This window comes from Hyposmocoma kahamanoa, unplaced genomic scaffold, assembly GCF_003589595.1.
Source record: "Hyposmocoma kahamanoa isolate Upper Pololo Valley unplaced genomic scaffold, ASM358959v1 100021, whole genome shotgun sequence".
Classification (NCBI taxonomy): Eukaryota; Metazoa; Arthropoda; class Insecta; order Lepidoptera; family Cosmopterigidae; genus Hyposmocoma; species Hyposmocoma kahamanoa.
In genome coordinates, this window is record NW_020653200.1 from 15,046,185 (window position 1) to 15,118,273 (window position 72,089).

A 72,089-nucleotide genomic window follows, 5' to 3' on the forward strand; every position below is an offset into this window, starting at 1 on the left:
CAAAAAATTCATCGGTCATAAAAAAATGAATCAAACCTGATTTTCAGTAATAGGCAAAAAGTCTCTATACGTTTTATTAGGACAATATTAAAATTATAGGTATTCAACATTTAAATTGTAATGTACATGTTTTATATTATAAATAAATGCACATAATCTAATGAAATGACATGTATAAAGATAAGGTTTTTTTAGCACTTTATAAATGAAATATCAATTACTTTGGTATTGATACTATAAGATTTTGCACACAACTTTTGTTGTATATTTTTGTAGGGTTCAAAAAACTTTAATGGAAGTTGACCCCCTACTTAGATATCAATTATTTTATCAGTAAAACTGACGTATACATATGTTCATTGCTTAGAATTTGGGGTTGTGAATGAAAAAAGAGAGTATTAGGGTGAGTAGAATATTTATTTTCCTAAATATAAAGTCTACTCACCTGAGTTCTTGTTACGTTTTTGAGGAAATAAAGCCACGTGACCTATAAAGTTCGATCCCGTAACATGTGATAACTAACTAGACTTACATATTTAACCATGCACTACAAAAACTGGCAGCTAACAGAATACGATCACTGAAAAATTTGAAATAGCTTGAAAAGTAATAGAACTGTTCTGTACAGGTACTTATTAATGCACCAATTTTATTTTTGGCAAAAACTAAACCAAGTTATAAAAACATCTAAAGAGTTCCCAGTTTTGTCAGCCGCCTGATTCGGTAACATGTGATTTTAGATACATTTACAGGGCTTTTTAAGTAACGTTATTAACAAGTGATTAACGATATTCTTGTGTGTGACTAATTTATGGTGAACGTATTAAATGCACTATGCAGTTTTAGTGACTCGTGTTGATGGAAATTGAAACTAGCCCTCGTTATCAGTCGCGCAAGAGCCCAATCACACTTTCATTGCAACCCTGCGAAGGAGGTCGGCGCGCGGCGGCGTGCGGTCGGTGCGGCGTCGGCATTGCTATCAGGCTGGCACGCAGTCAGTCTCACGGTGTGGCGGCGCGCGCGCGTGCCGTGCGTGATGAAAGGCCGCGCTCGCTCGGCTTCGGCCCGCTGACGACGCCGCGAAGACGCCCGGCACCTGCCGGGAATGGAGGCCTGCTGCGCGATCACTGTTGCCGAGGACCTTGTGGGCGACCAGGTACCACAACCCCTCACCAATATGCGATGTCACATAAACACCAGCGCTCCCATTACAAATTTTCGTCTATTTTTAACATGATATCGTTTCATTAATGTGAAACAGTTTTTCGTCACAGAACGAACGCCTTTTATCAAGACGCGATTTGTCAGTTGAAAGTTATGATAAATTAGTAATGATTTATCGCCCTATCCTTCGGCCTATATACACCTAAACAATGTAGTTACTTCAACTTTCCAGGCATTAAACTAAACATTATATTTGTTTTTGATACCTACGACGATTTTTATTTATAACAATTTTAAGGCAAGAGTTCTTCACTTATGTAGAAAAGTACGGTTTTGTTTAGTTATACACTCCAAGCCAAATTATTTAAGATAAAAATTAATGTCAAGCCTTTGCGGAACCGGATGATTCTCTGAATTGGTGCAAAAAAAAAATATGGCCGCAAGAAAAGTGTTTCAATCCAAGCGAACGGCAGAGGTCTTAATGCGGCTCCACACTTCATACTACACATATGGACTGCAATATTTACTATAATTGAGGAAACTCACTTTTAGCAATAATAGTGATTATTATTATTTTGTTAGCAAGTCATGATCATATGTTTTTTTTTTATAATACTTGTTTAGTTGTTATTTGAAGCTATGATGCAAAACATAAACGTAAAATATAATAAGACGATTAAAGTTTTGTGTATAAATTAAATATCCCTGACAACACGCAAAACTACGCATGAAGTTTTCCGACGGGCCGACGTTGATGTCTTTTCTATGGAGCAACCTGCTTTGTTCTCGTGTTATGTTTTCAACGTTACTTGACGAAGAACTGCAATTGTTCCTATTTTTTATATGAAATTTAAAAATAAAGAATTTATCTAATTTTAATGAACGCAACTTTTTATCTATTTCTTTCACAGCTTTCTACAAAAACAACTATATATTTGTACAAAGGCAATTACAAATCTTATATGAAGTAACTACACAAATATTTGTCATATTCTGTTTAAAAGTGTATTAATAGTTGTCCAATTAACGGATTTTGGCATCTACCGCTGTGTTGGTACTGTGTGTGGCCATAAAACAAGCAACATGCTTGTGGTCGCGGTGGTTCATGGTTTATAACCGGCATTTTCATTAAGAATACTCACAGACTCACAATTACGTTTGAAGTTCAAATTAAATTTGTCCACTTGATATTTGGTTGCCTATCAGTAGCCTGAAATGACATTTTCCAGAAATAACGCTTGCTCGCATTTTCATGACCTCGAAAGTAATTTTAAGAGGTAAATGTTTTTCTTTTAAAACTAACTTAACCTAACCTAACCGAACCTAATCGTGTCTTTACGATCGAAGATATCCTGAAAGAATAACGGTTTCGTTATAATTCGGTTTTCGGTGTAATGAAAATTCGAACACTCGTTATTTCGGAAAAAAAGTTTTGAGTTTATGATAGGTTACCTTGATATTTAAATTATTAATAAAATGAAAAACAAGGGAATTTTATAAATTTTAAAAGTACCAAAAGGGATGGAATAAAAATAAAAACAGTAGCACATTAATATGTTATTTTTTTTAGGATCTGTCTGTATTCATTGTTAATATAATGTTTGGTAAACTATAAGTACAATTTTTGAGGTCCTATCGTAATCCACACATTTTCGGGTCCTCAATTATTGATGTAGAGAACAGTTATGATTGGTGGATTGCCATAGGCCAGCATCCAAGCGGCATTAGCATAATACAAGTTTTGTTTAATGTCGCTACGAACTTTCGTACTCATCATAGTGGACACTTAAATAATATTTTTATAAACGAACTTCGTATTGTTTCTGTTAATTTGTTTAACATGTGAAACTATCCATTCTCAAACTTTTGCAGACTCTAGGTACATTTTACATTATATATAATAACTTGACAAAAGTGGCACGTTTAGCTTAGTTTTACCTAACCATTAATAATTTGCAATATAATGATAACTTCGCACAGAAAGAACTTTGAACTATTAAAATGTATTCATACATTTCGATGACCATTATTGCAAATGATGAAAGAAAATACCTGATTTTTTGTACAAAATATGTTGTTTCTATAATTCGTCATGTTGCATACAAAGTATCTCAAAATATTTGCCCTTTATTACGAAAATGATTTGAAGTCTTATAGCCGCACGCTCAAGTCACAACAATATCTAAATACCAAGATTAATATATTTTTCTCTCAAAATATATTTATTGAATGAAAAAATGAACTAACCATATAACATTATATTGCCATTAGCTTGCATAAGAAATGAATACTCCAACTTATTTAGTAGCAGACATCGAACTAAAACCATTTTACATTGCAACATTTACTGCCTAACTTCTATATCGACTTCAAATAGCCTCCCTTTGCCACTGATACATACACCTTTGCTTATTATAAATTGAGACTCCAATTGTAATGATATGTAAGGTGATTCTGATTATTGCAGATTGTCCCGGGCGGCGGCCGCTGGGGCGCTCCGCACGCCGCCGGCCTCGTCGACTCCTGGCTTCAGATGCAGGTCAGTTGACTTTGGTTTCCTATTTTCTAACGACAGTCAATACGGATGCTTAAGACAGGTCCCGGATTGATCCAGATGAGATTGATGGAGGAAATAACCCTAGTAATGGTTATACATCGCTGCAGTTACAGCTCTACTGACGTTTCAATATTGTTTATATTCCAATTAAGTCAATTGTTGAAAATATACGTGCTACAGGTATAACTGTCAACAAATTAAAACAATAAAAAGAGTATTAGTACCAATTAAATGCGACGGCGTAAATTGTTGGGCAAGTGGGATTTTTCTTTTGTAATAATTATATGTGATTTTTGTTATAAATGTTAGCTTAATAGAATGTCCGCCTAATATATTCAATTTTAGATAAGTGTGTGTATTGGTAGTCATGTTTTATGGTTTATTTTAAATTGATGAAGAACCCAAAATGTCGATTATACGTGTTTTCGTCAACTTTTTTTTGTATAATACCAAGTGACAGGACGAACACTTGTTCGTGTGCCATATGGTAAGCGACACGCCTATCCATACCAGTTTCAGTACCACTCAGAATTTTAAATCGCAAAGATTTTAGGAACACTACCACAGCACCCGTCACCTTGAGACATAAGTTGAGAAGTCCTAGTTTTTTTTTTTTTTTTTTTTTTATGACATTAAGTAACGGGACGAACAAGTCGTGTGTCTGATGGTAAGCTACACGCCTGCCCATAACAGTATTTCACCCTTCAAATCCGGAACGCAGTAATGCTCATTTTACTACTTACCTTAGTACCTTAGTACTTCCCTGGACGAACTCTTTCATAAGGAGCTCTACTGCTACTACATTACTACATACTGAAATAAGAATTTAGGGGTACAGTATAGTATAGTAGTTACTATAGTGTTATCGCCTCTGCTAATAGGTATGTATATTTTGCATTGCTGCTAAAAATCACCGTGTGTGTAATGTAATATTAACAACACATTCTGAAAAAGGAACTCGAAATACTTTAAATTAAAAAAGATTTTAGTTGTGTTCTGTACTAAATCTTATTGAACGGAATTTGATAGTGTTAGGTTAGATAAAATGGGATAATCGTGCTTATTACAAAACAAAATTAGAAGTGTATCTGTTAAACCAATCTTATATTATAAATTAATATTATACTATTGAAAATATCTCACGCACCTGTGCAAAGTTATTAAAGAAAAAACATTATTCAATACACATTCGGTGTTCACGGCACACGCGCCCCGACTGAAATTCTTCTTTACGTTCCATAGGATACTTGAATAAAGCGATTATTTTAATGATAAAATCGATGTTGTAAGGCGTGAACTAGACACACACAAGTTTATTCCACGTGCGAATTATAATCGCTGCGCAAGTTGCAATTATGTTTCATAAGTTAATAAAATAGTTACTTTTAAAATTTTTTGATAGTGACGACAATTTTTTTCAAAAGCAGTACCAGGAAAGATTGTGTTTAAGGTGAACGACTACTTTAGATATTAAAGACTTTTAAAAGATGACTATATTGAAGATGAATGCGTATTAAAGGAGATTCATATTGAATATTGAAGAAGCTAAGTACGTTCTGCTCTTAGAGGATGGAAAAAAATAAAAGAAAGTCTAAGGTTCTGCTGAAATTACAGGCACATGGGACTTGTCAACTTATGTCTCAGTAACGGGCGCAGTGGCAGTTCTGCTATCGTCATGAGTGTTGCTAACCATCAGGCGCACGACTTGTTCGACCCGTCATCAAAATAAATTTAAAATAATTATGAATTTTATTCTGCTAAAAAACTACAAACAGCAACACATAATATATGTATTATTTATTACAACAACTACTTAACACTAATAAAACAACAAGCCTGTAATATTATGTTACAGACTACGGTGATAAATATTCCTTATTCATTATAACAATATTTATTCTACCGATATCAAGGTGCCTATGAAGTTAGCGCCAAAGGAATACGACATTTGTAAATATACATTTATCAGCATGTTATCTTTCCATCCACACAAATTATACTAATATATTTTTTGTATAGGGGATGAAAAGCTTTCTCGTACATCAAAAGATGTTTGTTATTAGGAAGACACTCCGTATTGCGTTCTTGCACTAAGACTTTTTCTTAGCTTTCCTACAGTAATCGTGCTGGTATTGTAGTAGTCGTAGTCTTATTACGAAAGGCAAAACAGTTTTATAATATTTGATTTACAATAAAAATTTAAGAAAGGAGAAACCAATTACTTGTAAGAAATAGTGTAGAAATTGTGAAAATTGACAGACGTTCTCAACATTAACGACGATGGCTTGACGCGGACGCAGGGCGTACCCACATTGTGATAGAGCACGTAGCGTAGCGATGGGAACACAGTATTGCCCAACTTGTGTAAAGCAAAAACAGTAACTATTAGTAAATGGATGAATATAATGAAAACTATTTTGGTAAATCATATTAGGTAGCAATAGTCAATTATCATCAGTAAAACCCTAGGTAAAATAGACTATTGAAATGTAAACAAATATAAAAAATATCGAGTATATTTTATAAACAAATGTTTATTAAATTCAAATTTTATTGTTAGCCAAATGATGGACGATTACCCCTAAAGCAGACGACTCCCGAAGAACAAATGGGAGTATTAATCAGATGAAATGATAAGAAGTGCGTTTAACAAATAAACCAATATGACCGTGTGTGACCTCATCGGGTGAGGGATGCTATGCATGCACGCATCAATGGCGACCCTTACCCTATTTAATTTTAAAACATTTTCACTAATACCTACACAGTGATTACGTTTTAATATTCCCCTCGCAAGAACTTTGAGGATTATTTCATTATACCTATAACGTTCTGTGTAACCACTCGGAAGAACGTAAAATTAGGCTGTTTAAGAATTTTAGTCATTTCTGTTGACATACATTGTGAAAATTAAACTTAAGAAGACATAAGGCGACATTGCTTATAGATAATGAAATTATTTTATGCTTTATTTAATTATTTTTATAAAATATCACACCACAAAAATCGCTAAGAAATGCTGTTACTGTAGCTAAATCGTAAGGAAAGCATAAGTGAGTGTAATGCAAGTGGTGCAGTTAATTTTATAACAAAGAGCCGATGATGAAAGAGATGGAAAGTCATCAGTTGGATAACTACGTCCGCGTTATCATTCTGGGACGTTAGTGCGGCGAAATCATCGCTCTAATGCTTTTTGCGCATCACCTGTGAAGTGGAAGTGGTTTTATACTGTATTCTGTCATGTCATGTAACCGCTCTATAAATTCTAGTAGTTCATAATATTTCTCTTATCAGGTTATACACCGTTTAACTTATACCAAGTTTCATTAATTCGCTCGTCTTCTAATTTGACAAAATTCCAATCGAATTGACGAAAATCAATTAACAAATTAACTCATTTCATTACACATTCAAAAACATTCCATAATTTTGGAAACATACAAAAAAGTTTAGCTGTAAGTCCGCTGTGCCGGTAAACGTGAACGAAGTGACTGAAGCTCTCCAAATAGTTAATTTTGTTCAAGATTAATTTTAAAGTGAATCCGCCGCCTCTTGTCGCTAAAACAGAGATGAGGGCATTGTGACCGGTGACCTGTTAGAATTAGAATAAAAAATGTTAAGTGTTTAGTTAAAAGTACAACGAGGAACAAATCTCCCGTGTACGATGGATTTATCTTCAAAATGCTAACCCACATCTAAGTAGGGTGCTGGCTCCATTGAACTAATGCCAACTGTCTGACAAAAGAAATTATAGCCAATATCTCCGACCATATAATTTTGACAACAGTGCTTTATGATTTGCTTCAACATCAACTTAGCCCGCTACTCCACTTACACAATGGGGTTATCGAAGGAAAGTGATATTTTATCGTTGAATGATAGTCCGTCGATAAGTACATCAAGAAAAGTGAAAAAACCGGTATAATGTGGAAATAAGGAAGTTTATGGTTTTCCGTGTCGCTAATAAAAAAAGAATCATATATACGACTTTTGAATTGAAAAGAGAGGCGCAATCCAAATATCTCAGTCACAATCTTGATGAAAATCTGCCAGATAATAGTGATATAAAGTGAGAGAGAAGTTTAAGTAGCAGTAGAGCTCCTTGTGAAAGAGTTCGTCCAGGGAAGTACTGCCACCTTACCTATTTCTACCGCCAAACAGTAATGTCAGCATTATTGTGTTCCGGTTTTGACGGGCAAGGGTGCTGGTGAAATTACAGGTACATGGGACTTGTCAACTTATATCTCAGGGTGACGGGTGAAGTGGCGTGCGACTTGCGTGTGGCTTTTGGTGTCGCGAGTGGTTTGCGACTTATAGCTCTGAGTGGCACTGCAACTCTTACGGACATGCGTGTAGCTTACCATCGCATCGGCTTACGACTTGTTCGTCCCGTCATATGATATTATAAAAACAAACAAAAAAATAGAGAAATCTCTTTGAATTCCTTTGCCAATCTTTTTATACCTGTTAACTATGGATCAAGTTTTCTCTATGAGAATGCCTTTAGGATGCTGATGGGGCTTTAGGGTGATGATTATTATGACCTCAGCACATAACGAACAACTTCCACACTTCGATTCATTCGAGACAGCACCAACAGCATCCATGGAGGTCATTGGGGATAAGCCTGATTGTCCTTCTTGTAGGCAATGGATCGGGAATAATATAAATGGCTCTCGAAAATATTTGAATTAGGGTAAGATATTAGGATAATTTAAAGATACTAACATAATTTTAAAGTATTGCTAACGAACTGTATGGATTAAAAATCAATCTGGAATAAAAAAAAACTATTATTAAACAAATTATTCATAGTTTAAAAAAGGCATAAGCCGACAGTTTACTAGGCAATTCGTAAAAAGTTGTACCCTACAATGTATATATCATACATAAAAAGCATTCTGAAATTACACATGGAACTTTTAAACAATCACTCCATTTACACGAAATAACTATGTAACAGTTTTGTATTTTTCATCCTAACGAAAAAGGTCATCACGAATCATAAGTTTATTTATGTGTTGACACAGACAAAACAGACGAGTACACTGCGATCCGGGCCATGTTGGGATATTTTTACATTTTAAGGAAAAGTGTCATATTCATGGGATATTATTTCAAACAGAGGAAATATACCAGTAACAAACAATAACAACTATCAAAAAAAGTATAACGTTTGAAACTTTCTTGGATTTAATGGTATTAGCAGTAAGCACAAATAATATAGTGGTGAATCGAAACATTGGGTTCGCAAATTAATTTTTAATTATTGTAATTTGGATAATTACATTTTTTTAATTGTAATGTAAGTGTGCATTTGACCTCCATCTCACCTGATGGAAAGTGACTATGAGGTCGAGGATGGAGCATGCACACCTAGATAATGCCTATTCACTCTCGCCTTGAAAAGGTCCAAGTTATAACGTTCAGGGAACAAGTCTGTAGGCAGGGAATTCCACTCCATACCCGTTCGCCATATAAATGTGGAAGCGTAACGCTTCGTGCGAATCTTTGGAATATCCACAACATAGGGGTGGGTGATGGAAAGGGGAATAAATCGTGTAATTCCATCGCACACTCTCCGTGATATATCCTGTAAAATACCGATAAGCAGGCAACTTTACGGCGGTGTTCAAGGCTCTGCAGCTTAGCCTCTACTAATTCCGAGTCACCTATAAGGCTCTTGACACGCTTGTCAATTGAATCCAAGGTGACCAGTTGATATGTAGCAGAGCCATCCCAGAGGTGGTAACAGTACTCCATACACGACCGGACTTATGCTTGTTACAACTGAAGAAACTGTCCCGGTGTGAAGTAACGCCTCACCCTGGAAAGAATGCCAAGCTTCCTGGCTGCATTTTTGGCCATGGATTCATTGTATCTGCCGAAGTTCAGATTCAACAACAAGTCCATTCCAAGTAGCTGGAGACGGTCGGCTATCGGTATGGATATATCATGAAAAGTCGGAGTCAGCTCAAAGGGACTCCGTTTAGTGGAGAATAGACACGCCTGCGTTTTCGTAGCGTAAATTTGACAAGATTGACATCGTCCCAATCGGTCAAGTACCTATCTACAACTGTGCTGTCATCAGCATACGCAAAGGTACCTGGAATTAACATATCGTTGATATGCAGCATGAAGAGAGTAGCAGACAGTACGGAACCCTGAGGAACTCATCATCGCCATGTGTTCGAAAGAGTAGCCTTCTAAGATCACTCGAATGGAACGTTCAATCAAGAAATCCGAGATCCAAAGGTCAGTGGGAAGCCCATAACATGGAAGCTTGCTTAAAAGGCTTGCGTTCCAGACCCTGTCTAAGGCTTAAGAAATGACCAAAGACACTGCAAGTGCTTCGCCTTGCTTTTCTGTAGCCTCGTTCCATATGTGACAGGCATACACAGGAAGATCCCCGGCAGATCGCCCTCGTCGGAATTCATACTAGCGATCACTGAGGATGTCATTGTCTTCAAGGTGTGACAGGAGACGGTTGTTGAGTACACGTTCCATAATTTTGCAGAGTATGGTAGTGACTGAGGTAGGTCTATAGTTGACAGGGTCAGCTCTGCTTCCCTTTTTGGGCACAGATTGCACGTTTGCAAGCTTCCACGACCTGGGAACTACACCAGTCTCAAGTGAGAGGTGAAACAGGCGTGTGAGAACAGGAGACAACTCACTCGCACAGTTACGTAGGACTACCGCTGGAATTCCATCTGGCCCGCTAGCTTTATTCACGTCAAAATTCCGCTGAGTTCTAAGTACCTCTCTTTGGCGTATGCGAACTGGCGCCATAGCGCAGCCAGTCTGAGGTAAGGTAGGTGGTACGTTCCCTGCGGCATCCAGACGCGAACTGTCTGCAAAGAGTGAGGCAAAGAGATCCGCCTTCCCTTCTGCAGTATGAGCCAGCGTGCCATCCGGCCTCAGCAGAGGTGGCAAAGATGGGTGACAAAAGTTACTTTGGACCGCTTTGGCCAGAGACCAAAAGGATTTGCTACCTGCTGGATAAGAGGCAAGCTTGGCCCCTATGCGGCGACGTGGTCGAACTTGGCCCTTTGTAACACGCTTTTGCACTTCTTGGCGGCTATTCCGAGTACTCGGAGCTTTGCGCAGTCGAGTATCTGCCCATGCTTGGTACGCGAAATGCTTTTGTGCTTCAGCACGACTGCAGTGATCGTTAAACCATGGACGAGCTTGGGGTCCATAGGGTACATCTGAGTATGTATTTACATGAGTATGTGTCAAAAAATACCCAGTGCCCAGTGCATATTACCGTGCAGTTATATAACTATCAATAGCAATCATTACCGAATGTATAGGCGAGTTAGGTGGATTGCGCATGCGTGTAAAATAATATTAAACGCACCATTAGAGCTGCGAGCACTGTGACATCGTCCATTGTTCTGTTTCCTAGTTTCGTTAATCGATGATTTCGGTTGCGTGCGCTCCGCCGCCGCCGCCACCGCCGCTGGCGCTTACCGTAATGCTTCGATACGCCAAGTTTTTATGTACTCTGAGATCAATTGACATGGGAAAAGTAATATAATTATTAATTAATTTTAAAAATTTTTGATGCTGTTTTTTATCTAGTACTGTTAAAGCTAGAAAACAATCAGGAGATGTCTACTTTTCAACTGGTATATGGTTGTTAAATTTCAAGTAACGTTTACGGCTCTTTCGATTTACATGTGATTTATTTATGGACATTCAGGAAAGTATCAAAATCAATTTCCTAAAGTCGTAGAATTCATGAACTATATGATTGAATAAACCTTTAGAGCGTACCGTTTTCGCAATTTTAAACTGCGCTCTAAAATGTGGTCAAGAATGTTCAAAAATACAAAATCAGTCTGTAATCAAGAATCAGAAAGTGTTACGTATAGTGCCCCAAAAATAATATGATTTTGAAATAAATATTAATTGTTCTATTTAGAACTTAAATGAACCTAAAGATAATCGTTGATTTAAATTTTATAATCAATTTCTCGAGAGAATCGGGTAATATGGTTAACGTTATTATTAGTTCACATATCTAGTTACGTTGCGATGACATGTGTGAAAAGGGCCTATTAGATTGTGACGACTTTTGGTATATGGCCAATTTTAAGCGTACCTACTCGAAGAAAATATTGTAAAGTTTAGAACTGCCTTCATAATTATACTTAATCTATGAATAACAAAGTTTACTACACGATGACACTGGCAAGCACAATCAGAAATGAAATTTCGCTGATATATTCTAAAATAAACTTCAGTAATCTCAATTTTGCAAATATTTTATCATTTCTTTTATAAGTTTTATAATATTAATTTCTTTAAGTAAGTACGAGTCTTACAATCTAAAATAGGCTGTATGTAGACTTAATAGTAGACTTAACATTTATCATGACTTAATATTCATCGTATTATTACAATACGTTATGCGAATGCATAATTTAAAAAAAATCTCTTTTGTTCATTATGTTTTTTTTTCAATATTTTGTCTTATATCGTCGCCATTGCATGCTCGGAAGTTCCTTAAGCGCGGTGGCTGAACTAAATACTTTATAATGTAAGCTTAACTATTTCATTATTTAATGTAAAGTGTATTCTACGGGGAATATCCTAAATAATAAAATAAATGAAGTGGATTTGGTCTTCTGACTATAAAATACCCACCTTCAATATATTTTGCAATTTTGTATTGGCTTTTGGGTTCTAGCTGATATACCGTGTATTGTTTCCAATCCAACGGTATATGTGATATCAGTCGAATACGTGATTGCGGTAATCATAATGTTAAGACATGTGTACCTATCGATTAACCAATTTAATCTGAATAATTCCGGTTCACCCTTTTTGTACTGAGCATTACACACTTGAATAGTTTTACTCAGTTGCGTAAGCACCAACGTAAATGAGATTCATACGAAGGGGGAGGAGGTGAAGAGGAGACGAGAAGGGGGGTATAGTGACAGGATTCACGGTCCAACTAACGAACACAATGATCGTACTCAATACGTGATCGATTATGCTATTATATGTAGAACTACGTATGTAGATTCAGCATTGTGAAGTACTTGGTCCAAATCTCTGTGAATACTCCATATCTTTTCTAATATTTGTCATGAATATTTAAAGTGCCAAATAAATCATGGTTTTGATAGGTTTCAATGTATATATGCAGGTGTAACAAATGCAATTTTCTTATTATTGTAAATGATTTCCAGTAATTTGTAAAGTCTTTAACGACTTTCATTTGAGACCAACTATTAACATAATATTAAAACCTGTCCGCTTCTTTCAAAAAAAGGTAGATCTGGATTCATAAATATTAAATAAAATTGAAGGTGATTCATAAAATTAAATTCAGACGGAAATGCTGCTGAAGCTGGTAGTCGCAAGTGCGCCCTGAGATATAGTATGAGGCGAAGTTTAATGCACTCTACCTATTAATACAAAGCACCCTTTCTTTGTTTTTAGGCAAGAAGTTATAGGAACTTACGTTGCAATACTGACAATACATTTCCGATATTAATAATAATTCCTTATTACCACACACATCTATAACCACTAATAACCGCTTTCCATTAAAGGTATTGTCTAAGTTTTTGCCTTATGGGCATACAATCAAAATATTAGGATTGACACAGTAGTACATTGTCATAGTATTGATCTCTGAAAACTGGTGACTCTAAAATTTTTCTCAGTATTTGAAGTAGTTATTTAACCACTCAAAAATTATCAAGTTGTACTTCTATATACCATGCAATTTTATGTAAAAATTGCCTACATTCTTGTTTTCATACAAATTGGAATTTGTGGGTATTACTTAAAGGTACCTGTGAGCTTTAAGGTCGGCGATAAAATCCGCGAATATCTGACATAGATACCTTATTCAAACAGTGATTTACGTATAGGCACTAGTGACTTCGCCTTATCATCGTATCAGTAAGTAAACCTTCGAGTTACTTAGAATACTCACTCACATCATACTGCTTTGCTTAACGCTATCGATAACTTGTTTGTACATTGATTTACTTGTCAATGAAAGAGAACATGTAACCGGACTTTTGTAAAATTTTCTGTTATTTTGTAGCTGTTTTAAATATCTTCCTATATTTTTATTCCTTGAAAAGTAACACACTTAAAAAACAGTTATTTAGTGTACCCTTAAACACTTATTAAAAACAAGACTGCTGAATATTATATATTTAAAAGCGATGCTCTCTTCTTTGTAGGGCTATTCAATTTTCTCCATTGTAAGCTCTCTCCGAAATAACGATAAAGTAAAAAAAATAATACAAAAGTTAGAAATTGCGCCGACCTCTCATAAAAATCAATTGTGTAAAGGTGACAAAATGCTGTCATAAAAAGTAATTTCCGTATAGCCGGGCTGCTAACGAGGCAGTTACTTTTAATTACTGCATCTCGTAAATTTATGACCCCGGTGTGTGACTACTTAGAAGTTTATTATTTCAAACATACATAATTGTACATTTATATGAATGATAACTCTCGTTAGCACAGGTAACATTTCACGTGGGTCGAGATTCATGATGCTTGTTGCACTTTTTGTGCATATCAGAAATAAAATTAATCATTTAATTTCAGTATTATTATTTTCTATGAAGATATTCTACTATGATTGAGATATCTGTAATTAAATTGGACGTCTCTTTTTAATATTTACATATTGGTACGTTGAATTATAAATAGTATGTAATATACATGCATACGGTATATAAAAAACCTTTATCAAATTGACCTTTTCATTGAGTACCTAATCGAAAATATGAATACTAAACACATAAATAAGCAATATCGCGCTCATCGATTATTGAGGTAAACGTTAGTTAGAGATAAGACATAAATTCCATTCCAGGACTCCAATACAAAATTTCAAAGTGCACACAATCTAGGCTAGGGCTACGCGACCCCAAATCGGTCGTGCAATCTCCGGCATCAGAGTCGGCGTGCAGCGGACGGGCGGTCGGTGCGAGCGAGACGCCGCAAGCCGCATGCCCGCTGCCGCGCGCTGACCTAGAGTAGCAGGTTGGGAATCCGGAAGGTATGAACAAACCGGCTTCACAGTGCATTTTTCCACTCAATGGAAAGCTAAGCGTTTACACCGCGAACCGTTGTGATTCTTTCTGTTTTTGGCTAATTTACAGCTTTACGAGCTTTAGTTTCTCGGCGTCAATTCTTCAGTTTTATTAGATCCTCGCCAGGATATTTATAAATTGTATGTAAATGCTTTCTCTGTTTACGTAGGCTATATTGTCAAAATTATGCTAAGCTTTTAATACTATAGGATGATCTTTCTATGCTTTAACTAGCCGTAAGCCTAAACTAGCCGTATTGCTACCTGTTGGCCGAATGCTTACTGATAGAAGTAGACAGGTAGGTAGGTAGGTAGTATGTCGTAGACATATATTTGGTTTCTAATAAGTTTATTTTGTCAATTTCCAAGTTCAATTGCATTTATAGGCTATTTTCATGAGATTGCTGTATCCTTACAGCAAATCTGTGAACAGGGAACGTATTCCGTCCCATTTGTACTCGTAGCTGTGCGTACGCGCCGACGATGACGGCAGCGTCGTCGGCCGGAACGTCTCGGTGCGCGCGGCTTTCTACCCTGCGGCAATGGCGTTCGCCACATTCCGGTTCGCGACAGCCCGCGACCACCCGCCACCCGCGACCAACCGCCACCCGCGACCGCGATCTGCTACATCAGTGGAAAATGACACTGACCACTGAATTGGTACTGCGGAAATATCAACGCCTTCCAAAGAGGCTTCATTCTTCAACTTACAAATCAATATACCACCTACTATAATCGAATACATAGCACCTTCTCAATTTGCCTATTCCTAAATTGCCTATGGCAGACCAAAATGTATGAAAAGCTTTTTCGTAATTCACAGTATAAAGGTTAAATTCTTGCTCTTTTGATTACTAACAAACGATGATCTTTAGAAGGTTAAAGAGTTATTTGGATGATGAATGCGTAAAGCAGAGTGGTTGAACGCAGCAGCGGCGGTACATCGTCGCATGTGACACTATATTCGCGCGGTCGTAATTTTAGACTCACATCAATTTGTAAATCACATTTACTTCCCCTATTTGCTACACGTTGGCATTGTTGTAACTAATATATTATCACATAATGCAAAACTGCTTGTCTCTACTATATCTTTTGCTTGTATTCATTCCGACTATCGCTTGTTTGATAATTTGAACAGTCCACTAAAGAAAATAGTACCTAAATATGTATGTGCGCTGACGTCGTGTACACGTAGACTTAAGTTCAGTGCATTTGTCTCCTTCATTATAACTAACAAAAGGCTAGAAGTTTATATTTTAGTTTCTAGTTGTAAAATAACCGTTTGTTTGAAACTTACGTAAATATTCGTTATTACTTTCCGAGTACATTAAATTTTTTTTTTAAATAACGCACACACTCAGCATAGCCCCGCACTGGGGAAACCCTGTGTCGCGGGTGCCATGGACACACACATAGACAACCACAAATGACACCCAAACTCACGAGATAAATAAATGTAAGCCATACAAACATTTCTCCCGGCCCGGGAATCGAACCTGGGACCTCGGCGTGGCAGTCCGGCACGGTAACCGTTCGGCAGGCAGTCAGTTACTTGTGATAAATAATATAATATAAATCTCATCTGACAGAAAAAATGGAGTAGTCCGAGGGCTTCGACATCATCAACATCCACAGTCCGACTTCACTTACTGCTAGGTATTGTCCTTCGTTAGTTTGTAATTCTCTATCACTTTGTCTCTCTTCAACTACTTTGATTACTTAGAACTAAAACGAAATTTTCTGTCAATGATGACGAAAGAGAAGTACACAGTTCGATTTGTGTAAGAAAGTATAGGTATAATATACGTTATAATGAATCAAATGCGCCACGTACTTGAAAACTTTACCCTTTTTTTTTCACTTTTATTATTGTTTTTGAAATTTCACGTGACTTACCACAACAAACATCTTGTTGTAAGTTGTTAAAATGTATTAGTAGAAACTGTAAAACAATTGTAATGATATGGAATTGATTAGACCATCTAACGAAATAGAACATAATTTTTATTTAAAATTTGCAAGATAACTTAACCTTTATCAATATATTTCAGCATTTGTTTATTTGTGCATCTAAAATCTAAATAAAGTCTTCGCATTCGAGAGTCTTTTTGGTCACAAGCCATCGTACGTCCACTCTTTTATTTGAATTGGTTATCTCGTATTGACACATTCAAACGAGTTATCGGTCGACGCGAGTTTTCAGAACGCTGTTTTATTTAGTTATACACAATTTTTGTAACATGCACATTGATTTTTAAAACACTTCAATGAAGAATTTATCACTATTTTGGTGCATATTGAATTGAAAATCTTTCGCTTGGACATTGATTTCATGTCAACAAACCGTACATGTTCCACTATTTTAGCAGACAAACATCTCTTCTCGAACATCAATTACGTTGCGATTTAACAAAACGACTTATTGATTTAGTAGGTAGCTAATAATAATATTTATACACTTGGTTAAGGCATAGATGAAGCTACACTAAATCTCTCAATGGAAGGAGCGAATTAGTGTTTGGTAATTGGTAAAAAATAATTTAAACGTGGCGTTCATTGAGTAATTCGTTGGCAGTGAGTATTTTACAATGCATGTGTTGACTTTTCTTAATAAAACGCACCGTTACACGGGCTAAAGGGGGACATAACGAAGCGCGAGGGGCAGGGATTACAACCTGCACGCACGCCGCTGACGAAAGTGATCGCTGTTCCATACAGCTCCGTTAATAAAGAGTTTATAATATATGTATGGCCTAACCGATTATCAAAAGTTATGATTTGATTTAAGTTCTAGCTCAGCTGAAGAAGTTGTAATCAATAAGAAATTATTATTAACAACATAATGGTCTTAATACGTTTACTTAGATTCTCAACTGTAATATGTAAACTGAAGTATATAATGATAAGACAAATATGGATTGTTTGTATGAGAAACAGCAAATACGTAATCTTCTATCATTCAGATGTTACGTTTTTGTTCTCATTAATATTTAATCATTTTATTGACTGTTTCGTAACTTTATTTTAAACATTTTTAAGACTACCAAACGGTACTTTTAGGTGCTTAGTACGTAAGCACAATCTGATCTGCTCGTAGGGCGAGTGCGCTACCCTTGACTCGACATAGGCAAGAGCTCGAATGTTGATCAGCCGGACGGACCCCGCACCGCACAGGTTAATGTGCTCGATAAACATGCCGATCGTAATGCCATTCAGGTCTTAACGGCTTTAACAGAATCAGCGCGGACCACCAATAACTTAAACGCCACAGTCCACATGTTAGATACAGCCACTTTTCCCAAAAGCAACTAATAGCGTTGTGCAATTACTGCCTTTTAAGTGAAGGTGTTGCCGGAGATAGCGGCAGATACATGTTGATGCTTTTCAAACGTGACCATTCCGTTAATTACGCAATTTAGCCGCACTCCATGGTATTTGGTAAGCTGTATTTTGTAGAAATAAAACGAACAATATTAGTAAATGCCTGTTGTTATAATATTTTACCTATTCGTGGAATTTAACGACGAAAATGGACCATCGCAATGTAGACTCTTCCGTTGTATTTTCTATTAGTTTTTAATTATTGTGATTCTTAGGTTTTTGGAGAAAACTTCATTTTGTTTTATTTTTGATTTGTTCTTAAAATTTAACGATTTAAATTCACATTCTGATGAAAAAGGTTTACTGCTTTACTTTATTGCAGGACCACTTAATAAAAATAAAAATTGCGTAATTACTTACGACCTAACCAAACCGAAAACGTTTTCAACATTATTATATTATTAAAAATATTAAACTGATAAATAGCTCACATTATTTTGCAATGCAGCCTCATTTATAGTGCTCTAAGTATTTAATCAAAATATAAATATTATTAGTAAGTCTCCAGCGATGTCCAAGTGGTATTGGAGTCAAACGATTAGATTTCACAACGTTGAGATTAAATGACAAACAAGTGGTTGTGCAGCTTTTGAGTTTAATGTAGGTACGCAGGTCGGAATGGGTCCTGTCGTGACAATGGTCGGAATTCACGTGGAGTCGTCAGTGGCGCTGGCGTAGCGGCTATAGCAGTCAGTCTTGACGCCGGGTCAAACATTCTAAATGTTCGATTTATATGACGCAATGTGCCAGAACTGGATTTGCATTGTGTGCGTACTATATGCACAAATTAATTACTAACCTACACAATTTACCTATGTTGAAAAATTATAGGTATGCTATTAGTTTCATCACAAAATTCACCCTTTTCCCATGCACGGTGAATAAAAGTATTGTACGGAAAAACATCATTAGAAAAGAAAGAATAGTTAAAAGCGTTATAGTATACCAAAGCTAGTGTATCCCATCATAGTAGTTGATATGCATCGCTGTATGAATGACGTGCGCGTTTCTGCGATGTCATGGCGGTAAGTTAATGAACATGGTGCGTTGTAAAAGTGGTCGTGACTGATGCGCTATGTGGTTGCGACACTTCGATGGTAGCAGACAGCTTGGCGCGCCACTTTTTTACTATATATATATATATATATATATATATATATGTATATCTTTTTCTTTATAAAAGTCGGACGCTGTGGGCGGAGACTCTTAACTTTCTTTTTTATAGCCTCCAAGAATTCAATAAATTTAACATAATAATGTACCTGTCATTGTCTATAAAATTAAGAATTGCAAAAGTTAACCAAGACAATGGTCACACATTTAATTTATAAAACAAGCATCCATTAGGCATGTTATTAATATACCTTTTCGATGTTACTACTATGTTCAAATTATTTCTTTACAGAAAGCTATACGGGGGGAATGGTAACCATAAAGAAGGTGGTGAGGATAATACACCCTACGTAAGCCGTAGGGTAGTTTAGTGTGTTGTCTCTCCTTTTAACTCCACAAATTATAAGTGTTATCGCATGCCCGTTAATAAAATGTTGACGAGTAAGTACGTCATTGAATTTAAGTATCTTTTCATCTTAGTACCGTTGCTTTATGTTGTTTAATAACTACGTGTTTTCTAAATTTTGTTTATGTTCTTGAACTTTAGTGGACAGTCCCCAATGAGTCACATTCCTTGTCTTGTATATAAATTAATGTTTTATTGTTGAGCATTAATTTGTACATAATTATAATATTATACAGACAATTATAATAGAATCTATATTCTTTATTTTGGATGCTGAGTCATCATCTCATAGCATATTACGCAATACTCAATACCAGTTTAATATTATTGCCATAGGTATTAATATACAATGAGTCACCGTAAAGCTCCACACGTGGCGTCGCAAAAACTTCTACTGTTATAAAAGGCAATAAAATACTGACAGCACCGTCACCTTAATTCATCGGTTAGTAATTCGAAATAAGCTTTCTGTGAACACTCATCGAAACTACTGAGAGTGACCAATGCTTCTAACTTGCTCGTACATCAAATAGATTGTCACTCGACAACCTTAACGCCGTATCGCTCTGCGAGAAGCAGCGTCTGGCGGATATCGATTTTCATTTAACTACTAACAGTTATTCACCGTTTAACCGATAATATTAGAATTTCTTAAGACAGACGTCTCATCTGTTTTGCACATATTACGCGTAAGGTACTTGGCCAAACGGAACGAAATTTACAATGAAAAATAAGATAGGATAGTTCTGCCATGGTTGCAACAGATAGGTGGGTCGTCGATTGCTGCAGTGGTGGGAACAGCTTTAAAATGAGAAATTAAAAAGTCACTTAAATAAATTAAATCAGTATAAATTATCGCGTGCATTTAAACCAAACAGTACCTATAATTATTGTACAAAGTTGCCACCATATAAAAAAAATCCTACAAAATTGTATGGCGCTGGATAAAAGCATCGTACATAATGTTGCCAATAGTGGGAAACAAGAAAGCCTTGTGGAAACATTACCTACAAGTAGAACAGGTCCTAGCCTCGTACATAAAGTGAAACGCTTGGAGCCGTTTATCAATTGCAATTTCATTATCTCGCAAACACCTGCACTGCATGCCCATTCGAGTGTTGATATGTGATGAAAGTAGAGCTTTTCTTCGCATAAAAACTCACTCGCTGTGACCAATAAGTACAAACATTTGTAAGGGAATTGTCATGGTTTTAAGTACGTTACACATCTCACTGATATGCCTATCAGTGAGATGTGTAACGTACTTAGCACCTCTAAGGAAAAGGAGGATATTTCATTCCCTCTATCTACGGTAATTGAATTTATTCTAAGGAATTAAAGTTCAATGGTGCGTAATATAATTGAACAAAATATTAAATCGATTTTAAAAAAACACTAACAGTGTATGTACAATGTAAAATTTTCAAGTCGAAGGAAATGCAAGATTATCGCTGTCAAATATATGCATTTTTTATTTACACAGGTATGTTTTATCTAGTAACGCTATCTAATCAATGGTTCTGCAACATACCTAGTGATATACTCAAAAAACACATTATTTTGCGAACCGCACCTTTGTTTGTTGACCTATATTCAAAATTGAACCTGTATTTTGAAATTTAATTATTTTTCAAATATGAACTTCCCTTCGAGGCCTTCGAAGACAATGAATATTTCTAGCACTTATCATACCACTGAAACAGCTCGATAGAAAATAATTTTTGATAAACAATCTTTTCTACTTAGTATAAATAAGTAAATTAGTAAACCAATCCACAGTACACCTTGAACACGGTTCTTCCAAAAGATATAAGTATAGATCGTAGTATACTTTGATTTAATACGAATTGAGGCCTGAATTCTGCCATGCAGGTTAAATTTGAGTGTTTCATGCATACATTTTCACACACTATTTGAAGTTATCAATAAATAATTGATGAAGTAATTTTTAATCATTTATACGGTGTGTCTAATCGTATTCTAATGCAAAATGTCGTACACATCTTAAGCAAATAACATCATAACTAGGCCATTATTAATTTTGACTGTTATTCAAGACCTATGTTGCCTGCAATACCTTTACTTTATTATATTATTTAACAGCATAACAACACGACCTTAGAATGATACAATTAATATGAAATGTATCATAATTGTATAATCATAATATTTACACATTTTTATCATAATTTGTATATTTTTCGTTTTATAATATATATAAGTATAATTTGTATTTGTATTCTTTTTTGTTTACAGGCTTCACAAAAGGACTAGTTCAGAATTCGCTAGATTCTATTTACATATATGATATAAATTTACGATAGCAAATGGTAATGTCGGACACAATGAAGCGAAATATTTGCTGTCTTTGTAGAGAATATCGAATTCGTGACTGCAGCCTAACTAGGCTAAATCAGGCCTTACATGACATTATTAGAGTCTCATTTGCATCGTGCATTATATTATAACATTGCACTATCGATAACGCTGTCTCACTCTGAATCGAGGCGTGATTCGCTAGTTCCAGCGGATTGGTAGAGCGCAAGTGAGCGAAGTCGTGTCGTCTCTGTCTAGCGCAGCAGCGAGGGCGACCTATGACCTGGAGCTAGGATCGATCCCGGTGAATGTGGTGGGCCAGCTGCTTGCGACTCGATTAATTATCAAAACAACTGCCAGGTCGAGCAGCTAATCTCGATACAGTTGCTTGATGACGCCGCGCTGCCGCCAATATAAATGTAATTATGCCGATAGTTTTCTGTCTAAGTAACTAACAACGACTTACTGAGCTGGTAACAGCTTCATTTTGCGTCGCAACGAATGGCAAGCTGTCAGGATTGCACAATTCGCGCTTTCATTTGTTTTGAGATAGTGCTATACCTCGCGGCTATGATAATATTAGAATAGATTACATTTACTTATTTGAGCTATGAATTGTCGCTGTCTGGTCGTCAAGTGGAAGCTATACCGAAAGTATGAGACTGCTGTTTGACTATTGGGCCTAGCGAAAATGAGTTTCAAGAGAGTTCTCTTTTTTTCGTCACTTTTCATTCAGCTAGCAATTTAAAACGTCCGCAAACGTATTTAAAGTTCATTGTATTGTAAATTAATAATACATAATAATCCCCAAAACAAATATTGCACTTAGCAATTATAGTTCTGGAAACCTCATTGAAGTATATGAATGTCAATGTTGCATTTGATTTGGAATACCTACATTGGTGGTCATAATTTTGTAAATACTGGTACACAGTCACGTAGCGCATCCTATTCTTTTATAGATAGTAAAATTGTCAACTCGTGCTGTTAAATAAAAGAAGAGATTGACATGCAAAGCGATCGGCGTTTTACTGCTTGTGTAAAAAGATTGGTAGCCATCCAGTGCGTTTATGTGCCATAACTCCGAAGTGTGGTTATTGAACGTCGTTTTATACGACGATTTAGTGCGATTGACTATCGATTAGATATTATACTTTGTTGGAGAAACACTAAGAATTAGTATGAAACGCTTACATCCCTCAAACTCCGCGCGACAACACACTCACAAGGGTACGGTACATATGTATGTATTTCAAATTACTTTTTTTTTATTTAAAAAACCACGTGTAATATTTTCTATCGCTGTAATTCATCAACACAACAAAATAAATTCACTTCCACTGAACGATTCTGCATAACAGAATAAGAAGAAAATATGACCCATTGTCGATTCAACGAACACTGACTATTATCTTACCGATGACAAATGAGCTCAAAACTCAGCTTATCATTCACTGGGCGATACATGCACGCATCATACGAAAAAATCTTGCATTAGACTCTAGTACAATATTGGTCCACTACTAGTCGTATATGAAACGTGAGCTTGTGTGCTTAGAAATGTACAGTACATCAGCTGTATCAACGGAGGCAGTGTCAAAGTGAGTGGTTAAGCCGATTTAGATCCAACAGATAGAACGAGCGTGATGCTAATTCTAAATTTAAATTTGTGTTCGCGTATACGTATTCAAACAATCGAATTCCAGAAGAATGGAATCCTTTAAGTTTGACAGATGCGTTGTCAGATCGACGTTTGATGTATGGTCACAGGCGCAAGAGGTCATCTCGAACATGCAGAATCTCACTAAAGGGCTTACAGATGGGATGATGTATTAAAACATTTTGCAATGTCATATTGTGGTCACTGTTATGGAGATATGATTGTTAAAAACCATTCGGCTTGAATTGTATTCTGTGCCGTATTAACTGCAATCTTATAAACTTGATAATGTGCATGAAATGGAATTAAACTACACGAAGAGTGCGATGGCGGCCGAGGAGCATAGAAAGTATTTCGTGACTCGCCCGCGAACGCTTACGTTCATCTAGATAGCCTAGAGTGATGATTTAAAATACACGTCAATACGTCTTTGATTTCAAAAAATGACGGGTTCATGATATCCAATGGGAATAGTGGTAAGTAATTAAATTGTTCGACATAACATCGATATTCTTATGCATGTAAAATAATGATTAGTTATCTGATTGTCATTATTGGTTCTTAATGGTTCTTTTTATTATAATACATACAAGAGCAGCAGAAAACCAAATATTAGAAGAAAAAATAAACAAATTTCGGCTTCATCTTGTAGTTTATTTAAACAAGTACGTTTTACGAATTACTCATGTCAGGCAATCTGATAGCTGACATGAATTAATCACGATTACATTACTACTCCTCGATAACGCATACATGAGTCAATGTACTTATTTCAGTTTATAATATGTGAATATTTTATCAACTCACTTGTCGTATTCAACGAATTTTTCATTATTAAATAACCAATTATTTAATATTTGATACGTTTAAATACTTACTTATACCCTTCCATTTATAACACTAAAACGATAAAGAATAAAGACGCAACCAAGAATTTTGTAAAACAAATCAAAAGATTAAATTAACTTAAACAATTCACAAACCAGTTGGTTATTGTAAATAAAATCTATGCCATAGAATTAGCCCTGATGTGGAACAATAGGTTTAATATAAACGTATAAAAGAGTTGATGGGTCGTCGCCGACGCCGACCGCCGTATCGTGTATCAATGTAGCCACCTGCCAGTAGTAAATCTTCATTATTGTTAGTTTTTTATCAATTTACTGTTATGTGGCCATTCATCGGAAAGCTTATTCATGACCTAGAATCATTCGACTTCAATGGCAATTTGAATATTAAGACGAGATATTGATTAATCAGTAGTTAACAAGATTTTGTAAATGATTTCACGTTTGAGAAATGTTTTGAGAAATGTACGCTAACAATTAAAAGTAAGTTTTAGATCATATTTTTCTCGTTGTCTGTCCTTGAAATCTCGATAGATACATTCAAAATATCCCTTAGGTACAAGTACCTGAATCTAAGATCGGTCTTTGTTTTAGCGTTGCCGCCGCAGTAAAATGTTCAATAAGCAGTAAACCTACTTTGTTTCATTATTCGGCCGGCGCTCACGTCGGAACTTCAGAAAACGTCTAACTGTCTCTACTACATGAAGATGCAATAAAATGGGTAGGTTTCACAAAATGTATGCCTCTCGTGCAGTATTTGTAGGTATCAGCTTCATTAATTTCTAAACCAGCAAGCTAAGCAATACAAGATCGATCATTGATTACTACGCTGTTTAATTTCCTTAATTAAACTAACCAATAAAGCTTTCCTAAAAGCTAGTCTCGTTCTGTGCGACCAAATACACTTTGCTTTTCTGGGTGATTAGTACCAGACAGGGTCTCTATAAAGCAGAGTTGGTATCCATCAAACAGGTTGCAAGTGGACGTCATTAAAACCGACCGAAAAGGTTAGCTCTTAATAAGGGACGGCTAAGATGTAGTAAAAGTACCCGCATGTTTTGCTCACTGTCTTGTCATTGTGGTCGAGTCGTGGATAGAAATAACGGGGCCACGATTGTGACTAGTTTTACCGTATAAAATAAACTTGATAAATAAATTTAAGCTTTTACCATTTTATAAGGAAGATAATTTCTTACCATAATAGAAGAGTCTAATAAATACATCTTGGGTCAAATATATAGTAAAAGTAAAGTATTATTAGAATCATAAATAAAACGTTGCTTCAAGTTATATGCAAATATGTTCACGGAATAAAAGACATCAACGCGGGCTATACGCAGGTTCGATGGTAAATAATTATTTCAATAATTAATACGACTAGGGTATAATTTTTTTAGGTATTCTTTCCCTAATATGTATAATATTAGAGAAAGATTAAATATGTTCTCTTTATTTAAAAATAAAGAACATAAAATATCAAGAAAACTCTTCGTTTTCGCATAATATTAATATTCAATTAAACAAATTTTAAAATTTGCTTAAAAGTGAAATATTATAATAATGTGGCGGACAACAAGACTAGGGAACCATACTGGTCTCAAACTTTGAAATTCCCAGTAATATGAGCACCCGAACAACGATATTAACTTCAGGGTGCTAGTATACCCGTGGCCAAGACTCAAGAACTACGTAGGGCACTCAATAAGTTTTGAGATGCTCGAAATTTAAAAAACACACCCGTATTATATGTTTTTAAAAAGCAAATTTATTTAAAAATAGATTACCAAAAGCAATTTAGCTACATTTAAAAAAAAATGACATTGTTAGTCATTTTACTACAACGCTTCCCGCGCTTTTTCTTTACAATAATGGATCTTAACCGTGAACATTTGCGTGCTATGATCTTCTATGATTTTAAATGTGGTTTAACTGAACAATTGAGTTTGGAACGTTTGCAGTCAGCATTAGAGGACTCTACTCCTTCTCGCGCAACAGTTTTTAGGTGGTTTAAGGAATTTAAAAGAGGCAAAACTAACCTTGAAGATGACCTAAGAGGCGGACGCCCGGAAACAGCATTTACTGCAGAAAATGTGTGGACATCTGAAATGTTGGTGCGAAAAGACCCACGAATCACGTACACGAACATTGAGAAGATCCTAGGCATTAGTTCGGGAAGCGTCAATACTATCCTGCATCAACATCTTGGAGTGAGGAAGCTTTGTTGTCGATGGATCCCACGATTGCTCTCCGGTGCTGAAAAACAGGCTCGAGTGGATTGGTGCCGAGAAATGCTTATACGTTTCGAAAACGGGACATCGAGACATGTTTCAGAAATCGTTACTGGTGATGAAACATGGATCTATCAATATGATCCAGAAAGCAAGAAGCAGTCGTCGGTGTGGGTCTTCGCAGAGAGACAATTACCGACAAAGTTGCAAAGGCCTCGAAACGTCGGCAAAAAAATGGTAGTTAGTTTTTTTTCTCGGAGCGGACATTTGTCGACGTCAATGTTAGAAAATAGTCGGTCTGTTAATTCAGAATGGAACACAACAGTAGCATTGCCAAAAGTTTTCCAAGCTGTGCGGGAGAGGAGACCAAAGACCGGGCTTCGGGGAATCATGCTACATCACGATAACGCCTCTTCACATACGTCCCTCAGAACAAAAGCGTTTATTGAGGAATCTTGTATAGAAACCTTAAATCACCCGCCTTACAGCCCTGACTTGGCTCCCTGCGATTTCTTTTTGTTCCCAACAGTGAAGGATAAAATCAAAGGATAATTTTTTTTTAGTGTCAAAGAAGCAGTAGCTGCCTACGAAATGGCAATTTCAATGCTGACGGATCAAGACTGGCAAAAGTGTTTTCAGAGTTGGTTTAGACGAATGAAACTTTGTGTAGATAATGATGGAGAGTATTTTGAAAAAATGTAAAATAAATTATATTAATATGTTTGATATTTTTTCTTTATCTCAAAACTTATTGAATGACCTACGTATTTAGATAAATTCATTTTACTAGGACCAAACCCGAGATTCTTCACTCACCGCCGCCGTGCTAACCGCTGGGCCACTGAAGTCGAGAAATCAAAGCTAAATAATACAACAAGAAATATAAACCGGAAGCAAGTATTTTAATTTGTAATGAACCCAACATGATGTTAACGCTTACTAACAAAACGAAGAAGTAACGAAAATTTAATTGATAAATTGAACTGGCCGTCAATTATTTTTTTCACATTAAATAGTGATATGTGTGCATTACTGCTGCGTATTTGAACAGTTAATTTGTTGTCAGTAAGTGTTTAATAGAACAATTAAACATGTACTTATTCCACGTTTCTTTTAGTAATGGGCGGAACTTGTTTGAAATCGAATCATGCTTTTATACCTATTCTTTGATTCCTCAATTTGTGTACCTACAATAGCAGAACATAACAGTTTATGTAACATGAACAAAATGGAATATGAAAATTTAGTTTACTAGTCTGAATCTATACTAGTACTAGTAACAACCTGCAAATGGATCATACCTCACTCATGTTCTCCCTCTATAGTAGAACTGCATAGAAATGTCGTCTTCTAAATGCGAACTCGCGAAAATTCGCTTAAAAGTACTTTGCTATTTCTTAATGTGTATGTACTCCAAACCCAAATACCATAATAAACATTCATATTCCTCGCAATTAAAAAGAATGATTCTACCGAATAATAAAAAAAACAATTTTTTGTGAGGACACATCTGGATTTAGAAAAAAAATTATCAGCTGTTACATACATTTTGGTATGAAATCCCAGAATATTTTTAGTGAATTCAGTTGGCTCTCTACCTTCAAATGGAGACCTGTCAAAATCATATTGCTCAATTTAAACACTATGAAAATATTTCCAAGAAAAGAAATTAAACAAGTGTTTTTATTAAAAAAAAGCGTTAAGGTTTATGCACACGAGCATACCGCGCACCGGTTGTAGACGCGTGGGCGAACGCGGCGTTTTCCCATGTCCCGCGACCCCAACATAGACAGTTATATCAACAAACGACGTCGCACACTTAGCCTAAAACAGCTGATTTATTTGACGCGACACGACGTTGTGCGTTTATCTCCTCACATTATCACCACATCCCATTCAACTCTATCAATTTGCTTAAGAAAAAACATCAATTAGCAATTGAAGATAATCAAATACATTACTTATAACAATAGCACGCTATTGTACAGCTCCGTGAGGTAGCTAAGGTTTAGTATGTAAACCTTATACCAATGTTGTTTTATTTAAAAAGTCGTCCTAAACGTTAACGAAATTTTTTTCTATTTACAAAATTGATTAATCGATATGTGAAGGCGCGTGAGAATCGATTCATTTTCAAACACTTCTTGGCTTGGTCGAGAGCGTTGCCGAGAGCTCTCTATATCTCTTGAGTCGATATCCAAGCGAATACTTTATATCTCTACTTTCATACCAGTTAGTAATGCTGCAGGCATCTAGTATATAATGTAAGTGGCGATCATATTTAAGGAGGTGACAGTTTAGATCCAAGACACATTTTTTTTTCTAATATATTTCGAAACATAAAATCTTGATAACTTTAGACGTTTCGGATTTCGTATTTCTTGTTTTGATGCTGTAATATAATTGATATGTAATGTAAATATAATTGACTATTTAGAGAATATAAGATTATTGCAAATAAGTCATCAGAATTTGGTTATTGTAAAGAGTGAATATTTATCGTAATGAATTCTTATTTAATTTTTTCAACGTTGCGTTTACCTGTGAATAGTTCAATTTCGGACATAGGTTTAAAAAAAAATTCCTTTTGTAATAATCGCCACGCGCATGTAAGTTGGCGATCGCAATAAGGCTGCAATTTAAAACATGTAAAACAACGAACCTTGGTTGCTTATATATATATGTATGCTAATATAATAAGAAAAAAATACTATTAATGGTCAGAAATGAATTTATTGTTTCTCAAAGTATTCTCCGTTAGCGTTAATGCACTTTTTCATACGAATAACCAATTTTGAAAACATTTATGCCACTCCTCCGCGACATTCTCTGAATCATATTTTTCATACTCTTCGACAGCCTCTTCAGGTGATGAAAATCGTTGACCGCGTAAGTGGTTCTTAATTTTTGGAAATAAATAAAAGTCACAAGGTGCCTGCCAGGTCGGGACTGTACGCGGGATGGCTCATAAGGTCAACGTTCTTCACCTTCGAAAATTTATTTGTCTGTCTGGCCGTGTGAGAACTGGCATTATCGTGGTGCAAGATGATACGGCGCTTACGGTTATTTTTACGGAGTTTGTCAATAACAAACTAACAAATGGTCGTGTACCAATCACTATTCACGGTACAATGATTCTCCAAAGCAACAGTAACAACGTGTCCAGTTTTATTAAAAAAATAAAGCAATCATCCGCTTTGAGGCACTTTACACGCGCGCCACTTTGATTGGTTTCGGCTCATCTCGAAAGTCCTTTACGCTCGATTGCTGCTTTGTTTTGGGATCGTAACTATAAATCCACGTATAGTCACCTATGTATATGTCCCACACTAAATTTGACGCCCCTTCGTTGAATCTGGTAAGCATGGCATTGCACCAAGAGACGCGATCCGTTCTTTGAGCCTCAGTCAAATTGTGTGGGATCCACCGAGACCACAGCTTTTTCACACCCAAATTTTGTGTAGTATTGATTTTATTTAACTCATGCCTATGCCTAAAGACGCCCGAATTTCATGGTATGTCATATTGTTTTGATCATACGGCACACATCATCGATATTTTTGTTGTTCACAGCAGTGGACGGGCGACCATCACGAAATTCGTCACTGAAATTCACACGACCGCATTTGAATTCTGCAAACCAGCTATAAATAGTCATTTTTCATGGTGCTTCATCACTAAAAGCAGTTTGAAGCCGAGCGCAGCTTCGCTGAGCTGTTAAATTACACTTAAAGTTGTAGAAAATCATACTACGAAAATTTTCACGAGTTAAATCCATGGTTATGTAGACAACCAATTTCTAAAATGACGCCACATTGTAAAAACAAGTGACAGTCAGATAAAACATACTGTTTTCTACAGCCAAAGAGTTCCATTTTCAAATGTTGTAATTACTTTTTAAGTATTCTTTATATAAGCGGCCAGTTACTTATAGAAACTTATAGTGCGCTCTATGTATAATGATTATTTCCCTAAAATTTAATTTCTAAAACAGGGGTTTCAGAAACAATCCATACTATATTGCAATAAATATTTGTCAAGCCGAACTCTCTATACAATGGAGAAAACGTGCGTTTGGTACCCGCGTGGTGACATCACCGCGCAGGCATCTTAATTCTGAACTCGCTAGAGCACCTCGAACTACTACTGTCTTTATTGCTAATCCACCTCAGCGATGACCTCTATGTTGCATATCGACCTATAATCTAAAAGGGTTAACTTTTGTAACTTTATAACTTAAATTGTCCCAAGACATCATCATCATCCACAGCCCGACTGCACCCACTGCTGAGTATAGGCCTCCCGTAGTTTGTATCATTCACTACGAGACATAGGATACTTTAATCAATGGTCAAAAACTTCGTTTAAAATCCATGTTACGGAATTTTTCCATACGTTCTATGTTCAGAATGGTGGAAAAAGAATTAATTTCGATAATTTCGATAATTTACTGTTAAGGAGAGTAAATACCTTCATATATTTTTTCATATATTTCTGTTTGTCAGGAGATGTAGGAGCCGTAGTGTAATTTTCTCATCGTAGGATTTGGTAAGCTTTCAAACAATAAATTAGTCATGGTAATCCGTTGCGCAGAGGTCGCAGAGCCACATTATCCGTCCAAACGTAGACGTTCGACCGTAATTTATGGGCCCTTGCTAATGAGGTATCGATAGCAAATGTTCCGTTATCACATGTATTGGCTCTCATTCATAACATATTAGCGGCGGGTCAGTTTGTTGTGCTTCGCCATTAATGCTTAGCCCCGACTTTCTATAATGTGTACACACATAGTGCCGTGCTTCCGGTAAATGGCGTATTTTTGACGTTACTATCTACTAGGATACTGAGCCCTAGTTATCTTGTTTTATCGGCTATTTTTAAGTATTTGTGGAATAATAATTGTCTTCTGTTTATCGTAAATCTTGGTAGTATGTACCAATTTTAAACTGAATTTGTCACTACCTTAACAGGGTATCTGTACATCAAAACCAATAGCAACATTTCGCTCATTTGGTGCTACACTGACGCAATTGTACTTTTTGTAATGTTACTGGACAAATTTATGAAGTGTTAATAAAAAATTGGGTATTTTTACAGTACATATAAATTTAAAATTTCTTTGCCGATTTTTCTCCAAACGTAAATTTCATTTTTATATAAAATTCAATGTCACATAAACATTCTGACATACTTAATCAATTTTGCCAAAATTTTCATTTACTTCAATGTAGGACCACATGAGCGATTTGTTCTACGACTAATTTTATCATTACAACATTCATATAGATACAACAAAACAACAAATAGACAATATTTTTAAGATTCCAACAATTTTTAGGTATACTATAACATTTTTATAGTTTATTATTTGTATCGTAGATTGTAGTTTTCACCATTGACCTACTTTTCACGTACTTTCTGCATAGGGAATTATTGTATTTAATCAAACAGAATCCTCTCATCTAAAATGTTATTAATTAAAAAATTGAGTTTTTATAATTAAAAATCATTTATTTGTCTTTTCTCCGAATAAATACTGTAGATAATTTTATTAGTAAGTCATAACTTCCTTTATTTTGCTGATATTTGTTCAATGTAAGCCTTTGTATGTCGTAGAGCGTCTCTGTTTAAATGAAACCCGACTTTTACAACCTGTTATTTTTGATAGCTCCGTAAACATGGACCGCCTCATCGTGACATAAATTGGACACATTTGCTCGGTAAAATTTGAACTTATAGCTATTGAATCGAATATTAACTTGATACAGTTACCTTATATAAAAGTCGTTTCTTTTCTTCCCAGTGTTATGTTGTGTACATGTACGTATAAGAAGTAAATGATAAACAAAACCAAGGAAACGTTTTACTGCTAAAGTATTATATAATTATTCTTCTCGCTCTAAATCCTCACTATAAAGGACCATCGCCAAACAGTTAAAGATATGATGGCGACGATATTATTTTAAATATGTTTTCCTAGTAATGAATATTATTATATCTTATTCAACATAACAATCTATTACAGTACAGGGCAGTGACTAGGTAATATTCACCAAAAATTTCCTGTTTGATTCATGAAATTTCCAACGTCGTGATTGAGGTATCAGGTCTCTCCGTGACTGACAGAAGAACAGACACGCGCCGGCACGCCCGCATGCGCCTGCGCTGCAGCAGCTGCTATCTTAATATAAAAAGTTTATTATTTACACTCCTATAACTAGTCTAATATGAACTCGTATGTGCTGTATAAGAACAATAGTTATTTTTATATTTATTATTTGTTTAGGTATTCATATCTTGCAAACACACTTTTGAATTTTATCTCCATCTTGTTTCGAGTAAAAGACTTAATAACTTTATATTTATTTGAATACAAGATTTGCTGGGACATAAATTTTAATTAACCATTTGATGAGCTCATGGGTACTTTTGCATGCCCAGTGTTATTGTAACGTTGTTGTGCTATGGTCAAAGACCTTTATATTGCCATCTTGACCTTATCAAATCTTGACTTCCTTTTCTGAAAAAGCAAAAAATCTCAATTCACACTAATGACGGAATCGTGCACAACGTACCTACTTAAAATCGCGATAGGATCTATACGATATTTCCGGCAGGCGCGTGGGCGGTACGGGTTCGTTTCTTGGTTAAAAACTGTTTGAAAAAGTATCTTCGCACATGCTTGCGCGCCTCACTTCCTCTCCTCATTGGCATAATCTTTCAATCTGCATAAAATATATCTCTTTGGAGAAATACTACGATCGGGAATTTGATCTTTATTTCAAGACTCGTTCAAAACATATTCTTGGATCTAGCATGTGAAATATAAGACTTTTGTCCATAATGAAGAGAGGCACCATTCATTGAGACAAGTAACGGGCAAATAGTAACCTCGCGTGTCTCTACATCGCCATTCAAAGCTTGTACAACCAGGACGACAAATTTGATGCGATGTCTAATATCATTTTCCTTTTGACTTATACAATAGTTTGGTGTCTGGCTTTAAAATATGACACAATTTTATTGTCTTTATAGTCATAAATAACCTTTTGAATATAATTTCTTTTCATCAGAGTTCTACAATTACATTTCTCGTTGGGATTTCAGAAAATATGTATTTTTTACTTTCCTCGGATCACAAAAACTCAAATATCAGTTGCGTTTTTTGCCATACTAAGGCTACTTTCATCAGTGCATGTCATAAAATATCTCCAAAGAAACCATAATTTTGTTGACGAATATACAGCTAACATGTGTCTGTAGTTCCGTTGTGTTAGTGAAACTAGTTGTACAAAAGATTGTGTGCGTGTATTGGCACGTGTGTGCGTGCAGCGCGTGCGCCGCATTCCAGCGCGAAACCATTCATACGTACAGACACTCACTAACATAACATAAACGCTGTTAAAATGTTATCACAAAATGAACTTTTTAAGAACCGGACAAGGATCAATTTTAGCTGGTGATATTTAACGGATAACACAGTACGATGACGCTGATTGTATTCTCAATAATCTCACCTTCATCTTTTAGCAAATTTGAAAGTGTTCAATGCTTTTAGTTACGTTTCTTAGTACTGAAAGGAAAATTAATTTCTTTTAAGTGATGCACGTGTTTGAGAGTCCTATGACGGGCACGTAACTTTCTCGATTTCTGTAGTTTCCATTTAGAAGATTTTACTACATATACGAATTTATTGCGGTTCAAGTTTAATCTATACATAATGAGAGATTATATACAGTGTGTGTATAAATAAGTAAGCATTTGGGCAAATTATGAAAATTGGCCTTTGTGTGCGGATTTTATTTGTAATTCACAAAATATTACAAATATTCACTCGTATCATTTTAACATTAGATTTTGTAGCCTGGAAGACATACGTAAACTGCATCCAAAAGGGACTGCACAGATTCCAATACAAAGTTTTTGTTCTATGATAAGGCAAACTAGCCACAGCATATAAATCGTATATATTACAGCTTATGCGTGTTATGGGTAAGGAGTAAATAATGTGGGTGAAATTATTCACCGGCACATTAAGCCGCGTGAGGGCGCCAATCACCATGCTGCTTATAGGGCGGGCGGGCCTTGAGCGACGGCTACAGCGCGTCGATACCTGCGCGCGCAACACTTAATTCATATCATGCTCAGGTTTTGAGTCGTGAGTTCGTGACTTGAGTCGTAATAAGTTCAATTTTAAATTCAAACATATGTTACATTAAGACTCCTACGAGTACGCCATGAGGAATTAAGAATGTCTAACGTACATTTTATATTTACCAACATCATCATTTTGAAATACACTAAACGACAATGAGTATTCAATTCCAAGCCTTAATATAACTTAACTGATCTAAAGTCCGTTGGGGCAAATTTTGCAAGTAGTTTTTAATACATGACCTACCTACCCAATATTTTTATACGTCTATAACCAATATCTTTCCCGTAGTTAGCGTTTGAGTTGCCAATTTACAAAAGCACATGTGCAAGTCTAATACGCAATTACAACGAGGTAGTCTGGTATTGGAAACGGGAAGGTGATCACAGAAGCTTCACAAAGAGTGGTTGTCCACATGAAGAAAGCATATTGATTTTACTTTATTTTGATAATATACAGGTAAGGTAAAAAAGACTATAAAAGCTTAAATACTAAAAAGTAAAACTAGAATTTTTACATTACTATATGAATATTTAGTTTTAGACTTCTTGATGATAACTTTGTCTTTGACGGCAACCAAAATATGAAGATGGAATCGGTATGTATTCGTAGGAACTCCACGATTACATGACATAAACAAGATTTCATAGATATATAGTCATAGAGTAAAAAATATCAAGCTTCTAATAAAACGTACAAATCCACTGCTTTCCATTTTTTTTGTATTTTGAAAGCCAGTTTTTACAGTTATTGTCCTTAACATCAACATATTCTCTATTCTAAAATATGTATTATAAAGCATATTCTTACATTTTTGACTGGATTACAAGATATTTATAAATTACTATCGTAGTTTGAGTAACTTGCCTTAATATGTAATTAAAAAGCTATCTCACATATTTTCAAAGAGAAGTAATTAATTACTTACGTAGCTGTCACAGTTATCAGTAACTTTCGCCATGGGATAAGTGTTAATAAAGTGTTGGTTTCCCGCCACAACTGCAACGTTGTAAGTGTTAAAAAAAGGCTAATAGGAAGAAAAATATAAAGTTAAAAAACATAAAATAGAAAGAAGTATAAACTCACAGACCACTTATCTAACTTACCCATTATTTACTATAGGAATGTATTATACTAAAATAACACATACTTGGCAAACTTATGAAGCCAGTAGTATATTTATATTCTACATCGAATTAGATAATTACTTTAGATATTTTATTAGATATTTACATTAAATTACTCACAAGGAAACCAATGATGATCAATGTGTTACAGCAGAGCAAAAACAGGCAAGTGGCATCGAGCTTTTTTGACAGTTTGAAGCTCACGCTGGCGTGACTCATCGTATTGCGTCAAATGGCTGATTAATATTGATACCAATGGTCCCGACTTTGGTATGAACGTTAGTAGTGAAGCATAGTTAATTCATAAAGCATCTTACCATCGATTTAATAAGGCCCTTAAGCGTGAACCCTGTGATAAATTTGATAAAGATAACAAATTTACGCTGTGTTGCAAATGTTGTACTGCCTTTAGTTGGCCTACAATTACTTTATTACTGGGCTACAGGAATATTTATGTAAACTGCTAACATTTTTGTAGAACATTGCAACCTTTGTTATTTATATACACTTTACACACTTTCTTTGCAGTTGCAAAACATGGCACGTTGAACAATTTAACGTGTGTCAGAGTTTAAATTGAGTATTTTTTGCTAAGATTACCAGGCCTTTTAATAGCAAATGGGTTACTCGTTTTAGCAAATAAGCTGACTTTATGTCCAATATCGCTACAGCTATCATAACATGCGCCCCTGGTCTCCAGCCATAAGTACTACGTCATAATCTACAACCCCACACTGTTTTATGACTGCACAACCGTCTGCAAGCTAAACTAAAACAAATACGGTTCTACTTAAGGTCGATAATGTCACATACACTTAGCTTTATATTCCTTCCTCCCCCAAAGTCATCCTTCTTGAGTCCATTCAATTTGTGCCGGGCGACAAGTTATGCGTTTTTTATTGCAGCCGACCATAAAAATGATGGCGCGATTATTATGAAGAATTGTCAATACCATCAAAAATGAAGTCCGAAATAGATATGTAATCCTGATCGCTTACACAATCCTACTGTTCTTGTTTTCAGTAATTAACTTATGTGTTCAACTGTTTATAATCGATTTCCGATGGACAACAATAGTTCGTTTGAATATTACGAATGTAAGTAATATAACTTTAGGGTCACACGGTGCTATACGACTAAGTGTAAATATAAAAAAAATTAAAATTCAAACGGCATCGGAAAACAGGAGAAATCTGAGATGGGCCGGTGACACGGCGCGCGTGCCTCAATCCATTACAGGCGGCACAGGGTTTACGCGGGGCAGCGGCGGGGGCTGCGGGGAGGCCATGTAGATCCATTAGCTAATTAGCACCACCACCGACCCCTTCTTGCCAGATTGTTACCGCAAAGTCTCTGGTTGCTAATTGATTTTTAAATGAACACTCTGTTTTATAGAGCGGCCACTGAATAGAAAAGAATTCAACGTCGGACTATAAATCAACTACTAAGAAATTATTCCCATACGTTGCTATATTTTGGTAAAGACGTCTGTTCTATTTTGAAATGTTGAGATATTATCTATTTTTGTAGTGCTTTCGAACGCTATCAGTTGAACAATTTTTACATTATTACAAAAACTACGTCTTCTTTCTATTGCTTGTTGGTGGTGCCCTTTTCAGATTTCGCCAGTATCTAGATTTCCATTTAGTTATTATAATCAACGCCAATGTCGAAAGAAATAATGCCTTATGATGAAAAAGTAATCTTTGTAAAAAATTTATTCCTATAATATTAGTCTACTTTTAAGAAGGAAGCCGCTATCACAGTATACCTGCCTACGGTTTTTTTAAGTTTAATAAATACACAACATGAAAATTAAAAAGTAAAACTAACCTCGTTGTGGCGTCCGTAGCATCACGACCATCTAATGAGGTAATGACTATCGAAAGAGCAGGGGCTGTTAGCTCACGTGTCACGCACGCGTCAGCCCCTAAATAATTTCATTATTATAATAAAACGAGTCAAATGTGTAAATGACGGCACGTGATAGTTGTGACCCCAGCTTTGTTTCGCATTAGGCTAAGAATAAAAGACACACAGGTGTCTTGTTTGATTAAACAGGGACATGTCAATAAGATTATTTTTCGTCCAGGTCTCGTGAGTAACTGTGCTTTGAAGAATCGACTCGCAGATTATTAAAAAACAATGTTATAAAAATGGCTTTCATTGCAAACTGTCCTAATCGTCTCATTCCAGGGAAGGGAAGAAGAATAAAGGTTAATTTATAAAATGATGAGTTACAGGCGGGCGTCCAAAACAGCTCGGCGGGCACAATAAACATTATGGGCGCATTCATTAATAGCTGACCGCTGCGCTGACAAACGGTGCCTTTGCCCGCGCGGCCTCTTTACCCCATCATCCCCTTACACCCCGTGGCCTATGCCCCCTTACCCCAGCTCTCGGGGCTGTGCGCCCGACTCCCTAGCCGGCCAGGTGTAAAACTGCCCGGTCACGGAAAGACAGACATGCGATGCGGCTATAATATGTTTTTATTATTAAAGCTATACATATTGCGCTTCCCCCGGCTCGCTAGGGGATGACCCATGAATATTTATGCGGTGATTTGTTTATAGCACTAAATGCTGCGGTCAGCCTATCAATTTGCGACTGCGATCGTTAGTTGCAGGAACATCGAAATGGACACTATTAAGATATTCAATAGTTTGTAATAAGAATTCTGGCCAACTGTTGCTTTTTAAATAGTGACCCATCTTATAAAATACAATCCAAATATAAATAAAATAATAAAATAAAATACAAATATAGGCTTCAGTAGCAGTAGAGCTCCTTGTGAAAGAGCTCGTCCAGGGAAGTACTGCCACCTTACCTATTTCTGCCGCCAAGCAGTAATGGTCACATTACTGTGTTCCGGTTGTGAAGGGTAAGGGTGCTGGTGAAATTACAGGCACATGAGACTTGTCAACTTATGTCTCAGGGTGACGGGCGCAGTGGCAGTGCCCCCAAGATCTTTGTAATTTAAAGCTCTTGGTGGCACTGCAACTGTTATGGGCAGGCGTGTAGCTTACCATCAGGCACACGACTTGTTGGTCCCGTTCCTTAATGTCATAAAAAAAAAAAAAAAAAAAAAAATGTCGAACTAATATATATATATATATATATATATATATATATATATATATATATACTAATATACTCATATATATGACATATTACTTATATAGGTATCAGATTTACAAGAACAACACGATGGCTGAAACACGTTGAAATTATTGATAATATACAAATCCGTGTCATGCCAGGCGTTTCTCCTGAGCTAATAGTTCTCGAAAGACTACATTTTGTTAGGCTAGATTTTGGAACAAAGTTTAAAAAAAATATTCAAAAACTACAAAACGTCACCACTTTTGTTGTCAAAAGCAAAAAACAACAAAATACAGATTAATTCAAATGACAACAATACACGTAATTTTTTTTTCTAATAATTACTTATTAATCACTCGATATACATTATTTAGATATATGTAGATATAAATTTATGGTTTATTTTATTTAAATAGTTACATCGTGACAATTCTTGTCCAAACCTATAATTTTAATAAAATATTATTATTGGTATGTGCTACCTACTGATCGGTTTGAAGTTTTACTTTACACTTTTACACATTTTTGCTGGCACCGACTCCAAAAATAACTGATTAGATACAGTAAATATTGGAGTATCAAAAATGTTTGTAGTGGTAAAGTAAAACTTCAAACCGATCAGTAAGTAGCACTTACCAATAATAATATTTTATCAAAATTAAAAATGTACGGTTTCACTCGTACAATAGGTAATAGGCTTGTCACGTTGTAATTCTATAAATAAACTATAAATGTAGAAATATTGATTAATAAGTAATAATAATAGGGTGTACAAAACGAAATAAGACAAAAATAAATAAAAAGTTTTATATCCATTGTTGTCATTTGGATTAAATTTGTATTTTGTTATTTTTCACTTTTTAGTATAGTGACCTTACGTGGTTTTTAAAGGAGGTTGAATATAGGCAGTAAATATAGGCAGGTAAGTCGTGTTTACTTAAATACTTGCACTAAATATTAGACGGTGTTGCACTTTTTTATTTTGAACTAAATAAATTGCTTATCCGACCACATGATGAAATGGCATTATGAGAAATGGAAAGATTAAGACGATTATCTTATTCGCCGGCCATATAACGCACACGCACAACGCACACACTCAACATAGCCCCGCACTAGGGAAACCCTGTGACGCGGTTCTATGGACACACACATAGACAACCACAAATTACACCCAAACTCACGAGATAAATAAATGTAGGCCATGCACATATTTCTCCCGGCCTGGGAATCGAACCCAGGATCTCTGCATGGCAGTACGGCATGGTAACCGTTCGGCCACCGAGGCAGTTGATGAAAAGGCATCACGAGAATTGTCTTAATCTTTCCGATCAGGTGCTAGAGTCTGAGAGTCATCACTTCATGCTGCTGAGTTGACGATAAGTCAAAGTTTTTATTCAAATAGGACCATTAACAGCTTGTTCGACAATTACAAGCGTTTACCGTCATCAGGTACCGTAATCTGCTCGTCCCTTTATATCATCACGAGAAATGGAAAGATGAAGACGATTGTCTTGCACGTCCACCACGACTATCAGAGAACCTTTGATTTGTGACAGTTCAACAAACACAGTGTACATGCCTATAAAATTTGAAAATTTCCCTCAATTTCCGTGGGACCCCTCATCAAGTTCTGACTTGGTAGCAATAGGACCACCTCGAGAATACTTTTTTTTTACATAATTTCCAAAATCGGTCCACAATTGACGGAGAAATCGGTGAACATACATAAAACATGCATACAGCCGAACGTGTACGTCCTTCTTTTTTAAGTCGGTTAAAAAGAATCTCTTTCTGGCGCTCATTCAGTTAGTAATTTATTTTAAAGAAGGACGACAAAGCACTTCATCGATGAAGTGACGAATAAATTCAATTAAGACTTTTATTACACCAAATTATAGTTAAGTTGCACAAATTACTAATAAAATTTGAATGCGCGTTTTATGCTTTTCCTAAAATTCACCAATCATTTTTTCGTAGGTAGCCCACGAGTCACCCTCCGCCCTTGCGCTTACCAAATTATGGGAAATGTAAACATTACTCGTATTACCGGTGTTCCATGCTTCAATTTAGCGCCACCGTGGGACCCGATGTACAAATATCCACCTAAATTATTGACTAAATGGATGTCTTTTTTCATAAATTTATCGACATTACAAGTAATCATCAAAACGAACCGTATTCATGAATGATTACGTGCTTTATTAACGCCTTACAGCTGTACAAGGTTTCTTCTATAGTAATGGCAAATTCGTACCGGATAGCACCCGCAGTAACGTTGAAATGTTTAACGTCCTTTATCACCGGCATATACATTTCATTTCATTTTAAATAAATTTTAACCATAATTAGTATTATGTATTAAAGTTAGGTTTGACTACTACTACTTTGATAACTTGGAATTCAAAGTCGTTGTCGAATTTTGGAACATTTTTGTACTTTTAAAAAGTGTGTATATATATATATATATATATAGAAGTCAATGAAACAGAATGTCCACATTAGATTGTTATTTCGAAAGCTGGCCGACACGAGGCGGCCTCCCCACGATGGGCGGCTGCCGTCTATCGATCCGCCCGCCCGCGCCGCCTATTCGCCCGCCCAACTCCTCACCAATGTATGCCCACTGCCTATAAAAAGCTATTAGTTATTGTTATTACTATTACTTATTGTAGTCATAATTTTTTGGGGCATTCAATGATGAGTAATGTACGTTAGTTACTCAATGTTCCGTCTGTAGTCCGTAAGTTACAATTTACTTAATATATTTATAATTGAAAAGAAAAAAGTATTCGTTAGCGCATTGTTATCTCACCAATAAATTGTATATAGTTTTAGTCCAGTGTGTGATTACTTTATACTATAGAGACCACCGTAAGCGAAAGTAACAAATCATTGTTAACTAGGTACTTAAGCTGTGACGCTGGTTTTCATTACAAACTTCTTTTTTTTATCGAGTCACATTGACACACGAGTCCGAATATTTACTTTAATGTTTGTTGTAAAGGTAAATCAGCGTAAATTGAATGAACTTACACTGAAGTAAGTGTAAAGTTTACTCAAACCTCAACAATGAAAGAAAAACAAAATTATGTCGTAAAAGACAGCAAAAATAGGACATAAAAACATTTAACTTCGGATTGCGTAATAAAACAGTAATAAGGTTATAAATAAATATAACACTTTCGGTTCACTACAATATATTAATTGCATCATATCCAATAAATACCTTTTAACATATCATTATAAGTTAATTCTTCCTGGCACTCGTCGAGACAATGCAATTTAATTTAAAGGCAATCGTCGACATATCAGTGGATAGTACAGTCAACAAAGTCATCTCAATACTTACTATCTGCCTTACCAATGAGCGATAGAAGTTAACTCATGTTACGATTTCAAGTGTAATTATGCTTTGAATAAAGAAATAAAGATTTATTGAAGATTATTTTGATATTGGTTTTTACTAGTGAGAGACATCATTAAAAAGATTCTACGTTTAATTTTTGTGTACGCTTGTAAGACAAGTGGAATTATTATCTAAATTACAAATGTAAAATATATTCTGGCGATTTTGTTTTCATCTTTCTGCTAATAAAAGAAATTAAAAAAATATCCACACTTTAACCTCACAAATTAAAACTAGAAATTTATTCATGTATCCCACGCAGTCTGCTAATTTTTCTTGGACGAACGGACATATAATTAGGCTTTCATGCACCAAAGTGGAGGCAAACAGTAAGGGAGAAGGAAGAACCGTATCAATAATATGCCGACGTTGACCAAACGTAGTTTCTGTAAATAATACCTGGACTCCTGGTGCCCTGGAAATGCTGGAAGAGTACAGAAGTTTTTGGTCAACCTTTTTGCATAGCGGCCTATGTTTACAGTTTCGTTGGTGTTCAAATGATGGGACGATAGTGAATGTCGGCTTTTCCACACTTGCCAAATAAGTCAGCTGAACTGAATCCAAAGAAGAGGTACTGTTATTGTACGGTATCTATAGATGGGTTAGTGCGTACTTTGAGGTGAAGATATTGAAACCGGGAGGGCAATGCTGAAAATATTCCCGATGCCTAGTTAAAATCTTAAAGACAGCAGCCGATCGTTGTGTGATGAATACAATATTTCGTTAATACTTGCAAATTTGGAGTAAAACTTAGTGTCTACATCATATTAACAGAGCCCTACTACAAGCGTGATGTAAAACAGAGGACTAGAACTATAAATATGTATATTATTAATATAAATTAATTTGTCCGCATTTTATGAAATAAGTAGCAATCAAACGCATTAAACTACTTTTGCTGCTAGTACTACAATACCAACATGTTACAAGAATGAAATGCGTAGGCGTTCGCCTGAGTTATGGAAATAGAGCGACGATGGCGGCGGCTGTGCGTGCTCGTTCAAACAATGCTGTAACGGGATGCGACGATGATTTTAATAATGCCTGTGCGGCATATTGGATGAAAAGGTCACGTCTGCACTTAGTGGGTTTCCATAATCGCTATAGGAGTCGGAGAATCATTTTGTAAGTAAGAAAACGCATCATCACATGTTGCAGATCACGTAGTTTATATGTCCTAGACATTACGATAACACAATTTTTTAGTCTTCTACGAAAGGTGCTTATTTACAGTAAGTACAAGTTTCACCCTGCAGATTAATATGTTTAACATTTTTTATTTCTATTCTATTTTCTATTGTTGCGTTGACAAATCTATGCTTCACTGAAAGTTGATCGATTTAATTACCCTACAGGTACAAATAATTGATTGTCCCACCTACAAAATTAATTTGGATAGCTTCTAGCTTATTTATGTTGTCTAAGTATTGGAACAAATTCTATAGAAAATATATATATAGAGTCGTAATAATAGAATGCATTCTCTAGGATTCCGAATCTAGAAAGGTACCTAGGCTTATAAATGCCTAAATTTGACAATGTACAGTAATAACGGCATTTAAGCACCCTCGAAACAATTTAGAAATAAGTGTCTAAATGCTCAATCGGCCAGAGTTCGGCGGCGACGATGGTGACGAAGCGTGAAACAGAGGTGATAAGGAAATATGGTTTCTGGACCGCTACTGATTGGTGCAAAACGTGAACATGGTGTCCATATTTAGATATGGACACCATGTTAACGTTCCCACAGGCAACTTTTCATTTGAATTTATGCATGCCAAGTAAAATTCAGGATCATGTGAATAATGTCCCAAAGGAACACAAAGTGTTGGAAATGTGACCAATGGTTATAACAGAAGGCGGCGTTGATGAGTGACTTGCAGATTAACCGAACATCCGTACGTGCTATAAGTTGTATACTAGGCAACCCCCCTACGACACGAGCAAAAAAACCGTTATGTAAGCTATAGTTTAGGTTACGATGGAACTGACATACACTTTGTATAAAAATTCATAAGTAAATAAAGATAAAAAAACAAACCAATGGTACAAATATAAAATTAATACCCCTAATTGACTCAAGAACAGATTCAGGTGCTATAAATTTTGACTATATTACAACTATTCACAAAGGTTACCACTGATCTAGCGTAGGCACCTATATTTCAGAAATTAGATACAAGTTATCTATCATGCGAGGTGAAAAACTGTTGCATACGCGTCAGCGGCGAGTCGCCCGATTGACTGGGCGTTCAATGTCTAGACGACAACACGTCTCATGGTTGCGTCACCATCATCATCATCTTCCTGCCACCAATCAGACGGCTACGTCTTTTGTTTTAAAGGTGCTGCTTCTATATGCCTAACGCGATAAGACAACCATATAAACATTGTTTGTAAATAATGTCTATTGATAAAATTATCTGAACATTTGAAACTACTGTCTACAATTTTATTGATTCACACTATTTGTATTGAGTTGAAACCAACAGATTTTAATTTAATATTGATTATATGAGATATAATCAAAAGGGTTTCTAACAAGAATAGAGGTTAAGGTAAAGATATTATCGACAAAGAAAAATTACAGACTTCAAACAAAGCACTTGCGTTCACTTGATAAATAACTTGTTTTTGTTAACATCCAGCAGCGTAAATGCCTCTTTCCTCATCGATGCAAATCCGCGGGAGGTTCTTTAATTTCACAATAGCTGTCTATTCGGCAAGCCGGTTGATTTAGCTGATTCGTAAATGACCTAAACTGAAGCGAATAAAGCACCTGACAGGTTGCCCCGGGCAAAGATTATGAGACCAGTTTGAAATAGGTACCACCTAGTTATGATTGCTTACTTAGTATTGCTGTATTAGTATACCTATACGTACCATAATTAAAGGTAACTTTACATTGATAGATACAACAACGACTCCCTCGAATTGTCAAGGAAAATAGACTTTTGTCTTTTTCTTTTGTAGATCTATTAATTGAAATAAGTCTGAAGAAACGATACATCCATTATCATTTCACTAGTGAAAATGGCAACGTCGAGTTAGTTGACTATTTTGTAGAGCACAGAACTAGACAGGCTAGTCTTTGCGGGCATTGCTCAAGCGCGTCTAGCCGCGTGGAGGAGCCGTTGCGGCAACCGTTCGATATGCAAAGGTCACGGAAGGAATTCGCGCGGTCCGACTGTTGCGACACTGCTCCCAGGAGGTTCCACTACACCGTATACGCTCAGTTGAAAACACGGGACCACCGGCACTGTGCGCTTACCAATATCTTTGATAACCTGCGCTGCGCTATATAAACCAAGCACACAAAAGTTATTACATCTATTTAGTCCTTGGAGACCAAAAATATAGTGAATAAAATGGCCCTTTTTTAAACATTAATCCATGATTTCACTGCCTATTTAAACACTACCTGCTTGTGTTCTTGCCGTGTTGTTGTTGTGTTGAAGCCTTCTTTGTTTTACAGAAACAAACAAACATAATCATGATTGAGAAACACTTTAATTCAGTATAACGCCACATTACATGATTGATTAAGTATAGCTACGTTGCAATTTATTTTTCAAGAACTTCCAATAATTCAAATATGTCATTACGTAGCTTTAACTGGGTATTACACTTAGAACTAAACTGTTAAGGGAAACATTAAACTTTAGTATCGATCTGCTGAGCGAGACAATTATAATGTTAAATATTACATTAGCATGAAATAGGTAAGCATTACATCGTCAACTTCCGTAAAAGTTGTATACTGCCCTCGGAACGAAAAAAAGCACAACTGCTATGTAAAGTGCGCATAGTTGTGCCTTTTTTATATATAGATATTATAGATAGAAGTTCTTGCCTGGCACATTATTGTATTAGATAGCTTTAATAATTTATTGTTCGTAGTATTTTACATACTTATACATAATACTGATAAGCCCCGCCCCTTTGTATTTGGTTAAACAATAGAAAAGTAAACTTAGATAAAACAATGAACTCATTGCTTATCGGTTTTCTTATTTACATAAGAGCACGTAGGTACTTTTTATCGCGGCATATACAAAAGAAAATGAAGAGTTTATCTACTTATGGACATTGCAATGTGCCAACTTATGGACACTGCACTGTGAAAACTCAAACTGACAACACTTTCTGAACGGTTTAGGCCTCAGTCCACCACGTTGATCCATTATAGGTTAGAGAGCCTACTGGCCTATGGAGCTTTTGTGAACCTTCGAAATTTTCACATTCGTTGTCCTCACCTACTCAGTTGGTAACCAAGTTGCACGCGATTACTATAGATTAGTTGGTACAGCCCAGTACAGTTGGACTGCAATTCCCTTGGACCCTTCCGCATTGTTGGCAAGCCTTTTCTCAAACTTTACATGTAGGTAAAGTACCTGCACATGGAAATGGCATGTGTAGAAAGAAATACACAATCAGTTAAGTTAAGTTAACGAACATCTCTTTTTAGTACATTCAACAGCACATTAAGCTATACACTTTTGTTCGAATGTGGCCTCCAGTGCAACGGAACAAGATCAATCAATGTGTAGCTTGATGTGCTGTGCCGTCTGTACTATGATAAAAAAAAAAAATTACGCGTTATTATGACGTTGATGTCTTTTGTACGGCTTACTTGGGTATTGTTTTAGATGAAAGTGTTGGTAACATTCGTCATATTGAAAAACAGAGGTTAATGTAGTAGTTGTGTGTTGATACATTTAACAATTTGCTCTATTATGACAATTTGACTCATGAGTGTGCTTATGTGCTGGACTCGAACGAGAATCTTACGTATGATAATCGCATGTGTACTATTTTTAAGGGTAATCTGAACAACAAGGGTCTTTGACAAGTTTTCAAAGATTTGAGCTTACTTGTTAATGATGTAATGCTTGAAAACTTACAAAATTTAGCTACGGAAAAAAAGACAGCAATCACAACTCTCTGATGAATGAAACCCAGTTTTTTCGAACCTCACAGTAGCAAATTCATTCTTTTACACCAAAACATTGCCAGTATACTAGCTAAAAGAGACATACTAGAAATTACTCTTTCTGAATTAATAAATTTGAACACTCAACCCGACGCGTTGAGTGAAACATTTGTAAAAAAAGGAGATGAACAAAATATTAAAATTTTTAACTATGAACTGGTTTCTAGTTATTGTAGGGACAAAAAAAGATTACTGAAAAATGGTATCGTATCGAGAGAACTAAATTTTTTCAATAGGTATTTAGTGCAGAATATTTTTGAATGCTCAGGTATAGACTTACCTGCCCATAATCTAATAATTTTATGTATATACAATTCACATAAAAGATTTAGGACACGATTCTTAAACATATTGGACTCAGTTTTGCACGATGTAACAAACACATATAAAACAAAAAAAATATAATTACCGGCGATTTTAATATAAATATACTAGATAATACTCCTGCTAGCCGCTACCTTAACGATTTGATTCAGAATTATAATTTAAGACAACATATACATTTACCGACTAGAGAACTCACTTGTATAGACCTAATTATCAGTAACATGAAAGAAGCAACTGGAAGTAACTTACATCTACAACTATCAGATCATAATACTGCCCAAATGCTAACGTTTTACACAAAAAGTAAAGAAAAAACCTTTTGGTACGTCACGAGGCGAGACATAACACTTGAAAATTGTAATAAACTTCAAACACATCTCGGTGCTTTGACTTTCAGTGACGTCATGAACGAAACAAATACTGACGTGGCATTTAGCATATTTCATGAGCTTTTTTCCCTACTACATAATCTAAGTTTTCCTAAATACCAGTACAGAGTCAACAATAAGGCCAACGGCCCCAAATGGATATCTGGAGCGCTGAGAAGGTGTTGCAAAGTAAAACGAAAATTGCGTTTTAAATATTATAAAAGTAAAAATAAAATGGACGAGGATAAATTTATAAATTATTCTAAAATTCTAAGAAAATTTATTTATGACGCTCAAAATAATCATAACGCTAAGTTTAATAGAACACATAAAAATGTATGTAAGGCATCTTGGACAGTTATAAAGGATCGCCATAATAAAAAAAAACCCCAGTCTTGACATAAAAGATTTAAAGGTGGGAGACAGAACACTGTCAGAACCTTCTGAAATGGTCACAGAATTTAACAGTTATTTTACTAATATGACGAATGATAATAATTTCATAATTGACAAAGGAAAGTATAACACTCTGACAACGATACAAACCACATTAAATTCATTTTACATCAAACCTTTTTTAACACAGGACATTATTAAAGTTATACAATCCCTAAGCAATAGTAAGGCTTGCGGTTATGATGAAATTTCAACTATGATTTTTAAACAATGTAAGAATGAACTAGCACCTGTCCTGACATATCTCGTAAATTTGTCCTTTGAAAATGGAACTTTCCCTGATTTATTGAAATTATCAATTGTTAAGCCAATATATAAGAAAGGAGACAAATCTGATATATCAAATTACCGCCCTATCACTCTTAATCCGATACTGGCTAAAATATTCGAAAAATGCATGTTTCTTAGATTAATGGACTATTGTATTAAGTTCAGCATCATTAAACCAGAACAATTTGGCTTTCAAAAAGGAAAATCGACAACAGATGCAGTATTCAATATTATCGATACAGTTAGTAAAGCTCTTGATGCAAACAAACACAGTACGATGTTGTTTCTTGATATGTCTAAAGCCTTCGATCATGTGGCACATGATACACTATTAAAAAAATTAGAGAAATATGGAATCAGAGGCATAGCATTAGATTGGTTCAAATCGTATCTACAAAATAGGCAGCAACGTGTAGAATTAAACTATTTAGATAAAAATAATTTTATTAAAACTTCCTGTTCGGAAAACCGATTGAAAAGGTTTGGTGTTCCTCAAGGAAGCATATTAGGGCCTCTACTATTTTTATTATATATAAATGACCTGCCACTGATAACTAAATATAAATATATGATGTACACACATCAAAAAAAGTTTGCGATCACTTCGAAAAACTGAAATCTTTTTTGTTACTGTAGATTATATTATGATTTTTTCTTCTTTTTAGATTCTTTATTTAAAAATAAATTAGAACATAAAACAATGACCCCGTTCAATTGTTTTTTCATATAAAAAGGCTTTCAGTCCTAGCTTACGCTCATTCAGAAATCTGATTTAGTCAATTATAAGCGATTCAAGATATTTTTCGCGGAAAGTTGTGATTGAAAAAATGCCAAGAGGATTATCAGAGGTTTTACGAGCTAGAATAGTAACTTTGAGGGAAGAAGGATACACCACGAGAGTATTAGCACGCAGACTTGCTATATCCCAATCCTGTGTCGTGGCTACGTTGCAGAGGTATCACGGAATGGGGAATTTAGCTGACCGACCCCGCAGCGGTCGCCCAACTGTTTTGACAGCTGCCCAAAAGCGCTATATTAGATTGCTGGCAGCCCGTGATCCAACAATCAACGCCACTAAAATAAAAGCAGAAGTCAGGGCCGCCTCTGGGCTTGAAGTTAGCACGCAGACCGTTCGCAATTGCTTGCACCAGGTTGGATTACGAGCACGGAGGTCTTGGCGAGCTCCGCTCAATTCCCGGCAACGTCAACAACGAAGATTGCAGTGGGCTAGCCTTCGGCAAAATGAAGAAGGTGAGGACGAAAACATTTGGCAAAACTGTCTCTTCGTTGACGAATCCCGAATCAGCACTCATCCAGATAACCGACGTGTCCGTGTCTGGAGAAGACCAGGCGACCATGAAAGACAAAGAACTGCCACTGGAACAGTTCAGCAAGGCGGAAAATCGGTGTCCTTCTGGGGTGGCATTATGATTGGAGCTAGAACGCCTTTGATCCCGTATCGGGGCTTCATGACAGCAGACATGTACAAAGCAGTTGCTATTGATGATATCGTCAGACCATTCCGAGTAAACCATGGGCACTAATTTGTACTGGTCGATGATAATGCGCCCGCACATCGAGCTCAACGAGTCAATGCTGCTCTTCAAGAATACGATATCACACGATTAGACTGGCCTGCCAGCTCGCCCGACTTAAACCCAATAGAGCACGCGTGGGATGCTCTTAAACGAGCAGTATGGAACCGTGAGCCACGTCCCCAGACAGTTCCAGAGCTCAGGGAAGCCGCTATTGAAGAATGGGATAGGTTACCCCAGGAAATGCTGGATAACTTGATCCTCAGCATGCCCAGGAGGATCTTCGCATGTATTCGAGCCAGGGGAGGAGTTATTTTATATTGAATTCACACCTTTTAATAATAAATTGTTGTTTAAGTGTAATTAAACAGTCTTTTTCTTTCTATGAAATTTCTATCACTATTACATTATGATTAATGGCTCAATTTTTTAAAATAAATAATAAAAAATAGTTTTATATTTTAATTTCAAACAGGGTATTCCTATTTAAAGAAAGCATACAACATAGATTTTTTCTTGATAAAGTTAAATTTAAAGATTTATAGGAGCTTATGCTATTGATCGCAAACTTTTTTTGATGTGTGTATGCAGACGATATTTCAATAGTTATAAACTCAAATGATAACAACCTGATGCAATATGAAACCGAAATGAATGACACGCTAAAATCAGTGGTGGAATGGTTAGCTGTAAATAACCTAAGTGTGAATTTTGAGAAAACAAACTATATTCAGTTTTCAGTAAGAGGTCGCAGACAAATTACCTTGAATATTAAGTATGGTGATAAGAATATACAAAAAGTAGAGTTTATTAAGTTTTTAGGCATATTAATAGATAGAAATTTAAGTTTTACGAACCATATTGACAGCATTTGCAGCAAAGCAAACAGCTTTGTATACGTCCTTCGTAGGTTAAGACGAATTACTTCCAAAAATATTGCTTTGTTGGCTTATCATGGCTATATTGCATCAATTCTCCGTATTGGATTGATTATCTGGGGCAATGGCTCTTACGTCAAACGTGCATTTGTAGCCCAAAAGAAATGTATACGCGCAATGTGCGGCTTTGGTCCACGAGAATCATGCAAACTACTGTTTGGTGACTTAAACCTTCTGACACTCCCTTGTATGTACATATTCGAAGTTTGTAAGTTTGTCAAGCAGCATCCACATTTATTCAAAATAGCCATTCAAATAAACCGAAGTGCAAAAAGAAACCCTAATAGACTTGTTGTAGACCATGTACCTAGGACTACCCTTTAACTAAAAAGTCCGTACTACACATGTATAAAAATTTATAATAAACTACCCAATGAAATAAAAAAACTGACATATACACAAATGACTACAGAATTGTACAAATGGTTAGTTGTAAAAAAATTTTACAGTGTGAATGAATTCTTGGAACAATAATTATGTATTATTTAAAAAAAAAAGAACTTCAATATTTTTTGTAATTCTTGACATACATATGTATTTTGTTTTTATAACTTTTGACATTATTTCTTTTTTGTAATTCTTGAATTTTTATTTTTATTATTATTTTAATTCTTGACATACTTAATCTGTGAAAATTGTGACTTATTTATTTAAAATTGGAATTGTCAATCAAGATAATATTATTAGACATTTGCATGCTATCGGATATGCGAAACATGTTTGTACTGGTTTTCTTTTTTTTTGCTACAACTTTTATACCATGTTTGAAGCAAATAAACAATTTGAATTTGAATTTGAATTTGAGTTCTTTATAGAAGAAATAAACAAAAAATATTTATTTAATAAAAATGTTTAACCATCCTGTCAATACACTGTCTTTTCATTTTATTCCTTTGCGGTAAAATAATGAGAGACGAGAATCCACAAAGTTTTGGAACTCCTTTGCGACTGCTTTACAGTAATTAAATTTTTATCCTTTGAGAATTATCTAAGTACATAAAGACCCTAATCAGGTGAGTATCGAGGGCAGGAAAGAGTTTTACTCTGCAAATGATTGAAATAAGATGATTTTGTTCGGCGATATGCGCTCTGGGGTTAGCGTTTAATAGAAGTAGAGCTCGTCTTGAAAGAGTTGAGTCGAGGGAAGTACTGCCACCTTAACTATTTCTGCCGCCAAGCAGTAATGTGAGCATTACTGTGTTCCACTTTTGAAGGGTAAGGGTGTAGTAAAGTTACAGGCACATGGCACTTGTCAACAAGGACGGGCGCACTGGCAGTGAACGGCATTGCAATTGTTATCTACAGGCGAGTCGCTTACCACTAAGGTCGCGATCTATTCGCCCCGTCACTTGGTGTCATGAAAGAAATACTATGTTAGTAGAGGTGACGATCGATTGATTAGCCGTACTTCTTTCTTTGAGTCTTGCCATCGTCGTTCGCATTTCTTCACAAAGGCGATCAGCGTCACATTTAGAAAAAATCTAAGAAAGCCAAGATAAATCACTGCGCGCCTGAACCAACCAAAATTTATTCACAGTTTTCTGTAGGTACGTTTGTGTAAAGTTTTCACTGTAGAACGAGCAAATAAAAAACGCACAGTGCATTTATTAGTTGTATTCGCTCCATACACGTCTTTAATGTTTCGAGTTGTTTGCGGGACATTAGTGCCTCTGAAGTCGTATTCAAAAACTATAAGGACTTTTACAAGTATCAATTTTGCATCTCAAAGCAAAATTTTTGTATTTGGAACAAAGAATCTTGCACTTTTACTTTTAAAGTTTCACATTGGGCGGAAAAAGATTATTCCCTTCAACACTTTACTTTTCTCATTTCACCGTGATCCATAATTTCCATTGCGTTAACTATTTTATAATTACAAAAAAGCTGAGCTACAGTAACGTCATTTTAAACTTCTAACACCTGAACCAGTAAATGTGGCAACATGTAATAAAAATATAGCCATGGCTCAGCAAAACCGTTCTTTTGTGTGTGTTAATAAAAAAATCAAATTCAAAAATAAACGGAGAGTAAGGGACAGAGTGGCAGTTTCCTACAAGTAAGTACAAATATGTACCTACAATCAGAAAACTCGATGCAATTCCAGTTTCAAAATATTTTTGTTTGCTAGCTGAGATTATAGATAGTTATTTTTCTGATGAAAGAATGAAATAAAGTAATTAAAATTTTACCACTCAAAAAAATGGTCTAACGTCATTAGTTGGTAAGAAATTGGTGAAAAGAAAAGAAACGTATAATTGGTGTTCGTTACGGCAAAATAACCCTTAACTTTTTATTTGTTGAAAGTACCTATATTCATAGCTCAAGGTTGTGCATGGCGGCGAAATGCGATGGAGACTGATAAATGCACCATTTTTTAATTTTTTTTTTTATTATGAAGAAATAATGTTGAGTGTGGTTTTGAAATAATTTTAGAAAAAAAAATAGATATGGGGATATGTAAGTATGAAACGATTTTCAAAACAGACTGTCACGTATGAGTACTTGCCGTGATAGTAATTTGAAACGTAACGCACTATAAGATAGGTCATAGTAACAAAACAGATGGAAGCGTTTCATGTTAAACCTACTGCCGTGGTATTTCTCAGTCAATGTTCTATATAAAATAAGTATGCTAACACTAACACGATTATATATGAAATTAAATAACTGCTCACAAATTAACCAATGTTATAAGTTATTATTTAAATCATTATAATGCATTGTCTTTACTATTCATATGTATATTAAATAATAACAATCCCCTTGCAAATCTTATCCTGTCTATTTTAATTACTTTCCAATAGAATGACGGAGATTTGAATATTAAATAATGTATAAAAATCTTGTCATCTAGTAACATCTCGAAAGCACGACTGAAAGCGCGTCTCGTGTGCGCGCTATCCTTTCGTCGTCGCGTCACCTGTCCCAGTATGGAGCCGTCCATTGTATGCTAATATAGTAACGTGCTTACGCGCAGAATCAAGCCATCCTCTACACTGCTGAGATATATTGGATTTGAATATATATCAATAAACAAAATATCTTAAATTTCAATCTTAAATAAATTAATTGGCATTCAAATTGTGGGCAAGAAACACGCCTCTGAATTTATTTATTTTGTAACCCAAAAGCTATGTTCCACGCAACCATATTCATAAACAACAGAAATTTCGGAAACTGTTGCACTTTTGGCCTTCTATTTAGGATATATACAGAATATATTTAATATATTTACTGCAAAAGTGCAATTTCTGTGCTCTTCGTTTGCACAAGTGCATTAGAATTGCGCATGTGGCTTTCATGGAGGTACTTGCGCAGTCATTGATATTACTAATCAGCCGTTGTGGCGCAGGTAACTTGACTGCACCAAAACGTCATCCAAACTGCTTACAAGTCGTTGCAATGTATTAGGTCTGAATACACCCTTACTACAAATAGTATAAAGAATTTTACCTTCATGTCCGATTAAAATCCTCTGCCCGCGGGAGATTGGACTCCGTGATCATGAGATTTGCATAATAAGTTCGAAAAATATCATTTACAATACGATCGGATACTGCATATAAGCTACGCGAAGTAGCTACCGAAAACTAGACAATAAATTTTCCTCATGATTCTAATTTAAAAATATATACTTGCTTATTGTGTTAATATCAGTATTTTGCTTACTTCTGTTTCAGACATCTGATTTAGAGTCGCTGCTGTGCAAGCAAGAGGGCGCTGCACTCGCGCCCGCCCACATGGACCTCTTCGACGGGGGCACCTCCTCTCGCGACGATGCCTTCCTTCGCCCCGCACTCTGGGAGGACATCGCCTCTTCCATCAGGAATATTGATCCTGAGAATGCGAATATGCTCGCTCCACTGGGAGCCACTCATGTCAAATTGGAAGCGGAAGATGCGCTTCTAGAGGAATGCGCCACTCCCCTCCTCAGTCCGTTGGAGATCAAGACAGAGCGGTTGTGTGCGCCGACATACGCTCAGCCGCAACCGCCACCACACGCACCGCAGCACCAACCCACACCCTCCTTCTCCAAATTCCCACCGTCGCGCCTAGTTTACATGTCACCACTGACGCCACCCGGTTCAGATCAGGGCAGCCCAGGAAACTCCATGCAGGTAATTTTTCGGGTGCATTATCGTATGTATATTAATCAGGCTTTGCGATTGCTTGCGTTGAAGCGACCGATGGTACCATCTTCTGCTCTGCGATTTTTTCATCTCATATCATGTTATCAAACCGTCTTACAGTAAATTAAGCTTCTTATGGAATACAGTAACTATTTATTTCTTAGAATATTAAATAGTTTTTTTTTTAAGTTTGTTGTTTAGTTGATTTCTTATTAAATAATTATTTAATAAGACGTCAATAGATTTTGTGAAACATTTAATATTTTAAAAGTGAAGTAAGAAGGTGTTTTTGCTATGTTTTCCGTACGCAGCAAGTGTGTGGTGTGTGGTTGCAGGGCGGGCCTCGCAGGACGCCGCCACCACCGTACCACCCGCCGCCGCTGCTGCGTGCGCCTCACGTATCGCCGCATCCAGGCGCGCATCCGCATCATCATACACAAGTAAATTCCACAAATCACGATATTTTATTCAACATTATTGTTTTTGTTGCCACTTTTCCTAAACAATATTGTTATTATAACAGTCAATGGCTCAGTCACTGCAGCTGCCCAGTCAGGCGCCCGCGCCGCCGCCGGCGCCACACGCGCATCCATCTTTACCGCACTCGAGACTCGCGCCGCCGCATTCTGTCAAGTACAATAGGCGGAACAATCCCGAACTTGAGAAGAGAAGAGTGCACCACTGTGATTTTATAGGTAAAAATACATATTAATATATACATAAAATACATCTATAAAAAGAATAAACTTGCAACAATATACATGGATATTTGGATTTTTGCAGGTTGCACTAAAGTGTACACAAAAAGTTCACATTTGAAAGCTCACCAGCGGATACACACAGGTAATCAAGGAAATAATGTACTATTCATAATATTATTTACCGAATCACAGCAGCTTCGCGAATGTAAGAACTCAACAAAGCCTCCAATATCATCGCTTAAATTATGATTTTCCAGTTATTGAAACAACTTTTGCGAAGTCTCGAAAGATGGATCGGAAAGATCATCAAACGAGAACTTTCACACAACCTTAGACTTTCTCAAGACATTATTAATTTACGCCTAGCATCGTCAAATTTCCACTTATACGAAAATCTTCGTGTGAGCATGTGGGCAGTACCTAACAGTACAAAACATTAAGCTTCATTACTTTTAATAAAACTCAATGTTTCGCTTCACAAAGTAAATGCCTCGGAATTTGCGTGCTGCTTGAGCTTGACAGTGCGCCAGTTAGATGACTGCACGAAATACACAGCATTTGAATATCAAAACCTGTTTTGTAAATAAAAATCAATGTTAGTCGTGGTGATAAAATACACATAATTTTATTTACACATGTAGTAAGAAAATGTGCAAAGCGAAGTTAGTGAAAATGCTGTAAATCATTTATTTTTACAAAAAAACAATTGTTTTGTTTTGTTTTTTTTTTTAAACAGTCTGCTTTCATTTTATGTGATATATAAACAAATCTAGGTATATACCATACAAAAGTTAAAGCTAATAAAAAATATGCAATAGGATACTTTGTAGAGCTTTGGTTTAGCAACAAATTGTTGTGATTAGCAAGAACGCTTTCCCAACCTTTTTAATTTTGTGATTATTGTTTTCGATGATTCTGAAATATCAGACTTACGTCATTTGACATGTCAGTCGAATTGTTTTGGGTATGCTGAGCGAGTGCGCATTTTGATGCTTGGAGGCGGCCATATAACCGTGTAAGACTTGCAGGTGAGAAGCCGTACACTTGCCAATGGCCGGAGTGCGAATGGCGGTTCGCGCGATCTGACGAGCTGACGCGCCACTACCGCAAGCACACGGGTGCCAAACCTTTCAAGTGTGCCGTCTGCGAGCGCTCGTTCGCGCGCTCCGACCACCTCGCGCTACACATGAAGCGGCACCTACCCAAGACCTCCAAATGACACGCAAGGAGGGGCGGAGACCAGCCGCCCGTGCCACCTAACACTCAGGTAAGCACCTAAACTATTTGTATAGATGAAGTCGATCCAGTCATTATTTGTCAAAATTTTGGTTTTCTTGTTTGTACTTATTTACATTTACCAGTTTTGAAGATCTATCATTTTGTTTTTGATTTTAAGGAGGAATGCAGCGAGAGCATCTTCCTGGAGTGCGACCTGGACGCAAATTTGATGGACACCTTGTACAGCGTGCTGTGACAGACGATGTCCGCAATCCCGCATCGCGAGTTCAACATCGTCGCTACGTCTTACAACTCAAATATTATTATCGCCGAGTGAAAATGCCTCGAGGTACACACCCGCACCGGCGAATAGCTCTCAAAACATTCTCAATACTTTAATTATTTGTATAAGTAATGTAGTACCCAACGGTGTCCATCCCAAAATTACCAGTTAACCATAATGTAAATGTCGTTGTTACGAAGGCACAAATAGGTACAACCGTACAATAATCTACAGCATTACCAAGGAAATCGCTTTACGTACATACCTAAATATTATTACTAATTGTAAACGATTAGAACAGAGTCATCTATAGCAGCCCAAAACAAGTGTATTTTATAAATGTTTATATAATTAAATAAATGACAAATATTTTTAACGGGGCGGGAGTCGCGCGACACCGTAGCTAGTATAATTTTAGAAATACGTTTATACTGATATTGTTGGTTAATATGACAGTACTGAGAGTACAATAATGTTCACGGTAAAGCAAGGTACTATACGTGGACACTCATTATATTATCACAATCTGCAGCTAGGTGTTAAACAAGTTTTAGTTTCTTTCTGCATTTCTTGCAACGTGCTTGTTATATTTTTTTTATTTATAAATACCTTTTGCACATTCACGCTCACGATATGGGGCAATTCGTTAAGACACTAACAGGCTACTTACGCGAATGTGTTAAAAGTGAACTTATATAATAATTTTCAAATACAATCGTTAAACATAATATTTATTTAAAAAAAAATTGCTCACTGTAGTAGCGCCGGTGTCGCTACAGTCCTCGTCATCGCAAAAGCTCTAAGTATTCATTAGATATGATTAGTTAATTTATTATAAGTTAATAGTAAGAAAGGTAAGAGAGCAAGAAATATCCAAGATATTATGATTATCTTAATAATATATTATAAATGATGAATAAATCGAGTAGTCCGTAGTCGTTAGTTTTTAAAGCTCAGGCTTAGTTTCGAATGTTACGACCTGCAATTACGGGAAAATGTAAGTGCTAAAAGCCAGATTAATACTAATACTACAGTATTAGACAAATATTTTGACGATCCAATGATTGATTTGTATAAAGTACAATTCAACACCAAGTTTTTGTCTACTATATGTTTTACGGAGGAGAGTTGCGGAACTTTCAAAATTTTACAATTGATTTCCTTTGTTACCTAATTAAGAAGGAAATCATTCCCTTGCAGGTCGTGTCAATTGAAAAATGCCAATTTCACACTTTCTAGTCTCGATTAATAACAGATTTATATAGATGCTGAAAGTATGTACATCACTAACTTTATAGCTTGTTGATATTTTACCGCTCGGTATGAAATAAATGTGTAGGTACAGCTTTATTCATCGCGCACTTTGAATTATCCTGATTAAAAGTATCAAATACATTAAAGAATAAATATATTAATAACTTTAATAGTATTTACATTAAAATAGTGTTATAGTATGAATCCTTGAGAATTCGACCTTATTTCCTCCGTCCAGAGAATTAATCTGTACATTAGAGTGGTTTTAAAACGTGTCTTGAACGTAATATTGTAACAGATATACAATACATACACACCTTTTTGTAAGAGTACATTCATAGTACATACATATAAATCGTTTTATGTAATAGTAACTAAGGAAATTTGCCATCGTTTATAGTCACTAGTTTTGTGCTAATTTTAAGACTGCTTACTTTACAATATTATGTTTAATGATTTTCTATATGGAAATCTTTGATATACATTTCTTGTATTTATGCAGTAACTCGCTACATACTCAATTGATATATTACCTCAGAATACTTTACCTTACCTTATTTGAATTAAAACTCTGTGTACGGTAACGGCTTATTTATATGTTTATAGGCGAAAATATTATAAACTTAAAACTTCATCACGTTCATAAGCAAAGGACCAATGCCCTAAAGTTTCCTTTTATTGTAATTATTCCTGCTGAATGAATACGTTATTGTCCCAAAATATTGTTTATGTACTTGCTTCTTAAACTTAATTTGAATATAAAAATATATAAATAACGTATAGACATTAAGTAAAATACCAGTGAAATTAATCACATATCAAAATAATGAAGAAGGTGTCACATATCATTGATAATCTTGTTTATGTAACACAATTAGATTTTAATGGTTTCGTAAAAAAGATAAGATCAAATTCTGTCACAAAAAGAAAACTCGAATTTTTATTTTTATTTTATATTGAACGTTTGACTTAAATCTTGCCACTTCCTCTTCCACTTGGTCTGTAGTAAATAACACATATTAAACACTATAATATAATGTTTCACAATTTATCAAAACAAGTGAGTAAACTAAATATATAATAAAATATAATATAAAAAATAATAGTAAACAAAGTTGCGTAACAACTGCGTAGTTATCGAATTTTGACTCTTTGTGACTGAAGTTGACTATAACATATACATAATACAATCTCTGCTGCAGAACAAATTATTATTTACTATTTTTGATGCTTTACTTGATTAGTGAACGACATTACGTTTGCTGGTGATAGTATCTACACGTGAAAACTAACAATTTAAACAGTTTTTTGAGTTGATCAAAAAGGTGTTTTAAATTTCTATTACACGAAATTCGAAAATTCTGAAATGTCTACAGCAAGCAACATGAAGTGCCCTTAGTTAAGGAGAGGTCTCCTTTAAGACGAGATCAGAGTGCGAGCTAAAGTTTGATATTATATTGTATACTTTCTATCTACATCTACCTAGAAGATTACAAACATGCTTTGGCACTGAAGAGGTCACATCAAACATGACACTTTGGACTATGTCAAGCTCACACCGTTCTTATCTCATACGGCACAAGTGTCTAGCTTAACGTTCTCTTGACTATGCATTATCCATAGCTACATAATTACTTAAATAAGTAATATTTAACACACTGGGGCCTATTAAATTAATCAAAAAGATAATCACCGTAAGAATATTATTTTGCTACCTACAGTCTCCGTGTACTTAAGTACACCCTCTTTTGCACAAAATATTAGGAGTTAAACTTTATCGAGACAATGTTATGTATTTAACATTACCTGTGTATATTACCTACTTAAATATGTTATAAAATTTCGGTAAGCACACAAAAAATACATCTCTACAGAAAATTAGTGAAATCGTAAATTGTGTTTAGATAATTAAGTGTCTTCTCGTTGAGGATATTACTGAATGATTGCCATAAGTGTCTGTAGATGCCATATAATTTTAAATAAATTTACTCGTAGAGCGACCAGCCCAGCTCATCTTGTAAATGGCGCTGACATCGGAGCCGCACATACGGCGTATAAGCCCGCGGACCGTTTCTGCGGAGTTCTGTATCACTAAAACAACCATCGAGAGACGTCATACCTTTCTTATCATAAAACAACTTAATCTTGCGTCTGCGCATCTAAGCACTCGCATGAGCCGTAAGTGCAGCTTTGAAACGGCCTAATACTAAACTTATGCCTTAACTTATACCTCACCGTTTTACTGTTTTTGCTATTTCTTGTGTGTAATGTTTCAGTTTTAGTTATATTATTTTGTAATCTTTTTAAGTTATAATGAATGTTACTTTAAGTACCTACCTAACTTTAAGTATGTTGACTAAGTCACATGATAATTTATTACCAATGAAATGTTTTTAAAAACTTTTATAATATATACTTTCTTAGTTTTTTGTATAAATGAGTGTAAAAAGTTGAGATATATATTTTGAAAGGTAGCTACGGAGTTTAGTATTTTTAAATAAGTTAAGAAGTTGCCACAAGTGTGATTTACTAACATTTCTATAATTTGCCACGTTTTTTCGCGACTTTCACATCTTGCCTATTGGAAGTCACAAAACAGTTTTCCCGAAATACTTTATGTCTACCTACTTAATACTTGTATTACCATGATCTGTACCTAAGTCAGTGTGCCATACATTCAGTTTATTGCACTCTTTAGAAACCATACAAAGAGGTGGCGATTGTCCTTATTTCATAAATATAACTACAGCTACAAGTTTTAATTGTACCTCAAATTAAAATCTATCACGTGTATTTAGTGTCTATTTTGTATGGATATTATTATTAGGTGACTATACGCGTAAAGGTTACCGCTTACTAATCCAACCGAAATTGTGTCAAAATCAAAATCCCTTGTTTTTGCCATTTGTAATTCGTAATATAGACTAATTAGAACAAATTATTGTAGAGCTGGCTTCCTTGTCGTATTAATTTCGGTCTCTGATAGCCACAAACTATCCGCACATACTTAGGTGCCGGGTGTTTTATACGCAGATCCGCCACTACAGCTCGCAAATTTTAGGCTCTACATTGTCAATACGCCCGTCAATTGACAATATTTTATCATTACTTTGTTAAGGTACCAACGAGGAGATGCTGATTAGGTGCGAGACAGATAAGTAGAAGGTGACCTTTAGCTATGTTGTTGAACCATATTAAAAACAATATTGTTGTCTTATACTAACTATCGACACAAGTGTCTGTTTGTAATTAAGTATTTTGCTACAACAGTCACTTTCAGAAAAAGAAATAAATTTAGTCACATTTAGTTTGTATTACTGATTACTCCTTTCCATTCCTAGACCCTAGTTCAAGCTTGATTATATATAAGAAACAAAAAGTACATGTGTTTATCATCGCACATGTGTTTATTAACACGTTATCTAAGATTAACGCAAATACTTTCCGTAAATTTAAGTAGGTAGAAATAATTCTACGAAACCTGAAAAGAACATTTACCAACGGATATTAGCAAAGTAGTCTTACATGAAAGGGTCCCCCTCATAGAAATCATTTCCTCTACTACACTCCTTTGCATTATAGTGTTCTTTCAGTAGTCAAAATCTGACGGGCTATTTAGGAACGGCAGAACGAAAATGTATCGGTGTTATTGCTAATTAAATAAAATAGGTTATGCAACTGTAAATGCAGGACGCTAGGAGATGGCTTCATTCGCAGCGCTCCGTGCCAGAGCCTAATGAGCCCTTGTGCGCTAAGTTAGCACTAAAGACTTGCTCTCTTTGACCGACAGCAACTGCAACCCCGTTGATTGACTTTTGAGCCAGGATTGAATGTAATTTTGAAAACGTATTTCTATGCTACTTAGCAATACCCACGCTTAGCTAAACAAAAACATTATGGATAACAAAAGTTAACAAAAAACGTCATGTGCTCCATAGAGCTTTCTTTTTTAGATTAGATTCGGCTGGTGTGCCCTAAAATTTTTCTTTTTCTAATAGAGAACTTCAATACGACTCACCCAGTGACCCTATTTTGACGACGACTGCAAAGTGCTAATCGAAAAACAGTTACTAACACCCTTAAACATTTGCACAAGCACTCTACCGTTACTACCTACTTTATAACTAGACGATTGACATCTGCACACGCATTTTGTGGACAATATTGCAGTAACAGTGTTTCTGTGTAATGCAATAGACGCAGCTGAAGAATATAAAGAAATAAAGCCGTGGGCCTTGTGCTACTGAGTAAAAAAATGACATATTAGTCTATATAGGAATTTTAACACCAGTTTAATATTGCCTAGAGACGGAGATATTTTGACAGCAGTTGAAAATATGGATCGTAAAATAATCTTGGTGGCCTTGGCGATTTACCTGGTAGCGTGCGCGGCGCTGTCGGTGCATCACGAAGATCTTGCTGATGACGAATTCGAAACGCATATGGAGAGGGAGGGAAAAATATGTAAGCTTTATATTAATAAGATTTGCACAGATACTTAAGAGCTGTACAGCTCTTGTCTCCTCACTATTCGTATATTCATTGTCATCGTAAGTGGCATTAAGTTGAATTTAAATAATATTAAGTTTAAGCACGGTAGTCTGGTAAGGCTAAAATACAGACTGCTTTTAGCTTTCGTCTTGAGACTTTGACGAAACATTTCCAATGGCGGACTTCGTTAAATTTGAGTAATTTGTATGCAGGGGCAAATACAAGTATTATCATATATTTCCCAAAATACGTAATATCTAAGCAAAAATGTATAAAAAGATATAAAAAACGTATATATATGCTTTGCTTTAAACGCAATAAAAGTAAACCAGATAAGATTGAGTTTCATGAAAGATACGTACAACATAAATCAAAACACAGGAAGTGCAACGTCCCCCGGAAAACTATACATAAAATTAATCCTTTGCAGTGTTCCCGTTCGTCAGCATCGTGCGTTTCGCGAACACGGAATGCTCGAGTGGAAGTGCTATGAGTGGCACGTGTCTCGCGCGCCGTGAATGCAATAACCTCAACGGCACCCCCACAGGAACCTGCGCCTCCAGGAGAGGACGCTGCTGTGTTGGTTTGTTCTCTCTTTATTCTGCATATATAAATGTATACCTATTACAAGATATCAGAATGGTTCATGAGACTGACCATACATATTGTGTACAAGAATTTACACCTTATTTATTTGGTAAAAAGTACCTACTCTTAAGACAATCAAAAATGCACAACCGCACAATCCACTTTTTATTTCACGTAAGTAGTTTTTAAGAAACACTTCAAAATCTCCGATACCCAACAGATAAGAGTTGCCAACAATTTTATCCTTGATAAGGCAAAAGTTCAAGACATGTTATTGGTTATTTAATAAGCACAATGCTTTGATATATGACAAGACGTGATGATAATCTGTAATTCTATAGTGCAAAGATCGTGTGGCAGCACAACAAACGTGAACAACACTTATTTTACGAGTCCTGGGTACCCAGGGGCGTACTCGGGTGGGCAGGCCTGCAGCATCATCGTAAATCGATGCAACAACCAAATCTGCCAGGTAATCTATCCTATCTTAGTGCAACTTCATATTTATGAAGCCTCAAAGAACACAATATAGCACTGAAAAAATTAAATACGACAAATCACCAGTTTACCTGTACAATACAGTTGCGAATAGACTTCCTGGACTTGGTGCTGGCTCAACCCGACGGCGACGGTGTGTGCACCACGGACTCTGTGACTGTCACTGGCGGTAACACCGTGGTGCCAATTCTCTGCGGCGATAACACTGGTCAGACTATCTTTGTCGACTTCAACGGGAACACTGCCATAACGATCACTGTCAGTGCCACCTTGGCGGCCACCTTCTCCAGAAGGTGGAATATTAAATTTACACAACTGGGTTGCGACTGTCCAGGCATAGGTGAGTTACTGTGCTTATCCTGCTTTAAGGAGTAGTATAAATAAGTCCAGTACCATAGCTACCGCTTAGCAATCAGATTTCTCCCCCAGACGACCTTGAAATAGGACTAAATAAAAGAGTATAACCTATACCCATTAACAATGTTACCGTCTTTTGACCAGCACCAAACGGTTGTCTACAATACTACACGGGCGTGTCAGGCACAATTAGCAGCTTTAATTACGGAACAGGCGCAAACACAGCACTTAGTGCTTCGCTGGTTACGGGCACCCGACAGATAGCGAATCTCAATTACGGCATATGCATACGAATGGAAGCTGGTTACTGCGCTATACAGTACTCTCAGGTAAGCAAAAAAGTAAAATCACTATTTAAACTTACCTAATAAGATAAAATACCTATAAATTACTAGATATAAAGAACAAATGCTGGGTAGATACACATTTGTTGCAATTACCTGTGGGAAAGAACGATCGATATTTCAATCCTCGCATAGAAATCTCGCACTTTATGTCGCTCTCGCGCAAGTCGCGCCTTATCGTGCTAGCCCTACAGGTGGTTTGATGAATTTATCTATGAACACTCAAAGTGGAGATCCCCTGAAGACTCAGCAGTAAACATCTATACGGTAGGAACAAAAGGTGCGAAGTAGTGGCGCCGATTACGAAATAAACCAAGTATATGTTTATATTTCACTGTTCCCTCGTCGATAAAATGCAGTGGTTTCTACATTTGAAAGTAATATGTGACATGTACAATTTGCACTAGACGTCAAACATGTACTCATTCACGGTGACGGGCGACGTGGAAGGCGCCGACAACACGGTACTGGGGACGCCCGCAGGCGCAGTCACAGGCACCGCCTGTACCACTGACTTTGTGATCATCCCCGACCCTGTAGACACAACCACCGGGTTATCAGTCGGCAATGATCGTTTCTGTGGACTTGGCTTTATGCCGGTGCAGAGTAAGTGACTTCAGCCAGTTTCTTTTACTATTGATATAGTGCGCATTTCGACTGCGACATCACGCATTTTCTGTTTGTTCGATTGAATCAGAATTTTGTAAAAGTTCTCCGAACGAACGTTCGTGTTTTGTTATTTTAAATCAGAAGTTACAAGTTGTTTAAATATACTTTTTCAGTCGTGATACATAAACTGCCAGATCACATAAAATCGTTAAATGTGTATATCTGTACTAAGATTCAGTAAAAATTGTAAATATACTGAACTAATTTATAATATAAACTGTCTCCGTGGCCAAAAGGTTACCGTGCTGGTCTGCCATGCAGATATCCCGGATTTGATTCCGGAGCCGGAAGAAATATTTGTATAACCTACATTTGTGTGAGCTTGATTGTAATTTGTGGTTGTCTATGTGCGTCCATGGCACCTGCCATACAGTTTCCTTAGTGCGGGGCTATAAGTGTGTGCGTTGTATATGTACCTACCTATGCTGAAATAATTTACTAACTTTTAATGATTATAATAGGCTTTCAATTCTTCTGAAGCGTTAGAGAATATAATTGTATACTTAAGAATTTGCATTTCACCGAAATTAATTACACTTCGCATATAAACAAAATTGTTAAACCTGCTTGGTTTCAATGGGAACATCCTGGCCGCTGTATGGTAGATGCGACAGTTATTCAAATAACTGTCAAAGTATTATTTGTCTGTGCCAGTCTGTGCTTCTAAAATTATAATAGGTTATGGGTTAACTTTTTTTTTGGTTGCAAAAAAGTGCTATGGAAAATAAAAATCCTCCATCGGTAAGCCTACCGGCACTACAATCGTCAGCCACCATTAGCAAGCTGACCGGGAAAAATTTCAACACCTGGGTTTTCAGTATAGAGTGTCTCCTTACTGACCTAGACCTATGGGACGTTGTAATAGCAGATGTCGACCTAGCTGACCCTCTCGCCAAGCGAAAGGATGCCAAAGCACGGGCGAAGATTTGCTTATCCTGCGACGAATCCGGATATCCCGTAATAAGGTCAGCTAAAACTGCTAAACAAACCTTTGACTCCCTTAAAAAGGCGTATGCTGACAGTGGCTTGTCACGCAGACTAGGGCTAATGAAAAAGCTCTTAGCCAACGAATTTAGAGGAAACATGCGTACGTGAAAGAGTACGTGAACATGGCGTTAGCAACACAGCAAGAGCTACAGAGCATAAACGCCGCAATGGACGACGAGTTTCTTGCCATAATTATGCTCACTGGCCTTCCGGAGCGTTACCAGCCACTAGTCATGGCGCTTGAACACTCCAACACGAAGATCACATCAGAAAATGTTGTTGCTGCTCTCCTAAAAGAGGACTCGTCGAGGGTTGTACGCGCCTCTACAAGTACTAATGTACATAAACCAAATGAGCCTACTGCTCTACATGTTAAGAAAAACGTACAAAAGAAAAAACTATTTTGTTCGTATTGTAAAAAGTTAGGGCATGTTGTGAGTGAATGTAGAATAAAAAACAAGCAAGTTTCGGCAACGTGTATTTCAAATTATACATCACATATTACACTTTCATCTTGTTTCACTAACGCTCCTTCCACAGGTTCACAAGATTGGTAAATACGGCTATATACCTAAAGAACCGTATGCCTTCTCAGTCCTTGAAGAACAAGATTCCAGAAGAACTATGGACCGGCTACTAAGTCAATCTTTCTCATCTGAAGATCTTTGGCTGCCAGGCCCACGTTCTTTTGCCAAAAGAAAAAAGAAGTAAACTTGAACCAAAAACACAATCATGTGTGTTCACAGGTTACTCAACTGAGACCAAAGGCTACCGACTCCTAGATCCCCACAATCCGCGAACAATAATATTCGCTAGAGATGTTGTCTTCCTAGAGGACAAAACCTTTGAAACTGTTCCTCACACTTGTGTTGAATCCCATTCATGTCCACAGACACCTTTAATACAGTTTCATGTTCCACTCGATGATGAACCAGGCCCGTCACCACAGCCACAGCTTCAACCACAACCTGTGACCCCGGAGCCGTCACCTTTATTAGAAGGACCTGTAACATCCTCACAAGATGTTCCCGAACCTGAACTCATCGTAGAGCCCTCACCTGAACCTGAAAGAAGGTATCCAACCCGAATCAGGAATCCCCCCGAAAAATATGGAGAACAAAAGCTTTACATGACTTCAGATCTCGAACCGGAGACTTACACTGAAGTTACAGGTCATCCTCAAGAGGAAAAGTGGGTAGAAGCAATGCAGGCTGAACAATGCATTTGCCTGTCAGGTATATAAAAAAAAAAAAAAAAAAAAATAATATAAAAACATGACTCGTTATTAAAACACGGGACATGGGTTCTTGTCGATGACCAGTGAACAGGAAAACTACGAAATGTAAATGGGTGTTCAAAATCAAAAAGGACACAAGTGGACAAGTCACCAAATACAAAGCCAGATTAGTTGCCAAAGGTTTCACCCAAGTAGCTGGAGTGGACTACGGCGAAACTTTTTCTCCGGTCGCTAGACTGTCGTCAGTCCGAGTTCTACTGGCATTTGCTGCTAAACATAAGCTGCAAGTAGAACATCTCGACGTCGAAACCGCGTTCCTGAATGGTGACCTAAATGAGGAAATTTACATGGAACAACCAGAAGGCTTCTCTACCGACCCAAAGGGCAAAGTATGCCTACTTAAAAAGGCTTTATACGGTCTTAAACAAGCTCCACGACAATGGAACATCAAAGTGTGCGAAGCTATGCACAAACTCAGCTTAAACCAAGCAACAAATGAGCACTGTATTTACTACAGACGAGATGGTAATGATATTCTCGTAGTTGCTGTGTTTGTTGACGACTTCTTCATTGTCTGTACAAATGACATCATGAAGAATGTTTTTAAAAATAAGCTCAAGGAGCAATTTATAGTTAAGATCTTGGTATCCTCAAGGACTGCCTGGGGATGAGAGTTAAACAAACTACCGAAGAAATAACTCTCGACCAAACCAAATACATTGAAAAATTAAATCATAAGTTCGGCATGACAGATGCAATTTCGGTGACAACTCCTTTGGAACCTGGCATCAAACTAACGCTGCCTACAAAGGAAGAAGAAGAAGAAGTCCCGTACCAGGAACTTATCGGCTCACTAATGTACATTTCCATTTGTACGAGACCAGATATTGCTCACACAGTCTCTTACCTCTCGCAGTTCAATGCACATTACGGGGGGGTACACTGGAAGGCCGCTAAGCGTGTTCTTCGGTACCTTAAAGGCACCAAGGATCACCGACTACATTTTAAACCATCAGGTCAGTTCCAACCCGTGTGTTATGTTGATGCCGACTATGGAAACAATCTTGTGGACCGACGTTCATACACCGGTTTTGTATTTTTATAGAACGGTACCCCTATATCATGGGAAGCTCGCAAGCAGCGTACAGTAGCACTTTCCACGACAGAAGCCGAGTACATGGCTCTGGCGGAGGCTTGCAAGGAGGCTATTTACCTCAAATCGTTCATAACCGAAGTATTCGCCGTCACTCCACAACCCATCATCATACACACTGACAATCAAAGTTCTATCAAATTAGCACACAATAACACTTATCATGCACGCACCAAACATATTGACATTAAACACCACTTCATCCGCGACTCACTTATATTACATAATCTTCACCTGAAATACATACCCACACAAGACATGATTGCGGACATTTTCACAAAACCGTTGCCGAAACTAAAGCACACCAAATGTGCACACTTATTAAGTTTAGGTTAAGGTTTTCTTTGTATGTATATAGGGTGTGTAAGTTAGTCATAGGTAGGTGTATATACAGGTTGATATTTTTATATTCAATGTTTATTGGTGTGCAGTGTTTTATATGTATAATTTAAGTGTGTGTTCACTTTGTTATTGCCAACAGGATGTTCACATTGCGGGGGGGTGTTAAACCTGCTTGGTTTCAATGGGAACATCCTGGCCGCTGTATGGTAGATGCGACAGTTATTCAAATAACTGTCAAAGTATTATTTGTCTGTGCCAGTCTGTGCTTCTAAAATTATAATAAAAATAAATAAAGAGCGTCCGTTTGTATACTCAGCCACAGCTTAACTTTTACAAATTATCATTTTTTGAGACTGTAAATATAAAAATTAAAATATAATTTTCAAAACAGAATTGTAATATCTTTTTTTCTATGACTCACTGTGCACATAAAAGATATAAATGTTAAAAGGTTTTTGAGCTTAGTAAAAGTATATGGTAGGTCAATGAGTATAAACTTAATAAGTGCATAAAGTATTTGAAAACGCTTCGTGTTAGAAATGCATTGTCTTTACTGCCGGTGATTGCAAGATCTTGGCCGCGTTCTTCGTTACGTTTATAAAAGTAATCCATAAGTGACATTTAAAGATTTTGATGGACGTCGATTACAACGTCCATGGTCCCATATTGTAGTCCCGAAGTAATTAAAATATGTTTTATACATATGATTAAGTCCCGAAATAATATTAAATAACGTGTGAAAATCGTGAACCTACCTATATATGTATAACATTGGTAGTAAATAACAATTTTGTTTTGATTACAGCTGGAGCGAAACCGTTTGTTCTGTATGTAGTTACAGACGGCGGCGAGGGCGCCACTGCCGCCTCCCCGCCGGACATTGCCAATAGAGGATTCTCTCTAGCTTACACACAGACAGCGTGCTAAAGCATTTCTTGCATTGTTACAATAAAATGCTTATAAAAAGATTATTATTATATCACTTCTACAAAACGGAATAAAAATGTACAGTCCAGAGCACGTCAATCTTGACACTTTGTACCGTTCTTATCGTAAGCGGCATAGAGTTGGATTTAACTCTTAAGTGTCAAGGTCGACGTGCTCTTGACTCTGTACCATCGAACGATAAATTAAACTTGAAAGGAAGACTTCAATAGCATTCGTGTCAATTTTATAATTGTTTTCTTTTCGATCATGTTAAAATAAATGAAAAATAGTTTGTGTAACATAATAGCGTCTAATTTCATTATTCATAAACAGTAATCACAATATTTTAATACTCTATGAGAATACTCTAAAACATTATGACTCGTGGTACTTCAAGCTTGAGTATCATAAAATTACAACAAACAAAGTGAACAACGTTACAATTAGCTAACCTACAATATTTCTACAACGACTTTATAGTTTCCGTGGACGAGATTGGAAATGACACATTACAATTGACCATATAGCTTAGATATTCCTTTTGATTTATATCACATTGCATATTGTTTAAGTACTGTTATAAATTAATTAAAATTACTTCAGTGTCCAGGGCAATAAACTATCCGTACTGAACATAAAAAATCTCGCTGAAAATCAGTTGTTAATGGCATTAACGGCCAGAACTCGGCCCCGTTTCTGTTGTATCATGTTACTCATTTCGTCGAACCATTTGCCAATCTTGGTGTGGTTTCTTAAATCTTGGAAGGCCGTGCACCCTTCGATGCTGCTCAGGACTCCGTATACAGTGATGTCGGCAAGATTCGGCTGCTCTCCTCCTAAAAATGGTGTGCCTTTCTGTTGGACAGCCTTCATCCACTTATTCGCCGCGTCGTACAATGCCTGACGCGCATCTTCAATATGGTGTCTGCCGAAAAAATTTAAAAGAATTTGGACGTGTAAAGTTGGGTTTCCACGAGTTCACACCAACTCGCCGTGAGAAGAGGGCAGCCTGCACAAACGCGCACGGGCCCGCCTACGAGGGCCCGTCGGATCTGCCGCGTATCGGTACCTTCAAAGGCACGGCGCGAGATCACGTGCTTTCGGCAATTATTCTTTGTTTGACAGTGTTAATTTGGATGATTATTATGAATTGGTAATTAAATTCAACAAAATGTTAAGAATTTATCTCACAATTCAAAAATGGCTGCAGTAATAACTATGCCTTCTTGACATGATATTTTGAAACGGTAGTTCAATCCAGATTAGAGCTCTCGACATACACCCGAATAACGACATCGTGCGCGTCGGCCCGAGGCGGCCTATAGACTCACCTCTTGAAATCACAGGCCATGGGAAGCAAGCATACCAAGCTGCATCTTAATGCTCAATGTATAAGTACACATTGTTTTGTATGTTCCAAAACCTCTTAACTATCTCGTTTAAGCTATAATCGTAATACTTACCTAGCTTTAAGCCT

The 72,089-nt window shown here is 36.3% G+C and overlaps 3 protein-coding genes across 4 annotated transcripts in view; 2 read left to right on the plus strand and 1 right to left on the minus strand.

Annotated features, from left to right (window-relative positions):
- The first annotated feature begins 1,040 nt into the window (after positions 1-1,040).
- On the plus strand, positions 1,041-58,106 carry LOC113226843 (dendritic arbor reduction protein 1). Of its 2 annotated transcripts, none has more exons than XM_026459622.1 (8): positions 1,041-1,156; positions 3,632-3,703; positions 55,114-55,551; positions 55,875-56,003; positions 56,087-56,258; positions 56,347-56,406; positions 57,293-57,531; positions 57,661-58,106. In XM_026459622.1, the coding sequence occupies exons 1-7, from the start codon at positions 1,106-1,108 to the stop codon at positions 57,481-57,483; spliced, it is 1,113 nt and encodes a 370-aa protein (XP_026315407.1). In that variant the 5' UTR covers positions 1,041-1,105; the 3' UTR covers positions 57,484-57,531; positions 57,661-58,106. The 2 variants fall into 2 exon arrangements, with proteins under 2 accessions (XP_026315407.1, XP_026315415.1); XM_026459630.1 differs by having other exon boundaries at positions 55,899-56,003.
- Positions 58,107-63,255: 5,149 nt separating this feature from the next.
- LOC113226857 lies at positions 63,256-70,689 on the plus strand. Its single transcript, XM_026459642.1, has 7 exons — positions 63,256-63,483; positions 63,941-64,093; positions 64,440-64,570; positions 64,681-64,936; positions 65,098-65,282; positions 65,705-65,903; positions 70,491-70,689. The coding sequence occupies exons 1-7, from the start codon at positions 63,357-63,359 to the stop codon at positions 70,610-70,612; spliced, it is 1,173 nt and encodes a 390-aa protein (XP_026315427.1). The 5' UTR covers positions 63,256-63,356; the 3' UTR covers positions 70,613-70,689.
- A 222-nt stretch (positions 70,690-70,911) lies between these two features.
- The window catches only part of LOC113227101 (prostaglandin E synthase 2), a 3,992-nt gene continuing 2,814 nt past the window's right edge, over positions 70,912-72,089 (minus strand). Inside the window, exons 4-5 of the mRNA XM_026459976.1 lie at positions 72,076-72,089; positions 70,912-71,537 (exon numbers count right to left, since the gene is read on the minus strand). The exon at positions 72,076-72,089 is cut by the window's right edge and continues 199 nt beyond it. Of these exons, the coding sequence (XP_026315761.1) occupies positions 71,267-71,537; positions 72,076-72,089 (285 nt within the window). The 3' untranslated portion in view covers positions 70,912-71,266. The remainder of the gene's footprint in view (positions 71,538-72,075) is intronic.

Bases quoted from the DNA above. Each gene is read 5' to 3' on its own strand.
- LOC113226843 (XM_026459622.1), top strand. From the start codon at position 1,106: ATGGAGGCCTGCTGCGCGATCACTGTTGCCGAGGACCTTGTGGGCGAC. The intron at 55,552-55,874 runs GTAATTTTTCGG...TTCCGTACGCAG, and splicing joins GCCCAGGAAACTCCATGCAG to CAAGTGTGTGGTGTGTGGTT. The intron at 56,259-56,346 runs GTAAAAATACAT...GGATTTTTGCAG, and splicing joins GCACCACTGTGATTTTATAG to GTTGCACTAAAGTGTACACA.
- LOC113226857 (XM_026459642.1), top strand. From the start codon at position 63,357: ATGGATCGTAAAATAATCTTGGTGGCCTTGGCGATTTACCTGGTAGCG. The intron at 63,484-63,940 runs GTAAGCTTTATA...AATCCTTTGCAG, and splicing joins GGAGAGGGAGGGAAAAATAT to TGTTCCCGTTCGTCAGCATC. The intron at 65,904-70,490 runs GTAAGTGACTTC...TTTTGATTACAG, and splicing joins TGGCTTTATGCCGGTGCAGA to CTGGAGCGAAACCGTTTGTT.